The 72,089-nt window shown below is 35.6% G+C and overlaps 7 non-coding genes across 7 annotated transcripts; 2 read left to right on the top strand and 5 right to left on the bottom strand.

Annotated features, from left to right (window-relative positions):
• Window positions 1-47,781: 47,781 nt before the first annotated feature.
• Trnaa-ugc lies at window positions 47,782-47,853 on the bottom strand. The gene has a single exon. It is a non-coding gene; the product is annotated as a tRNA-Ala (tRNA).
• Window positions 47,854-47,949: 96 nt separating this feature from the next.
• Window positions 47,950-48,021, bottom strand: Trnaa-ugc. Its single transcript has one exon. It is a non-coding gene; the product is annotated as a tRNA-Ala (tRNA).
• A 2,845-nt stretch (window positions 48,022-50,866) lies between these two features.
• Trnaa-ugc lies at window positions 50,867-50,938 on the bottom strand. Its single transcript has one exon. It is a non-coding gene; the product is annotated as a tRNA-Ala (tRNA).
• Window positions 50,939-51,039: 101 nt separating this feature from the next.
• On the bottom strand, window positions 51,040-51,111 carry Trnaa-ugc. The gene has a single exon. It is a non-coding gene; the product is annotated as a tRNA-Ala (tRNA).
• A 101-nt stretch (window positions 51,112-51,212) lies between these two features.
• Window positions 51,213-51,284, bottom strand: Trnaa-ugc. The gene has a single exon. It is a non-coding gene; the product is annotated as a tRNA-Ala (tRNA).
• Window positions 51,285-68,955: 17,671 nt separating this feature from the next.
• On the top strand, window positions 68,956-69,027 carry Trnaa-ugc. Its single transcript has one exon. It is a non-coding gene; the product is annotated as a tRNA-Ala (tRNA).
• Window positions 69,028-69,125: 98 nt separating this feature from the next.
• On the top strand, window positions 69,126-69,197 carry Trnaa-ugc. Its single transcript has one exon. It is a non-coding gene; the product is annotated as a tRNA-Ala (tRNA).
• The last annotated feature ends 2,892 nt before the right edge of the window (window positions 69,198-72,089 follow it).

The raw sequence follows: 72,089 nt of genomic DNA, 5'->3' as shown, positions 1-72,089 counted from the left end.
GAGGATAAATGAGTGATGTGTGTATTTTACAGGTTGAAATAAATTTCATTTCATATGGCGGGATTTATATCTATACGGTGGACGCTATCCGGGCGGATACAAATACCCCACAACCAGGTTGTCCCCACAACCAGGCTGTTGTCAGGTTTCCGCCTCTGGTAAAGTTCATCAGCTGTAACCTGGACGTATTTATAGCATTTAAGTCGTTAAATTGTCATAATAATAGTCAATATCGCATGACATGTGCCGAGGCAGGTGGCCAATTCTGCATTGCTACTAAATTGTTTCGTATTACAAATGTTGATTTTATACAACTCCGCTTGTTCATTGTTTGAGCATTTTGCAAATTTCACATAACTATGATAATACAATTACAGTGGGTTATGTCTTTTTGTGTTTAAAGTATTTTTCAAAGGAACTCATGGACAAAACAATTTTACAAGTTAACAATTTATAAATAATTGTTTTAGTTCTTGTGAATTTTGAATTCTCTAGGAGTTGACGGATTATTGAATATGCAAACTCCTAGAAAATTAAAATTAAAAAGCATATTGATGCTTCTAATTTTAAATTAATGCTCTAGTACAAAATATTACCTTCATAAAATTGAACACAAAAAAATAATATTTAAAAATTAACTGCCAGAGTTCAAAGTCCATTGTAATGTAGTGCATAGTGCTAATCAAAATAAATACATTGTTGTGTGTTAACAAAATAACACTAGGAAAAAAGACATATCAAAAATGATATAAATTACAATACTTAAAGATGAAAACATGATTTGAAATTTTGAATTCACCATAATTACAACACATCCTCACGCGTGTTTAATGAACGCAATAAAACCCATAAAAACAATTAAACAACAATCAGAGGCAGAGCGGGCCGAAGTGGCCGAATCCACTGTAATTGCGGGTTAACCGCGCGATATCCGATACACATAACTCGTTGCGGTAACCCTTACCCTAAGTTTGACATGGCCGGTCCGACCCGGAGGTGTAGGGTTGACACTCGTTTTGTTTTTGAGAAAAACAGTTAATTGTTTTTTCGCTTTTAGGGAAGATAAGCTGCGTCTATTCATAATAATACAGTTAGTGTACATTTCTTCAGCAGTCTAGGTATTGATTAAAATTCAAATTTTTTTTCAGTAGGCCGTAAATTACAAAGTATTGCTACAGTTGATGAAAAATCACAACATTTTCTAGACTGCTAATTTAAGACACAACATTTTTTATAAGTTACTAAACATCATTTTTGTTTCTGTTAATACGCTATCGTTATTATTGAATATCGATCCAGAACATAGTTGAGTTTTACTAAAGATCAAAAGTAACCATAATTCATAGTCATTTTATAACTCAAAGTTACATTCCTTATATTTTTTCAATTAGGTCGGTACCTATATATTTGAGAAGACACGTTACATATCACATTATACTGCAATATTTAATTACTATAAACAATAACATTCTAAATTTAAATTATTCCAAACCCGCCAACCCCTGCAAAGCAAATGCCCATTGTTATCTAAGCCACAAAATAAGCCGTCGGCTGACCGCTGACCGGGTGCCGAATATCGCCGCTCGATTGAATCGCACACCCCACTCCCGCATTTCTTTTAAATTTCGAACGTAATTTGAAATTGCCTTTGCTATACTGGATTTGAAGGACCATTTTAAGTTGACCTGTGCCATTTAAAATTTATCTTGAGAACATATAGAAGGAAAATGACAAAAGAATTTAAGACCTGTCAATTATATATCAGTTTTCAGTAGTCAGAATTTATAAAATCATTATTTAATGAATACAATTAATAAATTATCAACCGACAATGTTTTCTTATATTTACGTGAATTTGGACATTGAAATAAAACTAGTTTTAGGATATCATCGCGGTTTTTTATATTATAATTTTGTGCGGACGTTTCGAAGACTGCAGGCCTGTTTACGGGCCGGACTGAAGTATAAAAATATCTATCTACTTTAAAAAATAATACATTTTTAATTAAAAATTAAAGTAAGTAAAAATTTAAATATAAAAAACCGCGATAGAATCCGTAAACTATTTTCATTTCGTTACCAACCAAAAATTTTATTTTCTCCCAAAACTTAATAACCTATTACTTCTCTTAAGAGTTAAGCCTAAAACTATAAGGCTCTGGTCAAATAGAGGTCGACATCGGATTAATGGCAGCCCCTTTGCAAATATTTGTATTTCGACCGCCAGATTAAAATATTATGTTGGTCAGTGTTTGCATAAATTTAACTATTGTTTGCTATTATACTTACTATAATAAGATTATGTTATTGTAACATGACCGAACTACATATTGGAGTTTCAAAGAAAGGACATTTTCATTGCGGAGGAAAATTCTGATGATTTTTTATGAAGAATAGTTTAAGGTTAGTAATTGTTTCTCTTGACTGCATCGGTGGTGTTGTTGTAATGTAGACGGTAAGAATACGACTATCGCGCTGAAGTCCTGGGTTCGAATTCCGAGTTGGGCCAAAAAATAATTGCGACTCGGTTTTTCCATCTTAAATACTCAGTCACAGCTCGGAGTCAGGAAATTGTCGGTGTGATACCTCCGTGCCTCGAAAACCACCTAAAGCCGTTAGTCCTGCGCCTGATCTCTCTCCGGTCATGTCGGATTGCCGTCTCACCGGACTATGAGAACGAAGGAACAGAGAGTGCACCTGTGTATTGCGCACACACTTGTGCACTATACCTGCGTACTTAGCTGACCTCCGTAGAGAATAGCCGCCGTTGAAATTCGCCTAGGAAGGAATCAATCAATTTCTCATATCACATAATAAGGGAATGAAGTAAAAAATATTACCTTTCAGACCAGCACAGAGCGTCTTCCCGATATCTGGAACATAAGAAATGAATATTTAATACAAATACACACAAATATTAATATTTGAAAGTACCACATACGAATTAAAGTGTATGTGCATACATAGTGCGAGTATTAAATTATTTGAAAAATGCCTAATTGATTTTTTTATACGTGAAAGTGACTCCACTACAACATGGTAAGTGTAGTGTGAAAAACCCAATATAACTGCCTGACCCGGGGATCGAACCCGAAACCTCAGCACTGCAGTCGTACCACACAACTACGCAACTGAGGCAGTCAGTTCTGTACCTATCCATATAAAGTTGACAACACATATCAAAAGAAAAAGTAAATATAATCCGACACTAACTTTTTTAAACATGAATATAAAGGAAGTAAACCGTGATCCCATCTGCTTAATGAGACAGTTGCATCGTTTTCCTTATACCATCCTTTAGGCTGCGTACAAGACGAACTAACAACCACGCGTAGGGTGAGGACAGACTAATCACAAGAATCACATATTTATTACTGGACGTCTCTAAAATGACACAAACAAATGAGATGACATTCGAAATTTAAAATTTGTTATGACTGTTACTACTAAGAAGAAATCCACATAACTAAGAATTCTTCATAAGAATTTTAAAAGTACGTGAAATCTGCCGTAGTTTCTATAGGTAGGTTTAGGCGCAAACCTTCCCACTAGTGAAGGCCCAGCAGTAGACAGCATTTAATACAGGGATAGTATATTATTATTACCATGCAAGCGGTTTACCTATCTAGTTGTTCAGTTATGACTATATTCATTAAATAATGTGGAAAAAATCAGTTCAGCCTCATTATCCGTTTCATTTATTCAACAACTGCCAACTACGCCCATAGTAGAAAATATTTCAAATCACATTAAATAAAAATAAGACAAGTAAAAATGTTTTACACTGATTTAAAATTCAAACCATTAAACAAACATGCAATAAACTATCACCATCTTAGCTTTTTACTTGAAAAAGATCACATGTCCCAGTATGTCTTCAAGTTAATGTTTATGTGTTTGCATCGACATAACATACGTTAGACACCTAAAGCAGACGCATCTATCGTGGAACATTCTAGAAAAACTCAGTACATTAGTTTATGGTGAGCTCGGGTTGGCTTATTGATCCGGACAATACTCTGACATTAGTCGAGATGTATAGAACTGGAACGGTCTTTTTATAATGGTTTTAGATATATAATTTATTTGTATATGAAGTAATTATACTGGAACAAAGAGATGCAGTTCAGTCCAAGAGAAAATGCCAATGTCTTTTGATGGTCTGAAATTTGTCCCCGATTTGCCGATAGGCTCACCCTCTATCACATCATGGGACGGAATACATATGGCGATAATTTTGTGATCAGGCCCTTTACCTAGCCCTTTGAAGACAAAAGCGTGATGCGTGTTTTATATTTTTCATAGTGGTAAAAACTAAATAAATTCTTTAAAAATCGTTTGCACCAGCCCGGCCAAGAAAAGACTTCCAAAAGCTATTACCTTGCATAAGTACCAGACACAAGATCTCATAAACATCATAATTCATAATGTTTATAAAATCTAGTCTCTGTCTGTCTCCGGTCATGTCGATGGCCGTCTCACCGGACTATAAGAGTGAAGGCACAGAAAGTGCACCTATATATTGCGCACACACTCTGGCACTATAATATCTCCTGCGTAGCTGATCTCCATTGAGATTGGCCGCCGTGGTCTAAATTTAGCTAGAAGGCATAATAAATTATAAATTAATAATAAATTCATGGGATTTTTTTCAAATGAATCCACCCATAATATAACAAGCTACAACTTTTTAAATACAGACATCATTAGCTTTGAGTCTAAAATACCATTTTATTTTTACAGCGCAATATTAAAAACAATTACCCAGTAGCGTCTCTTGCGATAATTACTGGCCGAAGGCGTTGTCCCTTCCACTGGTCTTACATCTAGATCGTTTTCTGCCGACCTCCCGGGCGATAAATGAATAATTCAAAACTCGCCTAACTATATTAATAACTACTTGTTTGCACATTACTGAAGGTAACGGACTTCGGATCCTGCTGGACATGTGAATGTTTAGTTTTAAACGGGTTGAAAAATAAAGTTTAATTGGATTACTTTGAGATAGTATAGATCAGTGGCGAAGGATCCATATAATGCAATTCTGCCCACTTCTCTTTTTGTAGAATTTATTTAGGATCTAATTATCATTAAAACGATTTGTAGACCGCATTCATGCATAAGCGGCGATAGCCTAGTTGGGTGTGGAAAGGACTGCCAAGACGAATGTCCGCAGGTTCAAATCCCAAGGGCACACACCTCGGACTTTTCTAAAATCATGTGTGTATTTTTTGTGAATTTGTCGTTCGCTTTAACGGTGAAGGAAAACATCGTGAGGAAACCTGCACATCTGAGAAGTTCTCTATAGGAATTTCGAAGGTGTGTGAAGTCTACCAATCCGCACTAGGCCAGCGTGGTGGACTAAGGCCTAATCCCTCTCAGTAGTAGAGGAAGCCCGTGCTCAGCAGTGGGCAAGTATATAATACAGAGCTGATATTATTATTATATATTCATGCATATTAGTACCTATATGTTATGGATGGTTCCGTTTCGGAAAATTTCATTTTCGCCACTGGTATAGATAGCATCTAGATGGTCTACTGCTGAGCTGCCTCAGCTACTACTGAGGAGGCCTTAATCCACCACATTGGCCTATGGTTTATTTCACATACCTTCGAATTCTTAAGTAAAATTCTCAGCATATATAGTCGCTTTCGGGCATCAGCCTGTGTATATCCGGTTCCAACAGGCCGGCATAATTGTGTCGATTGTCGAGCAGTAATCATCTCTCGTCGGTCGATATTCTATCGGAACCCACTTCACTTATTATCAATTGCAGAGAGGTGACTTTGCCGTGCCAGTATATATATTTTTTTTTTAATTAAGTATGTAATAACATCAAACATCGTAAGGGTTTCCTCACGATGTTTTCTTCCACCTATAAAGCATTGACATTTGATACTGGCTGATACGCAAACCGCGGCTTGCCAGAAAAAAAAACCATTGCCAACTTATCAAATTATATTTAAAACAGGTCTAGTTCATATTTTCCACCGACCTACAACTACTATTATATTTTCTCTCATTACCATTTAATTAACTGAGTCAATAGGTGAAATCGGCTTAACGGGTCGAAATTCCTTCGTCACTTTCATATACCGCATTGTGAATAGCACCAAGCTAAATAGTTAGGAATAATATAACGTTTACACTAATGGCTTAATTATGGAAACTGTACGAGGAAGCTAGAATTTGCAAAATGAATTGCTAGGTTTGAATATAGTTTAGTGGAGTTATGTAGTCATGATACAATGACATCTACATTATTTATAATAAAAAACAAAGCATTCAAATAAAGAATAAAAACATATATTCGAATTAAGAACCTCTTTTTGAAGTCCCAACGGTATTCCGGTATTCTAGGCACCATGCGGTACGTATCTTTGCCTTACTTTCCTCTAACATCTGTACTTTAAATCTGTAATGGAGCTCTATTTTAGGAATTAGTAATAGTAGACATTTTTATCCACGGATCTTTTACTCTACCTAAAGACTGAAGTGAATCGCCATCTACACTTTGTATAACATACTGTTCACTTCCATCAATATTTCTCGTATTCTATATTTAAAAACGCTGCTACTGAATTCCCGCCCTTCAGTAATACGACATTTGTATGCGGTACGCGCGCGTTCCGATATTAGAGCGGAACCGACGCTGGCAGACATGCGCCAAGGAAATTAGATATACGAATTAACCCACACTTTACTGTAATAAAGAATGAAAATATGCGTTAATGAGCTTACTATATACAGTAATGGGTTAGGTTTTTAAAAAAATTGTCATACTTGTTAGATATTTTAATGACTTATAAAAAATAAATGACGGATATGAAAAGGGTGTCAACCCTATTACGATATGCGATACATGTCTCAATAAAAAGCTAGGAAGGATGTTTTTAGAGTAATGAATGCAAACGGCGCGAATAACATTATTTACGCCATTTTAGGAGTTTAGTCTCTTGTACAGACATAGTGGTATAAATAATCTTTTTCTCTACCTAATGTCTAGATTCTCAAAGTGGGGGGCCCCCAAAGGGAGGTATGGCATGTAAAAAAGGGCTTTAATTAAGATATTGTCGATCTATTTGTATCCTTCGGGAATTGTACTTTTCCTGGATAAAAGGTACCATATCTCCTTCTATACCCATTATATTCATGACAATCGGTTTGCGTTATAAAGGCTTAAAGACGTAACAAATAAACAAATCGCTTTAATAATATTAGAATTCTTGGTGAGTCCATTGTCTTTCTCTTCCAAGGCATTAAATGGTGTAGATAAAATCCGTTTAACCTGTGATGAATAAATTGTCTTATAAAGATAAGAATTGGAATTAGTCTATTTGATTATAGCGAATTATTAATTATTTCTATTAATTCTGCAAAAAATAACATTAAAACTAACGCACCCTAAAACTCTAGTTCTAAATTGAAGTTTATTTTGCGTTCTATTATTATATTTAAGCTAACAAAGAAATGTTTGCCGTCTTTAATATCCGCCATTTGCAATGCCTATTCCTCCTGTATGGAGGTTGGTTCACCTGCGACAACTATTCCAATGTAGATGCACATGAGCTGTGATTAACCATCAATTGGCCCAATTCGGACCCAAAATTCTCCTAAAACGATATAACAAATAAACTATACACACACGCGTTTTATCCCCGAAGAGGTAGACAAACCTGCAACTGGTGCTCATTTTTCGCTGTATGCATTCCGTCCCATCATGTGATCCCCATGAGGGCGAGCCTATCGCCATATCAGGCATGAATTCCAGACTCCATGCTGATACTGAGTAATAAAATCCAAAATCACTGCTCGACCCAGGGATTGAACCAGAGACCTCAGCACTGCAGTCGTACCATGATATAACTAAGCCACTAAGGCAGTGGGAGTAATCACTGCTCGACCCAGGGATTGAACCAGAGACCTCAGCACTGCAGTCGTACCATGATATAACTAAGCCACTAAGGCAGTGGGAGTAATCACTGCTCGACCCAGGATTGAACCAGAGACCTCAGCACTGCAGTCGTACCATGATATAACTAAGCCACTAAGGCAGTGGGAGTAATCACTGCTCGACCCAGGGATTGAACCCGAGAACTCAGCACTGCAGTCGTACCATGATATAACTAAGCCACTAAGGCAGTGGGAGTAATCACTGCTCGACCCAGGGATTGAACCAGAGACCTCAGCACTGCAGTCGTACCATGATATAACTAAGCCACTAAGGCAGTGGGAGTAATCACTGCTCGACCCAGGGATTGAACCAGAGACCTCAGCACTGCAGTCGTACCATGATATAACTAAGCCACTAAGGCAGTGGGAGTAATCACTGCTCGACCCAGGGATTGAACCCGAGAACTCAGCACTGCAGTCGTACCATGATATAACTAAGCCACTAAGGCAGTGGGAGTAATCACTGCTCGACCCAGGATTGAACCAGAGACCCTCAGCACTGCAGTCGTACCATGATATAACTAAGCCACTAAGGCAGTGGGAGTAATCACTGCTCGACCCAGGATTGAACCAGAGACCTCAGCACTGCAGTCGTACCATGATATAACTAAGCCACTAAGGCAGTGGGAGTAATCACTGCTCGACCCAGGATTGAACCCGAGAACTCAGCACTGCAGTCGTACCATGATATAACTAAGCCACTAAGGCAGTGGGAGTAATCACTGCTCGACCCAGGGATTGAACCCGAGAACTCAGCACTGCAGTCGTACCATGATATAACTAAGCCACTAAGGCAGTGGGAGTAATCACTGCTCGACCCAGGGATTGAACCCGAGAACTCAGCACTGCAGTCGTACCATGATATAACTAAGCCACTAAGGCAGTGGGAGTAATCACTGCTCTACCCAGGGATTGAACCCGAGAACTCAGCACTGCAGTCGTACCATGATATAACTAAGCCACTAAGGCAGTGGGAGTAATCACTGCTCGACCCAAGGATTGAACCCGAGAACTCAGCACTGCAGTCGTATCATGATATAACTAAGGCAGTGGGAGTAACTATAATATCTCCAAAATGTATCCAGTAACACATTCATTTTCCCATTTTAAGTAAACCCGCGCATTTCTAAATCCCCCATATTTCCCACAAGACGTAGGTATCTAAACATGCCAATATTCGACGCACGTGCTACCCGCACCAAAAATTTTAATAAAACACCAAACTTTGCCGAACGCGTTCGTAAATTTGTCGAATGAAATATGTCGAACAATAATCCTCATGAGCGTTGATGCGAATCGTAAAGTTCCTTATTACACCCCCGCCATGCAAAGGATAAAAGATATTCGTCTGATGAAAAATATTTCGATGAGGAATATCTTGCCTCATTTGCTTATGTTATTATTGCTTGGATATAGATTCTAATATCTCATTTAATGTCATGGAAACTTCAGAAATATTTACAGACCATTTTTCATATTGCTTGCTTGGACAAATAAAGGTATTTCTAAGAAGGTATAAAAGGATGTTAATTTCTTAACAACACACTAATACTATATTTTTTTAATCCCAACTCAAAAGATACAGGCACATAAAAATCCTTAACACATGTTTAAAACTCTTTAGCAGCTAACACATTTAAACTTCGAATGTTCTATTTTCGAACGTGTTGCCAACTTACGCGCCATAAAATGTAATCGAATTCGGTTCAGGAACATTGTAGAGCAGCGAACACTGCAATTGTCAACAGCCGCCGCCGCCATTTTGCATTTTATACAACGATTGCGAACGTACATTGACACGGTAATGATGGCTATAATTTTTAAGGGTACATATTTTGTCACTTTCCAAAATGAAAGTTAAATAGGTTTTTCTCAGGAAAATGCGATTTGGTTTTTCTTTCTTATGGCAGCAACTAACTCAAACATTGAACTTAAAAATGCATTTGAATTTACTGATTATTTATGTAAGAAGCAAAAACAAATAAAATAAATGACCGTATTTAAAAACAGTTTTTATCGTCGGATCCGAATTATAAATGACTGTGTTACTTAAATATAGAAGTAAAATTTTAACCACAGTCATGGAACACCGTGCACTGGTGTTTACACAAACAGCCCGAACAGAGCAGTAATGACAGTTGACCTCTGATCTGGAGCGACAAACTTACGCCCATCCGGCACACGCGGCGGCAAAGCGTCTGTTGCTATACTTATGCTAATTCAACAATGTTTCATGTGTTTATTAGTTGTTTTGATGTAAGTAGTATTCATTTTGTAAATTAGTTTGTGATATAAATAGATAAAGTAATTGAATGTTGTATATTGGTACGCTAGCGATATGCTTAGCGTAAAAGTATGAAACTTTAGATTCATCGATTTATTTATGTTATGTATCCAACCATCACTGAAAGCGGAAGAATAGACTCTACCGTTTTGGTTTTGAAATGAAAGGAAGATTTGAGCCTTATATGACTGCAGCATCATACCCATCCCATTTTATTCAATTCAATATCTTAGCATCGGTATTACAACTTTGTACCTTTGCCGCCTTACAAAATTGACGAATACAAAAACGACATAAAAGATTAACAACTTTTTAGATTTATATTTTATTAATAACATTATTTAAATATCGAACGTATTATCTTACAAAAATGTTGACACGCCTTATTATCACAGACATTCTAAATTCAAACAAACGATTTATAAAATCACTACGTCATAGATACCTATTTAAATATCGAATATATTATCACAAAAAATATGACAGCCGCTATCACCACGGACATTCGAAATTTAAACAGTCCGAAATTCGACCCACGTTCAGCGAACACAAGTGATTGCATAATATAACAATAACGCACATCCTCACAGGGGGCGCTGGCATTATCAGTGTCATGTGTGGCTGCATATTGTTAAATTAATTAAACTAATGGCGTATTTTAACTTGGGATGTTATGTAAGTAATTATTATTGACGAGCAATTATAGTATCAAGCCAAGTATGGTACCAGAGGCGATGTTTCAGAACCGAGATCCAACCCACAAAACCTTTCATTGATTGAGTCTAGGTACGTGAAAATGAGGTTCTTTTGTAAAATATGTTTCAATTTGCATATTCCGTTCAAAAATTCATTAATTCGTCATTCAATCCTCCATGTCGGTAATCCATCGTAAAATATTGAATCAAGCCTCACGTCAAGAAGCGCGTCAAGAATTTGTGACGTCACATGTTCATTAGCTTAGAACAGGCTTGACAAACACGTAATGTTTGCGTTCAGCCAGCCGTAGCCGACAAACTTACCGGCAGAATGTCTTACTATTTTAGTGTTTGACCATCTAACCTATAGTTTTAAACAATTAATTTTGAATTTCGAATGAAGTTGGAAATAACATTTAAAAACTTAAACGATTGACAAAAATATTGGTTGAAACGCTGGCATAAACTAAAAAAGAAAGATAATATTTATAACATTTGTATTGTATAAAGCTAAAAGCCCGTCTTTAGAAGTGAATGAAATACCTATTTAGAAATCGTATGTTGAATTTACATCCACAAAGCCAGAGTAATCATGAACGCCTTGGTTTATGACGAGGAATGAATTAAGATGCATGTATCAATCCCACAGACTTTAACAATTTTAAGAATAATGTAATTCGTGACTAATTCTGTATGAATCATCGCGGTTCGCGTAATTTTAACAAATGTTATGACATTTGCACGGGTCGAGGTTGAAACTCGCCGTTTTACATTAGAAATAAGTTGTTTGTGTCTACAAATAGAATTCAAGCTCATTTTAAGTATGAAACTACGTACAAGTATGACATATAATCTAACTTTAGTCTTAACTAAGAACTAAATTACTACCGAACAGTTTAATGTTCATAGAATATTAATATAAATAAAAAAATACTTTAATCCAGACTCATTACGAGTGAAAAAAAATCGTTAATATGTAAAATTATTGGTAAATTGGCGGATGGACACAGATTGAATAGTTTTACTAACAACTACTTATAATATTAATTAACATTATTGTACTAATTTACCTGCAGGTGAAAAACATTCAAACCCACCTTGTTAAATAGCCGAATATTTTGTCAGTTCAGTCAACAAATAAAAAGCACGGATTAATAATTGAAATTGACCTTCAAACAATAACCTGAATATAAAACTATGCTACCTACATAATATATCTAATAAATTACTTATCTAAACTTATAACATATTCCACATTCAAATTCATATGTGCCAAAACACTATATTTTTAACTATTCAAAATTTGAATTCAAATCTGTCAGAATGCAATGTTGCCAGCTAAAACAAAACCCCCACAAATATTAAACAATATTAGCGCAACCATTCCCGCTCGGCTTCACAATAGCTAAGTGTTACTGTATATTATTACACGGAAAGCCAATTAGCCGCCAATTACCTTTGTGGACGCGACAGAGATAAGATAAACATTCTAAATGATACCTGACACCTCCTGAGGGCACCGCGCTCTTCATTATTTTTACTTAATTAGCTGGGACTAATTAATATTGCTTTTTAATTAGCGGATTTGTGATTTTGTGATCTGTGTTTTTAACGGATTGAATTTTTTTATAGGCAAAGTATCTGTGGGGTTCGATCTTCAGATCACTTTATATGTATTGGATTGGAATTGGATCTATCAGGGAGTTGACGACAACGGCTGGTCGAGCAATAAACCCAAATATTTGGAGATGCGTGAAGAAGTTGCGTCGTTGAAATCAGATTACAGCGGATGGAAAAAAGTTTGAAATTTATAATCGGATTGGAAATGTATAATAATACGCACACACATCACGTCTTTATCTCCGAAGGGATAGGCAGAGGTGTAACCAGGACAACCACTTTTCGCCTGTGTATTTCATCCCATAATGAGCAAGGTGGCAAGCCGATCACCATATCGGGTACAAATTCCATACTCCGGGCCAATCAAGTAGAACAACCCAATATCACTTTGCCCGACCTGAGATTCGACCCAGGACCTCAGAATGGTGTCGTACCGCACACGTAATACCTACGCTAATAAGGCCGTCATAATTATTATTAATACATATACACCAATCCAGTATCGTAAACTGTCCCACAATTAGGCACTGACCTTCTCCACAACTTTTTGTTATTGAGGTATAGTATAATGCAGAAAGATCATTGATAAAAATTTCAAGATTTTTACTTATCAAACACTCACTGCGCAACTCGATGTCTTCCAGCAACGATTCAAATGGAGTACTTATTGTTTAAAGTCTTGGTCGCAGCTGGTGGTAGGATATTTGTATTCGTCCGGATAGCGAATACGTAAGTGTCGCATTCCGGGATCAGCCTGTATATATCCGGGTTCAAAGAAGCCGGCATAATTTTGTCGACTGGCGAGGGGTTACCATCTCTTATCATTTGTCACTCTATCTGGTCCCTTCTCTACATACCATCGAGTACAGTAAAGTCACAATCAGTGCCTTGTAAAAAGTTACACCCGCATGAAATTTGATTGGTTTCTTAGGATCTACTTTAAAGATAAAGAAACTATTAGTCTTACTTATAAAAATTTCGCAAAGCTATGCTAGTTAAAACACATTTACTCGATCAGCTGTAAGTCATCCGCCATCTTGCTTCTTAACAAGGTTTAAACTAGGAAACCGGTGATATTTTTGACAGCTATTTAAGCAATTCTTAATCACCTCTTAACGCTAAAACAAGTTTATAAGTAAGACTGTTAATGTAAACCCATGACGTTATATTTAAATGTGAAAATCTTATTGAAATCAGTTCAGCATCTGTACTTCTAACAAACGTCCGAATACCAATTATCACTACAGAAAAAGATTTCAAGTCATTGTCTAGTTTAATTCCCATCGCACATGAAAATAGAGTTAGTTTCTTCTCTGAGCGACCATTCAAGCGATACGCCATGTTGATAGCCGTAATAGCATAGTAACAATGTACAGGCTTAAGGACATCGCACATTGAGTTGCATCGCATCGCAGACATAGCTCTGTTAAAGTCAAAAGCGTGAATGTGTGTGTTGTATTTTTGTTTATTGCAATACAATAAGGGGTGCTCTGCAGTGGCGAAGGCGAATGATGTAAAATCAACGATCATTAGATTGATTTGCAAACCTCAGTTATGCATATTTTTGTACCTGTATGTCGTGTCGGGTTACCTTTCAAAAAATTTCACACTTCGTCACTTGTGCTCTGTACTAGATCTGTATAGCAAGTACCTTAACACAAAAAACAAAATAAGTCGAATTGAGGACCTTCTCTTTTGAAGTCGGTCAAAAATACAACGCTTATACATTCACACTTGTGAGAGAAGTTGTAAGAGAAGGCAAACGGGCAAGTCACTTGATTACTTCATTTCATAATTAATATTCCTAATACTAAATTTCTTCATAAGTGTTTATAAAACTAAAGGGATTTCATGATCTATTTTTAAGGTAGTTAAAGAGTCTTTGCTTTTAAGTTTATTTGAGAAGATTTGTATTCATACAACTCTAATTAGAGGCAAGTCGATTGTCTAATAAACTGCAATGGCTTGAATTGTAACAGCTTCGATTTAACCAAATAGGTAATTGTACGCAATTTCTGCCCACTGGAGAAAAAGTAAATAATTTCTTAGTTTCAAATAATTCAACACAAACAATACCTTAGCATATAAAATCCAAGTAGCTAACTGCATACTATGAGAAAAATATATTGCAATCAATGTGCGTCCACCATTACCCATATCCCTCCTCGCGCTGCGCCCGCGCACAATCAATAATTTTCCATCAATGACCGCGCCGGCCGCTTATTAGTATCGGAAAAAACAATAACTGTACGAAAGATTACATGCTATGATGCGTGCTCGCAATGTGGATGCGACCGACTGTTTCACTGTTTAAAAACGATTTGTTTTTTTTAATTGTAATGTCCAATGGCTAAGGGATTGTGTATTTCAATCAATGCTGCCTATAACACTAGACTAATATAGGAATATTTATTTTTTCCTTGGTACTGGCTATTTATTAATTGTATCCACCAATAACTGCAAAATTCGTGGCAATGGTACATTTTTATGACTTGGGAGTTTATATAATATTGCTTATGGCTTCATTCGCGTGTGAAAGATTTTCCCATATAATAATAGTCCCACTTTATATTTCACTAATGTGCTTCCTATTATCGAAATAAAACAAAGTCAAATAAACAGACCTTTCAGCTTTATATATTAGTATAGATTTGATACTTCGAACAATTTCTGATATTATTTGACAATACTTCAAACTCAATAGCCATCTAGGCTGTATGACTCAAGATTCCTCTGCCCATTTTTATAAAGACGTATCCACACTATGCTCCTCAATACTGGTGTAAAATCACAGTCGACGATATAATTCTCATAATCCGTAGCAAGCGCATTCAACATAACCTTTCACACCTAGCGCAATCAAACGCTGTGCACGACTGTACTCGCCATTATCAACATCAGTACAGATGGCTGCAAAAGTGTTTCAAACATGTTCCTGTGAGTTGAGCGCAAAAGTGTTATTCATGTGTTCTGTAACTGAGATTACACTTTCCAAATGACGGTACGTTTTGAAAAAGATTTATTTCTCATACTGTAGACGTTTTCTGTCCACAGAATAGATTGTTGTGATTATTCTGAAGGAAATTTGCTAAGGGGCCATTTTGCAGTTACGTTTGGTCCATTAGCTTGCCAGAAACATGTTAAACCCCATATCCCTCTCATTTTACTTTCCTCCTTTAAAGACTAGTAACGCGTATACATTTCCTTTGTATATCGTTGGTAGCTTACTTATCAGGTGATTGTCATTACTTAATAGTTTGCCTAAATTAAAGGAATCATCACTAGTTTATAACCGACAACTTGCAGCGTACTTGGGCTGTGAACTTTAAAGCCACAAGTTACATTCCTAGGCAGAACAACTTATATTCGAGTATTTCGAGTCTAAATACACGCCTGAGTCACCCGAAAATGAACTAACTAAAGAAATAACCTCTCCATCAATTAAAGAATATAAACCTAGCAACTAGTCCCATCCCTACGTACAATTTCAACGATCAAAGCGAAAAAGTAGTGCGTATTTCACACCGCAACAAAAAAACAAAATTAAAAACATCAAAATTACTTAATAACAACAACGAGCCGATAAACAGAGTTCGAAATTCAAACAGCCGCCATTTTCTAACATAATTACCTCAATAATGACACTGGCTGGCGCAAACAGAAATGACTAGTATTAACGGATCGTACGAATGGATAACAGTACTGAGCTTCACACGCGAATAGTAGTATATAGATTGTGATGGTGTTATTTTCATATAGTGCTAGTTGACCCGACAGACGTTGTCCCGTCTTAACTATGAATTTGCAGCGCGCATTCTGTCAATCGCTGACAGTTATTTCAAAACAATTAACAGTTATATAAAATTAATATTTTCGGTAAATTTTCTAATTTTCCGCGCAATTTTTTCTTTCATAAGAACCTTCTCCTGATAATAACAAACACAATAAAAAAAAATAGTGAATTCAGTCCAGCCATTCACGCGTGATGGCGTGACCAAGAGAGGTAGGAACTCATTTTTACATATATAAATGTATCAGTTGCGAAGCCTCCATACAACTCGATTCTTACCGGCTTCCCTTTTAGGTTTATTGTTTGTCTTAGTTTTTGATTTTTTTTCATTTTCATTCATCAATAAGTTTCACTCATCATCAATTCATTAAGATGTTTAGAAACTGAGCTTTTGAAGGCGTTGAATAAAGGCATTATCTGACTAATTTATAATTTACAAAATAAAAGGTAAAGGTCCTATTTAATATAAGCAATTAATTAAGTACAATTAAATATTTGTTCCTTAATTATATTAGTATCGCTTTATGATTGTTAACGTTACTTATTTCATATTTTATAATTGTTTTTTCCAACATCCATTTCTGTAAAATTGACCGCGATATGATAACTAGGGTCTTTTATTTTTGTTACCTGTAGAAAAAATCACTCTTTACCACTGGTACGTTTGCAGCAAGGTAAAAACCTAAACATAGCGATAAACCTATTTTCAGCGGGACAGGGTATACAGGACTGATATTATCTTTAGGGTGGTAAAGATTGGTCAATTATGTATAGAGCCTGATGCTTTCGTTCTCAATTCATGGATTCATAGAAGAATTCGATAAGTCGCTTGCAGACATCACTCGACACATTCAGGCTATTATATATGTATAAGCCCAAATTTTTTTTTATTGCTTTGATTGATGAGACGAGCTTGCCGTTTGCCTAATGGGAAGCGATAAGAACGCCCATGAACTGTAGATACACCATCCAACACCTTGAATTATAAGTAAATTTTGATATTCCACTGCGCTCGACATCCTGAGACATTAGATGTTAAGTCTCATTATGTCCAGTAGTTACACTGACTACAATGTCCTTCAAACCGTAACACAAAAGTGACTACACTGTTGCTTGGCGGCAGAAATAGACATTGCGGTAGTACCTACCCAGGCAGGCTCTCACATATGGGAGACCACCAGTAAAAGATCTCACGTTAGTCCACATAATTTCTATTACCAACAAAAATTATCAGTCTTCTTTGTTAATGTTCTCTCCACTACCTTCTCCCGTTGTGTACACCTATCTCTTAACTCTGCACCATCTAAAGGTTGACTGGTAGAGAATGCCTTCAGCATTAAGTCTACCTTAATATTCTTTCGTTTTTTATCTAAGGACGGAGCATTGCTGTGATAACAAGTCTGTTTCTCAGTGTTGACGGCATGACAGACTTCGCATTTCGTAGACATAGGACCGTTTGATTGGCTAATATTGAGATACAACTTGAATCTAGTAAGCTGTCAGATAAACAAAGCTGAACAAGCAAGCCGTCAGATAAATAATACTCTTTCTATAGGTATAGAGTGTAATAAATAAATATAAAAACCCTTCCACGGAGGTCGCTATAACACATCCCTATCTCGAGTACGCGGTATTTTTAGAGCGTTGGATCTAAACGTTCAATAGCCATAAAATAATATGCCTTAATACATTATAATAAGCGTCATACGGGTAATGCACGTAAGTATTGGAATTACAGGGCGGCGAGACGGGATGACGGGGCGCGAGTTACGGCGTTTGCGAACTATTGTTTCAAGCAATTATGGGTCATAAAAGTATAGCAATTAATGTGTTTTCGCCTGGACGACATTTCTTGGAGATTATTATGTGTGTGCTTTTTTTGGTATTTTGTATATCGGGTGGAATGGATCTATGAATTCTGACTATATTACGTGTGAACTGTAACTTATTCATAGACATTATTTATCTAAGCTCTATCTTTGCTGTGATAGCAATGTTTCTCAGTGCTGACGGCATGGCAGCCTTCGCGGTGCGTAGACATAGGGCCGTTGTGATTGGCTAATATTGAGATACAACTTGAATCTAGTTGGCTGTCAGATAAACAAAACTGAACAAACAGCAAGCTGTCAGATAAACAAAGCTGAAAAACAGACTTGTTATCACAGCAATGTTCCGTCTTTAGATAAATAACGTCTATGAATAAGGGGGTAAGTAGATAAATATCACACTATTACGATCAGACTCCAACTAATTCCTACAGTTTTTGGTCAACATTCTTCCGTCCTGATTCGAATACATACATATCGTTTCTTTATATCCGTGGGGTATGCTTAGCAACTATTGGCATAAACTAACTTTACGAATCTAAAGAAACAATTTACAAAAATTACTCAAGAGCAATAATTTATTCTACTAATCCAATGTTACTAAAAAAAGCCAAAATACCCCAAAAATAGCTTCCGTGATGTCATTACGCGAAGAATTTCACTTAAAAACATCATTAACCTTTGCAAAAAAATTCATTTAAAATTTTCTCTTCAAGTAAACCGCGTTTTCTTGTCCCTCACACCGCAAGTATCCGCGATGGTATCGCATCGAATGATTGGCGGCGGGTGGCGAAATTGGCGACCGTCATTCGGTTCATTTCGATGACAGATTACTCGTCCAACGCTGGATACTTTGCCATAATCGAGTCGCGCAATTGAAAAATATTTAATCGAGTCATTTGTATATTTTAATAAAAAAGTTTTATGTGAATAGGGCGGGAGTTACTGAAGGCATTACGAAATATACAGAGTAATTTTTACATTGCGTTAACAAATAAAACCACATAATCTTTACATTTGCTAACAATGCGTCAAAAATCATCAAAGTGAAACGTATATTTCCAAGTAGATCTACTTTTTGCTTCAGACTAAGAATTAAGAAAGGTAAATTTATCTTTGCTCCTAATACCGAAAACACCTTCCATATTTGAATATCTTCCATATTTGAATTACATCTCACATATTTAAATACCTTCCATATTTGAATTACACCTTCCATATTTAAAATCCTTCCATATTTTAATTACATCTTCCATATTTAAATACCTTACATTTTTCCAATTGCTACACATTGTTTTTCGTCAATTCATCCTGAACTACCCACCTAATACTAGCGTCCATTATCAAATACTTAGCATATCAGATCGCGTTTATATCTGGCGCGATACGGACGCACGGGCACCGCGTATCTTTACTCATTCCTTATAGATTGTCATGGTAATTAGATGCGTTTGGGATGCGCCGCTACTTAAGTGGCATATTCTTCGATTTGTTTCCAGATTAGATTAAATTAATTATTATAAATCATGTTGTTTGTATGTTTTGTTGGGAGTGGGTATTGATTGTTTAAGAATTTGTGACGGATTGTATATATTAAAATAAAATTTATTTTCTAGAGCCTTATAAAATTACCATACATTTGTTGAACGCATTTACTATATAGGTGTCATATACCCAAGTAGTGAATTCCTTATTCAAACTTCGTACTGAAGTATATTTTTTTGTATCGGACCCCGATTTCCTTACCGGGGGGATGGGATACTGGAATCCCCCCGGTTTACTGACTGCAAGGCCCTGGAGGAAATTTGAAAGGGGATAGCTGTGAACGAAGTGTGGGGAGAAGGAAATCCCTTAGGATGGGAGGAGGGAGAAGGCCAGGAAATGTTCGCGAGCCCTCATACGGCTCAATGTAAATTGGCAACCATGAGGTATACATACTTAAATGTTTGCCTAGGGCCGTGACAAAAGTCCTCCTGTTCAAGGGCGTGTATTCAGTGTAATTACATTTTTTTACCTGTTGACTGTCCAAACTGCGCAACACAAGCTCACAGTGTCTTAAAGTTAAAAAATAGTTTGATTTTAAAGCCTAAAATTCGCGTAAACATAACTAATCATTAAATATTGACTGGCAATTTTAAAGACTCTCTGATGTAGTCAGAGTAAGGCAAGAGTTAAATCGACAGGTTAGGATTAAGTCGTATTACGTCGTCGGGGTCACCACTTTAGCGGTGTAAACGTAAACACCGCTGTAGAGGAACAGATGGTTGCGTTCCTCTATAGAGGGGGAAGATTCCCAGTCAGGCAGATGTTGCGCCTGACCGGCCGCGGCCCCTCCGACGGTTCCTATTCAGAGATGGTATATATGCAACGCGTCGCTCAAATTGTGCAAGCGCGATTCAGGATCGACGTCGCCATCTATCGTTATTGCTGTGTGATATCACTGTAGTTGCGTCACTGCATCGATCCTCTTGGAGTTCCGGCGATGTTGACAAGATGGCGGTGTATGCATCGATTGTACCGCCACATCACTCCCCCCCGGAGACCGGAGGTCGAAAGTCTTCAGGTCTTCAGTCGAGTCTTCGATGCTAAGCGTATAGCATGTCGGTGCCAGAGAGTAGATGCCCCAGTGCGTTGGGGTGTTGATGCCCCAGTGAGTCGGGGTGAAGATGCCCCAGTGAGTCGGGGTGAGATGCCCCCAGTGAGTCGGGGTGAGATGCCCCCAGTGAGTCGGGGGTGTGGTCCCAATGAGTCGGAACCGTGCGCAATTGGCCCTAGTGAGTCAGGGCTGTGCGCGGTAGTCAGCTCCTTTGAAGCGAAGCTGACGGTGTTCGATTCCAGTGAGTCGGAATCGATGCTGCGTCCTCTGCGATGAGTTCGGTGCGTCACGTGGCTATACCGCGACAACCGGCGAATGCTGCCCGTAGATGGTCCGGCTGTAGCGCAGTTGTGCCGTGACGTTGGAGCCGAAGTCCGTGCAGGAGTGCCAAAGGTTCCAGGCTTGCAGTGGCAGCATGCGTGTGGTAACCTTAATGGCGAGTGCTGGCTGGCTGTGCGAAGTGTTGACTGGCTGGATGGAAAGGAAGTGATGGATGGCGAGGTGATGCGAAGCGACGACGATGCAGGTGTAGCTGGTCTCGTTGTTGACGGTGCGATGATGTTCAGCGTCAGGGGTCACCACTTTAGCGGCGTAAAGGTTAACGCCACTGTAGAGGAACAGATGGTTGCGTTCCTCTATAGAGGGGGAAGATTCCCAGTCAGGCAGATGTTGCGCCTGACCGGCCGCGGCCCCTCCGACGGTTCCTATTCGGAGATGGTATATATGCAACGCGTCGCTCAAATTGTGCAAGCGTGATTCAGGATCGACGTCGCCATCTATCGTGATTGCTGTGTGATATCACTGTAGTTCCGTCACTGCATCGATCCTCTTGCAGTTCCGGCGATGTTGACAAGATGGCGGTATATGCACTAATTGTACCGCCACACTATTGTTCATTTTAGAAATAATTTAGGGTTATAAAAGAATATTGAACAAGTCAAAATAAAATCATATTCTTTGTCTCTGACTGATTTGTATGCACAAAATTTTACAGTACACATAAAATAATTAATAAATAAATTATTAATTAAATTATTGCTTTGTTTTGGATTACCACGAGACATGTTCACGGCCGCAATAAAATAACTAATCGACACAGTTAATATAAATCGTATACAAATAAGAGTACAAGCACAAAGTGAGACATCAAAATCATTACAGAGTTAATTCTTTATACGACACTGGGACAAACAAATAAACAAAATCACCGAGACGCACGCAGCGTGAAACCGAACGTAACGTATTTCCCTCGTTTTCTGCCGGCGGGCGGCGCATGCGCGCCTGCGATTCCTCATACTTTTGACATATAACCTCTAAATTTTTATTTCATTTAAATAGCACCCTTAATCCACCATATCAAGGATCTTATTTAAATGAACTACGGAGAATACTTACAACATTTTCATTCCCAACAACATTTCACACGTTATGACAATATTAAATGCATTTTAAAAATGTTTTATTAATTTTTATCGCAATGCTATAGAATCTAAATTGCACTGGCATGTGTTTTGAGAATGTTACATTTAAATATAAAGGGTAGGTCGAAGGAGCCGCAAGAGCAATGGCGTCAATTAATCAAAGCGTTCGGTTTTGTTTTTTCGAGTAATTTTGAATAATTTGTGAATGGGAGCGCTATCTGGCGAGACAAGGCGAAGGTTATTTATTTAAGCTGTGTATTCTGTTAATTAATGACTGCAACTGCTTCGTAACCGGCCATTAGGGTTCAAATTAAAATTCAATTGGACTTTATTTTTTAATATTTCATCGGAACATGCAAGCAATATTTATGAAACTTACTATTTACGTCAATAAAATGAAAATATTTACGGTTATACACATTCCTTAATACTTAAATTTCTTTTTCGTATTTCTTTATCTAGACAGTTTCATAAAAGAATATAACCAAAACATTACCTACAATCATAATTTAAATTAGACTAACCTATACTTAAAATATAGCTTTAGAAAATATAACTACTAGAAATGCCAATACCAATATTATACAGAACCAACAAAAACATAAAACCCACACAAGTCACCGCCAGTAGCATTTTCTCTAATGATAATTTAATTGCTCCAGACAAACCACAATTAAAACTAGAGACGTCTATATACGTCTGGGTCACGCGAGGGATAATCAGGAACTTTCTCGTAATAACTACGTATTAGGGAACATTAGGGGATGCTCTTTTTTTTTAATTACACGTCTAGGCAAAGAAGTGAAAGTTATGAATCATTGTTTAAACTCAAGCTGCAAGGATAACTTGTATGTGCTGTGAATTTCGATTAATATGAAGGAAAAAAGGATATACGATGTCTGTTCGTTGAACTTCGAGGTATTTTTTTTTTAATACAAATTTAACAGGTTACTTTAATTGCTAGTGGTCCCAAACTAAGCTATTCTTGTATCTTGGGCTACCATAATATAAGATATAAGTAATTGCAAGCAGGAAACAATGCAATTTATAGTACTTAACTATGAGCTATTGATAAATATTAATCATATAGATATAAGGTGAACAAACAAATAAATTAAAGAATATAATGAGTTTAATAATGACATGATCGATACTGGATAGTGTGAACACATACTTAGATCAATTATTAACCATTATAAAAGTCACTGAGTAATTTTACGGATTCAAAACTAGCTTATTGAAAGAAAAAAAGAAAGAAAGAAAAAAAAATTATTGACGCAGCAGTGAACAAAGGATTGAAACAAATATCATAATAATATAAGTACTTAAATCTAAAACACGACATTCTCTTGTCCACACCGCCATAATTAGGTGACCAACTCAGCATAAGCTGTATAATGATTACAATAAAAACACAACACTGTTTTTCAGTTGCCACCCAAGGTAACCAAGGTGCACGAACTAATTTCTTTAGATTACGCGAAATAAAACTATTTTTAGGATTTTATCGCGATTTATTATTATAATTATCTCCGGACGTTTCGACGACTGCAGCCTTCATAATTTTTGCAATGAGTGACCATGAACGCTACAAATTAATATATAATGTTAACTTATCCACAGATTTTCATATATAGTGAGATAATGATTTACACAACGTTTGGCGGAAAGGTTGTTGAGTCGGCTTTTGAGTCTGCAGGTTCTATTCAAAGTCTCAGAGAAGATCATCTAATGTTAATTGAACTCTACCCAAAAACACCCACAATATTAAGAATAATAAACGCGTTAGTAGCTTTTAAGGAAAGGAATAAGAATAACTTTACCTTGTTTTTATTACACCTTGCTTTTGCTATTGTACCTTGTTTATTGTAGAATTAAAAAAAGGAACCAAGACACTATTCTTAAATAAAACTACACAATAAGTAAACGAAACGAATCGAAACGTCAGGAGAAAATAATAATATAAAAAACCGCGATAAAATCCCTTAAATAGTTTTATTTCAATGTCCAACATTCGCGTAAACATAAGAAATCATTATACACAATAAGTATACTATAAGTTTACAACATGACTATTGACATGCAATTCCACCATGGATGTTTAGTAACGAAATACCATAAACGAACGAATCAATTTATAAAATTAATTAAATTGACAATTATGTCAATTATATATTAATATAAGACTATAGCCAGCCATTTATTATATTATTATTAAACGTTGAATATAAAAAATATACTTAGGGTATTATCTGAAAATTATATTAAACACTTGGTGCTTTCGCTTCGCAAATTTAAAGAAATTATACCATTAAATAAATTCGAGACAAATTTTCTTGGAATATCCCTTTCTTTATGAAACGAATTAACTAGCAAAATGAATTTGTGCCCAGTGCAGTACTCAACCCCCTACAGTTAAGCGATTTGTCTTTACCCGAGTACGGGCCCTAAATCATAAAGGCCCCATAGCCACGTGCCAGGGGCGGACTAAAGTAAGCAACTACTAGAAAGCGGGAGTCAAGACCACCGTACAGTTTGAGAATATGAATAGTATGAAATAAGCAAAATATTTAATTTTAATAATTGCTAAAATAGAATATAAAAAAAAAGCTTTTCGAAAACTTTAAAATATCTAATATTAAAAATGATTTAAATATAAAATATTTAAATATTATTCACATTTACCTTGTTAAATCAAAAAAAAATCTTTGAAGGTTTTCGTTTTTCATAATCGCTCTTTTTCCACGCACAAGATCAAACATTTCTAATAATTATGAACCCACAGTTACCACTCACTCCGTACCACAAACGTAAAATAAAATTATTTATTCAATAAAACAAATAGAGTTTAATAAACGTGTGACTTTTGTCGCCGTCACCTCGGCCGAGTAATGGGGCAGATAAATATACCAAGCTTTAACTGAAGATTTTAGCATCTATTTCTTATAATTTGATAGAATTATATTTATTTTAGGAAGGTTAACAGATAAATTACATCAGTATAGGTTAAACACAAGATATAGTCTAGATATAGTCTTGTGCTAATTACAAATCTTCGCCAGTATAGAAGTTTTATCCAAGAATGATTGAGCAGAGGCATGCTGTCACATTTTGCTGAGCTTCTTTCTAATGTGTGATACTTTTCATATATTTCTAGTCATTATCTGCAGTGGTTATCGAGAGGGTAGTAAGTCAGAAAAGGCAGTTCTGTTCTATTACATGGTTAACTAGATTATCTTGTTCTTACTGCTGTTTATCAAACAAGAAAGTGTATACTTTACGTAGATGTATAAAACCTGGATAGGACAAAAGTTCGATTAAAGTACAAAGCAAATCAGTAATAAAAAAATGTCTGCTATTGACTTCCTGCCTTTTCAATTACCACGGCAGATTTGTTGACTTATTTCGTAGGCACCGTATATAGGAATACCTTCAATGACGTATTATAGACAGTTGCTCGTGTTATACTATTGTAATGTTAGCTAGCAAGCTCAAATCTGACTAAATTGTACATGACGTAATAAGACGTTGTTAATAATCTTAATATGTCCATACTATGTACAATAATTATATTCATAAAAATCATAACAGAACACACTTTAAAAATAGAACGACGTGTTAAAACGTGCCAACATAAAGATAACAATCAGAGAGCTAATAAAGGCAGCAGACGGGCCGGCGCGTCGACGTCACAGCACGTCGACATAGCTGAGCACCTTTTAATTCTTACACCCCATTTGCTAGGACATTGCAGTCTTTGCAAATAGGAATAGGGAAATGATTAGAGTCGACTGCATTGTAATTTGGAGGGAAGAGAATGAAGCTAACATCTTACATATTTTGTTGTTTGTTATTAAAAGTAATATTGATAAAGTTTAATATGAAAATGAACTTGTATGGCAGGCAATATCGAGTTAGCCCAACACATGCTTCGAAAATAGTTTTCTACGAGCGGAGTAAAGTTAACGGCTTACAATTGTGGTAATTTTTTATTAATTACGATATTGATAGACTTCAATATAAAAATGAACTTGTATGGTAGGCAATATCGATCTGCAAATCACATGCTGTGGAAACAGTTTCTACAGGCAGTCCCTCCTTAAATTCTCAGAGGAATACTATCTTGCTGAAATCGTGTAAATACATCCACGCAATTTGATTTGGTATTCAAACCCAGGGATCCCTAGTCCACAAATACACTCGTACTAAAGCAAAAGTCGACTTAAATTAAAACAAAAACTCTTCAGCGAAAAACAGCAATATTGTTTACATTAATGTAATCTTAAATATATATTATTTAATAACTCAAACCAGCCCCACACCACCCGAATATTTTCCTAATTCGGCGCTCCGTCCGCTGCCCTTTCATTTGTACACAATTGCCCTGCATCCCTTTTTCGCGTTTCTTTTATTTCGCATTTTATTTTCAGCCCCTTCAAGGAATGTCCCGTCTATTAGCTGCCTTATGGCGTGAAGTAATTATCAAGTTATATTTAAAATAGGGTGTGAATGTTGTCGCATTTTTAAATTTTACAAAGGTGTTTGCTTCATAGTTTCAACCGATGATGTTCTTTATTCGTAATGATGATTTGATAAGCAGTGAGCAATTGACGTTGAAGATATATTAGACCCTCCATAGTTAATAAAAAAAATGATTTTTTTTTTATAATACATGGAAAACAAACAGTATCATAAATTTATACAGTACTTAATCCAAGTTTACACATTAATATTGTTTTTATTGCTTTGAATGACGAGACGAGGTTGCCTTTCGCCTGATGGTAAGCGATACGACAACCCATAAGCAGTAGAAACACAATCCAACACCTTGAATTACAAACTATTGTTTGGTATTCCACTGCGCTCGCCGTCCTGAGACGTAAAATGTTAAGTCTCATTATGTTCAGTGGTTACACTGGCTACAATATCCTTCAAACCGGAACACAACAGTGACTACACACTGCTGCTTGGCGGCAGAAATAGACATTGCGGTGGTACTTACCCAAGCGGACTCTCACATATGAGAAAACTACCACCAATAACATATGCGATCTATACCAGTTTCCACAAACAACAATTCAAAATTAGATGTATGTGATTATTGTAAGCAGACGGGGCATGTGTGGAGTAATCTGTTGTATGGCAATTAAATACGATATAGTAACAACTATTGAATATAGAATTTTAAGAAAGATTTTATTAGAGATGAAGGCAACTGTAAGTCAGATTATAAAACCGAAAAAAACTGCCATGCTATCAATCGGATTTGAACCCCAAGTTCAAAAGCATTGACAAATATAAGTCAATAAAAATCAAAAATCAGAAGGAGCATTCACAAATAATATAAGGCAATGAAAAGAACAAAAGGTTCTTCAAGCAATCAACACAAGAAAAATAGACATAATAGAAAACAGGGAAAACATTAACAATCAGTACATGGCCCGCAAAATGATTGTGCGGTTTTGCGCAGTTATGCAAAATATAGTTTAGTTGACATTGCGGTTTGACTAGGTACGTTTCCTTGTTTGGATTTCCTTAGGCTGTTCTTAATTGTATGTTATTATTAATAATTAACGTGGTTATTATGTTATCGTACTTGTTCTATTTGTCTATGCAAAATTATTTACTATAGGGCCCCAAAGTTTTCGTAATTAAGTTATTCAACTTGACAAACTGTAGATCAATAGTTATATAAGAATTATATAACACAATACAAACATGATTTTTAACAACATATATTAACTTCACAAAAAAGATTTTACATTGTAAAAAATATAAACAAGCATAAAGAAAAACAACAAGAGTACTGGCAAGGTTCCATTTTTAAATTCAATTTTTACTTATAAACCATAGCGTCAAATCGATTACCAAGCTACCACCGAATCGATATTTGCTTACATTCAATAAATCGAGTGGACAGTCGCATGTGGTCGCCGTTATCCTATGAATGGTACCTTATTATCAATATCTGGATGTAATCGTTCCCACGATTCAGTGGCAATCCGCCGGCGGACAGCCAGCCTGGCGAAATTAATTTCTATGGGGCAATTAAAGCCCGCCGGAGATTTTATGATTGTATTTTTAACGCTTCCTACTTGGTGTATACTTGCACTGGTATTTTTAATGTCTGATAATGGCCCTTTAGAACGAAGAGGATATTTTATTTGTATATTTATTGGCTGTATTTTTAATGAATATTTATTTATTGTAAGATGCCTCTTTTTCTTGTTGGAATAGAACTATTTTATTGCGGTTTTTTATGTTATAATTTTCTCCCCATGTTTCGTAGACTTTGCAGTCTTATTGGTCACCCGAAACGTCAAAGTTACAGTATCTACTTACTTTTTACATTATTCATTTTTTTTAGTTGTGGACTCTTTTTCATGATCTAATACAACTAACTATCAAATTATTTTTGAAGCACGATTTTTGGTTGCTCTGCCTAGAGTTAAATCTGATATTAAGATCGAACTAAAGACCAATATAGCCTCGCATATCATAAGTATAATATAAATACATCGACGAGAAAATGTGTATACATAAATTTAAATAATTAAAATTAACTTTCTCATCCAATAATATGAACAAAACAGTACACACGTGTATTATAACAAATTATATTTCAAGTAAATCATCCTTATAAGCTATAAAACCTAATTTCCTCTATAAATGCGTTTGTATGAAAGCCATCAAAACGCAACATTGTTGCTAACGTCGTGTAAGGCGCCGGTGCGTAACTCAATTCGTCAGTTACTATATCGTATAAGAGATTTTTGATGGACAGAAATTCGTACATGTACCTCCGAAAATATACCTCCTATTAATACTATATGAGGGGAATGAATATCTTGGTATTAGATAAAGCAAGTGTCAAAGCCATGCTGCAGACGTACTGGCTCACTATTCCAAGGTATGTCAATTTTTATTTATGTAGGAAATATCATGTTAATAAAAATGTTAAGACAATAAATAATTCATGGGTCCTCCCTTACTTAGCTTTTAGGATAATTAAACATTTTTACTGAAAAGGCATAAAATCATGTGATATAAAATTCAAATTGAGCAAAAAATATAACATAGAACCGTTTAATAATAGCGATTTATTTAGTATTAATCACACAGCGCGGTAGTACCACTAGTTAACAGAATACCACACACACACACACACACACACAACATCACGCATTTTATCCCCGAAGGGGGTATGCAGAGGCGCAACCATGGCACCCACTTTTCGCCAAGTGTGTTTCGTCCCATGATGTGATAGGGGGCGAGCCTATCGCCATATCGGGCACAAATTCCAGACTCCGGGCTGATACTGAGCAGAAAAACCCAAATATCACTTTGCCCGACCCGGGATTCGAACCCAGGACCTCAGAGCGCTGCCGTACCGCGCATGCAGTACAACTACGCCACCGAGGCAGTCAGAATACCAACCTGTCATAAAGGCTTGATCTTATTTCATATGGTAAAGAGATTACAGAGGGTCCATAGGAGGAACTATGGCCGCCGCCAGTTCTACTTTTAGAGAGGTACATCTACATCTACATACTATAAGTAGTTACTACACAATATCATTAAATGTACTTTTCTTTTCAAATGGAAATCGCGCAGGTGTTTTCGTATGCTAAACCATAATAAAAACTCTGTAGTCGATAGTTATCATTGTCATTCAGTTATTTTTATTGTGGTTTGTTCCGTACAGGGGGTGCACGTGCTCCTCCTTGCACCCCCTTTACGGTACCCATGGTCCTAGCACTCCCTAATCTCTATTTCCTTTCATATAAGACTAATTCATCTATTATTATTTTTTTATGTGAACATAAAGTCTATTTTGACTATAAATACGAAATCTATAAATTCCATTTTCAAATTATAAATGTTTTGCGCCGTGACATCTGTATTTTGGCAACATTCAGGACCGCTTCATTATCTGGTGTCGATTGGTCCCTGGGAGTGCGTTTTGTCTCCCTCCATCAATATTAATGACGTCGGGACGTCTCAACCGAATTCCTCACCAACCACTTCTCAATAAGACAGGACATATCGAGTAATTAGTGTTTTGTACTTACAATAGAAATATGACGTGGTGGACTAATTAATTAGGCATTGTTTGGTAGACGTTTGGATTAATGATGGCTTTATGGAAAATAAGATATATATGTCGTATTTTTTGTGTTTTTTAGAGTTAATTACTATGCCCATTCCTTTGGAGAACAAATGCATCAGTGTCTTACCCCAAAACTCGTCGTTCGTTGCAGAAGTCAATGAGAATCACGTAAAAAGCACACTGCAGACCAAAACCGAAGCCAATAACCCCATCAAAACCGATAAATGTTAACCAATAATTTCGTTTTTTCACCATTTCCTGTAACCGCAGCATTTAATCCATAAATGGCGATCAAAAGGCCTTCAGCCGTCATAAATCGATCGGATTCAAAAAAGCATAGTACCAGGTTTAATTCAACTACAGCGAGTCGATCGTAAAGTAAGCACAATTAGTCAGCTAAAGACTTTTATTTATAGCAAAAGAAACATCTTGGGAGTAACATATGGACCGACTTTATTTCCAAACGAGGTTTTATCTGTGGATAGAGGAGCGCGCGTTTTTTTCCCGCGCTAATTTCAACGTATTGATTGCCAACCTAATTACAAAATGGAGTCGACAATGAGGTTTTGCTGCGCGCAATTTATTGTTATTTAGTTAAAGCGATGCAGTATTGTTTACGTGAATGCGTGTTTTTTAAATTAAATACACCTTTACGTATAATTTTAAATTACAAACAAATGCGCGACTGTAATTGGATTTTTAGCATTTACAAAATAACGGAAAGTCATCCAAAATGTTTTGTAATTGTACAGCTTTTAGTTTTAAAGAATTTGAGATTAATTTTGAGAAATGCTGACATAAAAACCCTTATTACTAACGGGATGATATAAGCCGAAGCAAAACAAAATCAAGTCTGCAACACGCGTCGAAAAGTCCGACGCGTCTTTACATTTCGATGGGACAAAAATAGTACGAAGATGCGATCAAACATTTCATTTATCTGCCTAATTTAGATACATGTGTCAATTCTTGCATCGACTGACCTTATGACACCCCATAAATACCAAATAAGTTACGGAACTGTATCAACACTATCCAGACCCTGCTTAGGTACTATCAGTTCCAATGAGGTTACTTCACCGTATCCTTAAAAAATATTATGAGACATCGAATCTACAAGAGCTCTTGCCGCTTCGCAATTTCGTATGCGCGATACTATTAAATACAGAGAGTCACTGTACCATCATTGCTTACCAGTGGCAAAGCTTACCGTACCAGAGATGGGCCAAAGGTTTTAGGTGCCCTTCTTAAACCACACTCTATGATAACGAGAGCTCATGCAGCTTTGCAATTTCATATGCGCGTTACTACCGATGACAGAGGAACGTATACCATTATTGCTTACCAGTGGCATAGCTACCTTCGTACCAGTGATGGGCCAAGGGTTTTGGAGTCCCTCTTAAACCACACTTACGTTAAATTAAGCAAACGCCCAAAAGTTCGCACGGCCTTGAAGACTCCCCAACAAACTTCAATATACCATCAACATAACCAAATCCAGGCCAAAACCGACCGAGTTAATAACCATTCCCAGACGGAAACGCAACATATTATTACGCGAACACATGCGGTGTCCATCGCAAATGACACGATGCGCGCCATTTTGTGCCGTGATTGTGCGCAGATTATAGAGTCGATGGCGCGGCGACAGCATCGATTATGATTTAACGTTCTCGGATTTGACCAAACCTTTGATTTGGTCGAATTGTGATGTCCTTGTAGATTTGTTTTAGGTTACTTGATGGGATTTATGCGGTTTTAAATTAGTAATATTCGCTGTTTAGTAGCCAGGTAAGATAGGTAAGTGATCCGAATTTCGTAAGATGTTTTTGTATTATTTTTTTATAGTCACATTGTCCTGGTTCTCGTGTTTTTTTTTTCTAAACCTATAGATTAGACCAAAGGAGATAAAAAAACAGCTATAAAATCCGTAAAATAGTTTTATTTCAATGTCTCACTTTCAACTTAGGAAATCATTATACAATATTAATAGGTACTTAGATTGGCTGCATACGGTGTATCGTGCAACTGGAATATAAAGATTTGGTTCCAAATTTGATTTAATTTTATGTTGATTATTCATTGAATAAAAAGGCATCAATTACTTAAGTATTCTATATAATTTAAAACCTTTGCAACTCATATCTTTTTTTATCAAAAAGCTGTTAAAATATTTCTTTTTTTGCCTTGGACTTCAACCCTGATCCAGGCCATATATAAAATAACTACATATTGTTCTTCTTCAAAACCTAAACCATAAACTATCCTCCCTTCCACTACCCCTAGATTTCCATCCATAACAGCACATGCAACCCATTATCTCGACATCAAGACAAACGAACATTCGTGCCTTATGTCATGTAACACGCTCGCGGACAAAAACGTCCGCGCCTCGCCGACGGCATCCCGCTCTAATAACTGACCATATACGACCCGCGCAAGTTTTTAACACGCGTGCACGCGATACACGACCCTATCGCCTATGCTAATCGACTATGCCGATTGGTTAGTGTTATAATTGTTAATTAAGGTTTAATTACCTTGAAACCAATGGGAAAATCTTTTGTTGGTGCGTTGGAGTGATCGTGCCAGTACGCAAGGTTTTTGAAAATGGAACTAATAAGTTAAGTCAGATGGATAATAGAACATAATTTAGTCTTTATTTAGTTGCGATTAAGATAACTAATCCAGTGTCAAGTGATCGTTTAAAGCATCCATGTCGAACGCAACGTACTAGCTTAGGACATAATTAACATTGCCTACACTATTTTCTACTTAATAGGAAAGATTAACAATAATGATAAGTCAATACACGAGTAGCCAGATCGATTGCAGAATCTAGCCATTGTATTTAGTACTTTTCATTATATAAGCAACTTAATTTGCGTAGTAATTAAATATTCTCAAACCTTGACTTATCATAAGTGTTACTATGTTCGCCTACATAATGAGTAAACTGTGAATTTTTTTTTTTCGGATTTACACATATAAAACATTTCTTTCGGAGTAAATAATATATTGATTATGAATCAAAATTTATTCTGCATTTCACATGATAAGTAATTGGAATTTTAACACGCATAATATTAAACAATATTCGTTTAGGTATAACAGACGAGAGAAGTCATATGAAAACAAAATAGACAAACAATGCCCTGCTAGACCTATTTAATGGATATCTAGCTTATCCTGTGCAGTTAACACAATCCTACAATAATATAAACTTATAAAAACCACTCACCGGTAGTAAGGGAACGGCTGAGGCACGTGTAGATCCATCGGCATGGACGCGTGCGCATGCGCGTGCGTATACTCGTGCTGCATCATGCCGTGCACGCCATGCACCCCGTGCCCGAGCACGGCCGCCCACGGCGACGACGCGAACCCGCCCGGGTGCTCCATCTCACTGCTCCTTGAGTTTCATTTTTGAATTTCAAATTCTCACTGATTTTGTTTCATTTTTATTGTCACTGGTTGGTTATTATTCCATTTTTGAAATTTTGTTGTCACTTGTTTAAGATTATTCAGTTGCGTTCCATTTTTTTATTTGAATTTTCTAATGGTTCTTCACATTTCACTTTAATTTTATTATTTATACGTCTTTTATAAAATCTGGAAATAAGGCTATTAAAACAAACTTATAATTTTAACAAATTGTGTTGTTTAACCCAGTAAGTAAATTTGCATATTCAACCTCTGGCATTGTAAGCTTTCACCAAATTCTGTAATAACGCTTGGCATTTGTTTTTTTAATTAATTTTGTTGACAAGTTTATAAAACTATTTCAATTATATCCTACTACTTCAAACGCGTTATTGTTTTCATTTCAAAGTAAACTCTAAACATAGCTAACAAAGAAAGCATGCCAACTATGTCCAATAAATTAATTCTACGAATGCCATTAGGCTTTTATATTTAAACAACATTTGTTGGAAAATTTCATCATTTATCAAATTCCAATGCATTTCTCACGGCAAAGTAAATGCAATTAATATGTACGTTAATTATTTACATTACTGAAGATTGTTTGCAGAACAAACAAAATAGTGAACGTTTGTAGAGGAAACTGGGGAGAACTTAAACCGCTCTTTTTGTTTTATACTCTAAACTTTAAAAAATGCCTGCGTGGCTCAGTGATGACTTGGCTTTGATTTAAGAGGCCCATGGGCTTAATTTCCGCTTTGAGACAAACATTCGTGTTTTAAAATATTTGTTTCGGTTTCTGTGTGTTGGGGCTTCGATGGTGACTCGTGGTTTCGGATGCCTATAATACAATACTTGTATCTTTGTGTGCACTATATGAATCAAGAGAAATATCTCTCCGGTCATGTCGGATTGCCATCTCACCGGACTACGAGAATGATGGAACAGAGAGAGCACCTGTGTATTGCGCATACACTTGTGCACTATAATGTTCCCTGCGTATCTGGATGATCTTCGTTGAAATTGGCCGCCGGGGCCGAAACCTGGCTAGGAAGGAATCAATCATAACATGTACCTATGGCATGTTTTATAAATTAAGAGTCAATGAATTTAAAACTTATGCGTCTTTTTCTAAAATATTTTAAGTCTAGCATTATCGGGTGTAATTTACCGCAATGGTTTATACATAATAGGACTGTGACAAGTGTCCCCTACTTCCTCTGCATTCCTTAAATTCAAATATTCTAGAAAACATTCTTATTAAAACAAAGAAAAAAATATTTCTGAATGAAAAAACCAGATCATATTACATATTACTAAAGTGCTTCTGGTAAAGTGAAAAAGCAATCCTGTTAGTATACTCGTATAGTTTAAGACTTTTAGTAGGCTAAGTTTGATGTATTTATGTCAATATTTTAAATCAGTGGTACATTCCGTAACATACAGGGTCATTTTAAGATTGCGTTCATTAAACTACATAGTCTCTGTATCTGGTAACATCGTACGAAAAGTTGTCCATGAATAACGAACATTATCACCACAATAACAGCTTTTCTGATATTTTGATTAATTTGTAGCGTACTAGATTAGTAATGGCATTAGAACATGTAAAATTATTATTTCTTTTCATTGATCATTATTTCGTTCGAAATTTCCACTATTTCATTTTTCATATACAGTTCAATTGATTTATTATAAAGTGTTATTTTGAAGAAAATAACTATATCGTTTCATTTAGTATTGCAATGTCGAAATGTCCCTAAATCAGTGGCGAAAGATAAATATTAATCCGATTCCTGACAGTTTCTCTTTATGTATAATCTTATTATCATTAGAACGGTTTGCAAACCGCCTTACCTAATATTAGATTTTCTATTTAATTAGCTAATCTTAGTTTCAAACATTGTTTCTCAGTAAGTGAATTATATATACAATTCTTAATGAGAAATATAGCTCTTCTTAAACCTTAAACCTTATTCGTACATGGTATTCATAAATAAAATAAAATCAATAAAATTATTACATGTATATTATATGGGGTTTCTTTTAGGAAAATGTCATATTTCGCCATTGTCCTCTATACAAATTCAATTCTAAAAACGTTCATCTTTTGATTACATTATCATTCTGAAATCACATTTGCCGCGCCGCGATAAAAACTCATTTTATATTATTTAGATTAAGTTCAACTGTAGTCGACCCGGAACTAGTTTTTCTAAAGTTATTACACGAAACTGCGACTATATGACGCAAGTTATTAAAAAATTCGTCAAGCGATACCATTTCTGTGAAATCCGTGACTGCGTACGCATACTTTGAAGGATGAGGAACGAAATATTTTAACTCGGATGTATAGGGCCGAGAAACAATTGGGCTTAAGTATTTATTTATTAGTACTGCCACATTGTACATATTTTTAATAACCGTTACACATAGTTACACTAGTTTTAAACAATAATTATAGTCACTGATATGTACAAGTACTGTGTATAGTTGTTGAAGTATAGATGCGCGATGTAAGTTTTGCTAATATACAGATTATCACTAAACATTAATTACTAGCTTTTGCCCGCGACCGCGTGAAGAAGTTTTCCAGGATATTTTCTTCCGACTTACTTGATATGTATCGTCATATTATGACCAAATTATAAATCATTATAAATTGTAGCCTATGTGTTATTCTGATGTATAACCAATATTACTATAAAGTTTCATCCAAATCCGTTCAATAGTTATTTGTGAAAGAGGACCAAACATACATACTATCTATACATCTATCTACACAAACTTTCGCATTTATAATATGATTAGGATTTAATTTATATTTTGGGAAATTATGCCATCCTCACAGGATCAGCAGTGGCACGCATTTTGACACCGAGCGGTGAAGCTCGCCGAGTCTCTGGAACACTAATCAGTCCTAACACGCAACGAAATTAATCAAATAGAAATAGGGAAGTTATTTTATATTTGTAATACTTATAATATTTATTATTAGCTTTTGCCCGCGGCCCCGACCGCGTGATATAGTTTTTCGGGATAAAGTATTCCGTTATAATCTAAAGTTATAAATTTTCCCCGTTTTTGCAACACTTTTCACTACTGCTCCACTCCTTTTGGTCATAGCGTGATGTTAAATAGCCTTTCTCGATAAGTGAGCTATCCAACACTAAAATAACTATACAGTTCGAACCAGTAGTTCCTGAGATTGGCGCGTTCAAACAAACAAACTCTTCAGCTTTATATAATAGTGAAAAGTCCTATGTCCGTCTCCTGGTTCTAAGCTACCTCCCCACCAATTTTCAGCCAAATCGGTTCAGCTGTTCTCGATTTATAAATAGTTTATTTTATTTATTTATTTTACTTCCTTTTATATTAAGGATCGTTGGTTGTAAAGCCAAGAGAATTTCTGAGTACTCTTGTCTGAGACCGCGCGTACCCGACGGTTACAAATATGAGTTGCTTCGAGAAAAATGTTCTTACAAATTATACTAAAGTTTAAAAAAGTTCTAAAACGAAGAAATATTCTTAAATTGATGTATCATATTTTACAATAATTAGTTGCTACGATATTTGAGCGGTTAGGGCTTGGAAAATGTATTTAAAGTTTAATTAAATTAATAATTATTATTATAGTATATTATTTAATAATAATTATCGTAAATACTATTTTATTATAATAATTACCCTTAAATAGAATTTTGCCTATTATACTCTAATGCCTGACCTTTTAGATTACCTAAGTACTTATTTTATATATTCAAATAAACAAACTTATTTAATATTGTATGAAATATTTATAATAATAGGTGTCAATACGCTACTAATTTTGTAATAAAAGAATAATGAAAACACATATCTACAATGTAATCTTTTAATGATTGATATAAAATTAAAATGTATAAAAAATATTTACATTAATATTTATTATCAATATTTTATAATACTAAACAATGCGATAAAAAACATATGTATATGATTATGGTAACGCCTTCAACAAATTAGAGAAATAAAGAGTCTAATAAATAATTAAAACCATAGGCAATCAATGAAAGAACTAATTAAAACAATTACCAACCTCTACGCTACCAACCTAATCCAAACGGATAATTGCAAATAATTCTAAAATTAAAAATAATTTATACACCGATTGAAAACAGCCAGTAATTTGCCGCGGCCTACTTAATAATTGCAGGGAATTTTCAAGCTTAATCAATTCATAATTATATTTGCAAAGAATTTTATAAATCGAATAGAAATGTTTTAATACGTCTAAAATTTAGACACGGTTATTATTTATGTTTACTCGGATGAAGGTCCTAGTACAGGTTTGTAGTCGGATTAATGAAATAGGTTAGACCCCCAAATTCAGCAGAACAACAGTTTTAGATATGCATTTTACTAAAAAAAAAATATTATGTGATGAATACATGATTGTTATTCTTTATTGCAAAATAATTTATTCATTAACTTTTAGTTTTATATCTATGAACATAGTTGCGTTTTCTGCCAAACATATTCCTAATTTATGTTAACAATAAAAGTATGATAACTTTAGAGTAACGTTTTTTTTTAATTAACTAATTTTATAAGTTTTTTTTACCTTACGATAAATTCTAAATCTCTCTAAAAATTTAAATGTTACGGCTATTAAATTACATGTATATTATTCATAAAATCCTGCTTACGTTCCTACATAAGGATATACCATATCAGTACTCCCCATAATAAGTGAGCAAAAAACAATCTACCATCTCCGTATTCTACACACTTTCATGACATGACATTTTATGTTATAATTTATTTTTTATATAATATACGCAAAGGCATAATACATATGTTAAAGATCGTGTTAATGCCTACTATGTATGTATGTAACCGCAGGTGGGCTGCCTTATATTGCAAACAGCTTTATACCTGTATACTTTAACATTAAACACAAACTTAAAATGTTTTTAAAATATATTATCTAAACAACTAACGATGTTATTATAATAACGTCGAAAACCATTTCAAAAACTTTAGTTTCATAAAAATATAAAACTTTATAACGCTACTTAGAGACCGTTAAAACTTCAAAGTCTATTATTTTGAAATTCGAATGACTGTTATAGAACATTTTGCGTGCAGTAAAGTTTACAAAATATTATTCGAAATTCAAAAACTGGCATTAACGTTTTCATAAAAACTTTTTTTTTATTAATAAAACTTAAGTATTGAACTTTCATAATCGGCTTATTAGTACTGGCACTTAAAACTATATCAAACAAAACCATTTTTAATAGGGCTGTGCCGTGCGATATTGACATTCCGACTACGCGCCCGTACATTTGATATATTTACACAGAACGCGTGCGCACGATTGTTTTCGTCTGTCAAATCGGCACCTATTAGTTATGTTGTTTGCACACCGCTAAAGTATTTATTGCGTTAATGTTGTGTTAACCTCAAGGGACTACAGGTTTGATGTTTGTTAAGTAATAACTTTGTGTTTGTGTTGGCCGAGATGCGCAACTCCGCGCTCGTTCGACATTTTTTCACATTAAACTTTGAGGTCATACGGTGTTTTAGTGGTAGTCATTTTTAAGAGTTTTGAGTTAGATGTGTTTCTTTAATGCCCTTTCTGTTTAAATACCATTCTCTAAATATGATATGATAGTTTTCCTCGAAGAAGCAGATATTCTAGGCATTATTTATTATGTATTTATCAGAGATTAATTCATTTTCAATAAGTGTAAACTAATAAGTACATATTTTTATATATACCTATAATGAGGATATGTTGGTTTACTATATGAATAATGCCCTGCACATGAAAGTAAAATTCCTCCATAAACTTCCTCATAGTTATAATTAAGTTTAAGTACCTACTTTACAATTATTATACTAATGACTGATCATAAAGAGTCGATGTTTATACAACAACTTTCACGTGTGTTTTAATAGGCCTATTTCATGTTTGAGTAAGTTTAACTATCTGTTTACATCCATAGTTCACCTGCAATATAAATCCGTAACACGATATCACAAGATTCATTCACAACTTTTTCCAAACACTCAATTAATTGAACACACAAAAAAGTCGATTATTTTTTGTGTCACTTCAATCGAATCATTTTTTAGTCAAAGTCACTGGCCGGTTAGAAAAAAATAAATAAAAAAATGGCGGTGCGCGCCCGTAAACGTCAAACTTTTCCCGCGCGACACGTTCCGAAACTGCATGTGTCACTATTTACATGCATTTCGGGGCGAAATGGCGAGCTAAAAACACGTGTGCCGAGTCTGTCGGTCCAGCGGTCATTGAGAGGATCTGGTATCAAAACTATACCGCGTGGATGTGTGCGTTGAACCGGCCCGGCCATACGCCAGGCATACGAAACAAGCGAGTAAGACGGTGCGCCGCGGCCGGGCGCGCTTGCTGTCGAATATCTGAACGTCACGTACCGTGTAATTGGGTTAGGTTTACGTGACGCGGCACCGTGGCACGTACCGCCTGTGCGGGGGTGTGCCCTAATTATGCCCGCTAAAATTTGTATTAGATGTGTGAAATTTTTACACCGAACAGGGTAGCTTTCCAATCATAATAGATGACAGCTTTATGCTCAAGTTCTAATATCAGCAAACGGCCAGTTTCAAATCATTTAAAATATTTTTAATCTTTATCTAGTAGGTCAATTCCCATGCTGTTCGAAATTTAAACATAAATAAAACATGCGAAATTAATTTAAGTTATTTTAAAAATGTAGAGTTTATTTTAAATTTGGATTACACCGAAGTTTCCAAATATTCCAGTTGTAGGATTGACACTGAGTTTTTTTTTCTTTTAGTATTGCAAAATTTCTCAAAGTTACACCCTAAATAACTTCGTAATTAGTCACCACCGTATAATTGTAGGTATAATACACATTTACGAACAAGGAAAGGTAAGTGCACAGACATAATTATAATATTTTTTGTCGGTACCCTGTTAATCACAAGGCAAGTCATTAAAAAAACCTATTCGCTAACAGTAAAAGAAAAATGACAGATATTCTCACGATATACATTCTAACCTGTGACCTAACCTTAAAATGTTCGACGTATCTAACTGTCTCGGTAACCGACCAGTATAACTTGATCTCTAGAGATGTATCCGTTGTACGTGAGTAGAGATCTTGTTGGTGGTTAGAGATAATTGCACAATGAAATGGCAGTGTGACTAATGTGTAACGGTCCATTTGAATACTTTGTTTAGAGGTGTTTGACACTTTGTACTTATGTAACTAAGAAATGAGATTTCGTAAAAATGCCGGTGAGAGACAAGACGTGACATTATACTTGTGTTTCTAGTTTAATAGTTCAGTCTAGCTGACCTACTAAATGATAAAATAACTTAATTCTTTTCTTTTTTTAGGATGTCGCCAAACATCGCACGGGCTGTATTGTTGAATCGCCTTTGCCTAATCTGTTGTTTGACTGTAGGTACGCCATTAGATATGTAAAATTGGCTTACAATATGTTAGGATCACACTCCCAGGCAATCACAGATCCATCACTGCTCTATCAAGAGCAACTCCATTAACGATAATTTCCTACAATGTCATTCTAAAAACTATATGCATTTAATAGTGTTTGTAGTATTATGTTTATCGACGTAATTGACATTTTGTTAAACCCTTTCTACAAAAGTAGAATAAGTCAGTAAAGTTAATGGGGAACATTTAGTACAAAAAATATTTGAATTTATACTTTCTTAACACTGATCCTCAGACTTTCTTAATTCTCAAAATCATGTTCTGATTTAAATAACAGAGAAAATGAATTAATAAAAACTGTTTATTTAAGATTATTATTTAATACATTAAACAAAAATGTGTAAAAGCTCTCATGTATACATTTAAGCAATTTTGGCACATAAATATAAACAAACACTATAAGTATCATTTTTCAACCCCTTTCGTCCATGCCTATGCATCGATGGGCCGGCTTTCGTGCAAAAATTCATATGCTAAAATGGGGATATTAACCAGTATAACTTGATACCTCAATATTTTAACTAGCTTAGTATTTAGGGGTCTATGAAATTTGGTGGAATTATTGCAATGACGCTCTCAAAAGGTTATAAGTCTGATTTACTGCCTTAAGATGCTTCTATAAGACATTACCCTTAAACTACATGTCTGCTAAAAGTAAAATTTACTTAATTTTTTTGTTCTTGCAGATGAAAACATAACTCTTATACACAGACAGACAAATTAGTGTTTTAAATTTATAGAAAAAGTAAACTACGTTCTAAGAGACCTAAGCAAGAGTTTTCATTTGCATTAAAAATGTATTTTCTTTAACTTTTTCCTTATATTGCTTCACTTTTATTTGGTTGCGAGGTATCACTCAAAAATACAAAATAATTCTTAGAGTCAATAAAATTTAATTTTTTGAAGTAAAATTGAATGCACGTTCATTCTTAAAAATACATTTATTTTAAAAGTGTACCTACTTAAGTAATATTTTTTATATCCTTTAAAATAAATCATAAGGTGCAGGTGCTGCTACATTAAGGCGATACCTCAAGGTCCATTTTCATACATTTTGTTTCGGCTTTAATCTGGGTAACTAAACAAGTATTGGCAAGTAAAGAATTTAAATTCACGTCTAGTTAGTGATTAGTTCTCGCAGTTGAAAGAAAAATGTAAAAATAATTAATAATCATGGATATTTCTGCCTTTAAAATTTCGTCATATTAAATTTTAAAGGCCGAAATATCCATGATTATTAATTATTTTTACGTTTTTCTTTCAACTGCGAGAACTAATCACTAACTAGACGTGAATTTAAATTCTTTACTTGCCAATACTTGTTTAGTTACCCAGATTAAAGCCGAAACTAAATGTATGAAAATGGACCTTGAGGTATCGCCTTAACGTAAAAAAATAAAACACATACAAAATAACCTCTAAATAACAAACAGTTCACTTTTCAATTTAAATTCTATTTTTAAAATCTACATTCCATTTACAAAATTCAAATGTGACATGGAACGTGTATTCTCAAGCGAGACAGAAACGGGTATACGTCGACAGCGGCGATTTAAATTTCGAGCAGCGCGCTCCGATTGGCCGCTTGACACGTCAAGAGGCGTGCGCCGCGCTACATTGGCGGGTAGGCGTGGTGACGTAGTAGCGTAGATTCTGGGTCAGTGATAGTAATAAATTAGTTTTGCGGGTTATAGAATATGCCTGCTTTATGAGGTTTACGTAGCGCTACGTCGCTACGACGTAGCCGCTGTATCTTTATCAGCTACGGAATATACTGATACAAAGTTAAATATAGATATCCAATAAGTTTCTTTTTGTGTTTATATTTTTATAAACACCTCAATCTATTAGAAAAAAGCTTGAAGATTTTTTTCGTTAGTTAAGTTAAAGAAAACACGATTTATTTTCTGAAATCGAAAAGTATCTAAGCTTTTTAGTTTTGATACAAACCAGGTATTTATACATAATTGAAGCTAATATTTAATTAAGTATAAATGTGCTGTACGTGTTAATAAATACTACAAAAACACTCCAATAAATATTCCTTACCAAAATTCGAATATCTATTTAATGCAAAACATCAAACGCTTGACTACAGAACAAAATAAGATCTTTCCCAACTCCATTTCCCGTACGAGTACACTTAAATAATTCCCATACAATAACCACTCATCAGCTGTCCTTGGCTAGCCTTCGAAAGAAAACAAACTTACACTTACCGTCCTCAAACACTTCCCTCCTCTCCTCTTAAAGGAAGTGTGTTAAGATCACCCGCAACAATAACTTGGGACATTTGGGATTCTGCACGCGTACTTGACAAATCGATAGAGGTTCGAAGTACTGTGAGAGGGTTCGTAGGTTCACCAGAAGGTAGATGGAATCGAAATGGACTTTAGAATATTTGAAAATAGACCTTAAGAAACCTGAAATAAAGTACTAGTTAAAGTTTTACGAGGTGATTGAAATACCTACTTCATAGAAAGACATAGAGTTCGAATGTAGGCCTTAGAAGTAAAACGTACGTGCAAATCAATTACACTAGTAATTTATTTTCTTTAACCATGAGATCTTTTGCTATAGTTTCAGTCCTCAAAAGTAAAACTATATAGAATACGATACTTCAAATAGCAATAACACGTGACAGTAGAGAGTAGAGACAAAAATAAAGTGGTCTAAATTGAACCTTAATGACGTTCTGATATGCATGCACTTGTGATGCATACACTTTGTATACAGGTACCTATATCTTATTTCAAATAGACCAATCCAATACAAATGCGATCACTACGCTCTAATAACAGGGATGACATTCTGAAGAGAAGGAATATAGATTTAGGCTTCTCATATACCTACTTTCCATTAGTAGGGAAATCCAAAGGGATTTGCCGCATTGAAAACAGGTCTCTCGTTTACATCGTGTTTATTTATCCAGGAAGCAGTAGCGAAAGGTCCAGTTGCTAGTGTTAGGATATATTTTATATCGACCCGGATAGCGACCACCGAACACAACAGTGGCGAAGCGTACGTACAACTCGATTCCTATCGGCTTCCCTTTTAGGTTTATTAACGTTTGTCTTAGTTTTTGTTTTCTGTTAAATTGGTCGCGATATATTAACTAAGGAAATCGCTTGTTTGCCTCGGGTTACCTTTAGAAAAATTTCACCCTACGCCACTGGTACACAAGGTGTTAAAACTCGCCACAGTCGCCCACGTGTGTCGCGTTCCGGGATCAATCTGTGTATACTCGTATGCAGTTCCAACAGGCCGGCATAATTGTGTCGACTGTCGAGGGGTAATCATCTCTCGTCAGTCGACATTTTATTGAACCCCACTCCACTTACCATCAGGTGCAGTGGAGTCACCTTTGCCTTGCACGTTTATAAAATATATATCCCTACTCCTATCAGCTTACCTTTCATAAAATCGAACAATCGTTAGAACGATTTGCATACCTTATTTATGCATATTAGTACCTATATGTTGTGTTTCCTTTAGAAAATTTCACGCTTCGCCAAAGCCACAAATAACATTGAGTAATGAGTAAACTTTACAAAACCTTTCAAGTTATAAGGTAGAGTCAAGCGGTAGAGATTTTCCTATTGTAATTCGGCGATAGCCTAGTTGGGTGTGGAACGGACTGCCAAGACGAATGTCTGCAGGTTCAAATCCCAAGGGCACACACCTCTGACTTTTCTAAAAAAAATAATGTGTGTATTCTTTGTGAATTTATCGTTCGCTTTAACGGTGAAGGAAAACATCGTGAGGAAACCTGCACATCTGAGAAGTTCTCTATAGGAATTTCGAAGGTGTGTGAAGTCTACCAATCCGCACTAGGCCAGCGTGGTGGACTAAGGCCTAATCCCTCTCAGTAGTAGAGGAGGCCCGTGCTCAGCAGTGGGCAAGTATATAATACAGGGCTGATATTATTATTATTAATAGATCAACTTTAAAACACAACCTCATGCCTTTTATTCAGGGCTAGGCAGAGGCACAACCGATGCACCCACTTTCCGTACTGTGTATTCTATCTATCCCATGATCAGATAGGAGGCGAGCTAATCGCTATATGAAACATTTATGACACGTCAACTCTAGTAGACTCTACCACGATAATACCACCGTCTTATTCACTTTATGTCATCCTCACTTCCACTACCATGTCAATCCACGATTTTTGTTTTCTAAACATTAATTATGCTTCTAAGTGCTTTAAAACAATGACCCGACTGAAGATTATCACAAATAAAAACTCTTCGTATCAGTGGCGAAAGGTTCCATCTAACCCGATTCCCGACGACAAACTATTAAAATAAATTATATTTTTATTAAATGTGTGAAGTCTACCATTCCGCACTGGGCTAGCGTGGTGGACTAAGGCATAATCACTCTCAGTAGTAAAAGCCCGTGCCTAACAATGGGACAATATATAATACACGGTTGATATTATATTATTATTATTGTAGCATAGGGGGCTAAAATCTAATCAGTATTAGTTCTTATAATCTGTGTCGGCTTCTCTTTCCAAAAAAATCGCCTACGCTGCTTCGTATCAAGGTGTCATCTTAAAACCAGCAAAACAGAACCAACCAATCATTATTATATTTTAATGTTAATAAACATATAAAACAAGTTAGAATATTTATCGTGACCTCCCTTACTAACCCCCCCCGGCCGGCGCTCGCTCCCGATCGATACTAGTACGTGACGGGTGTACAAACACCTCCAATGTACGTCGCTACGGCTTTGAAAAGTTAACGGCTTCAAATTTTCAGCATCTCTTAGTATATTTTTTTATACGAGCAATGTGACCTAACTTCACCTGGTGGTAAGTGGAAAGCTTATGTAGTAAAAATAATTAAATACTATACGTGAAATGAAAAATACGGATAAATTCGGAGAATGTTTTTTATCATTGAGCACTTGTTTTACACTTCACATAAGACATTTATGGTTTTAATTATTTAATTATATTAGAACAACAGGTTCTACAACAGTTTAGAATAGTATTTCTTATATAAATAAAACAATTTTTCGGATTTTATGGCGGTTTTTATTCTATAATTTTCTCCCGAATTTGTTGGCATAATATTGTATAATTGTAAAATGTAGGTAGATATTGTAATATTGACTTTTCGGTTGACCAACACCTCAGTGCGCACCGTAACTATGAAGGCTGCAGTCTTCGAAACGTCGAGACATAATTATAATATACAAAACCCGGTTAAACTCCGATAAATAGTTTTATGTTGTCTAACATTCGCGTGAACATAAAAAAATATTATGGTACTTCTCCTCAATGTCAGCCCAAAGTCTTGTATGTGGATAGGTTCGCGCCAGTCATTTTAGATGGAACACATGACGAAAGATTACTCTGGTTGTACATCTGCCTACCTCTTCGTGAAATACTTTTTTTATTGCTTTATATGATTACCTTGCCGTTCACCTGATGGTGAGTGAATCAACCGCCCATAAACAGTAGAAACACCATCCAACACCTTGAATTACATAGTATTGTTTGGTATTCCACTGCGCTCGCCATCCTGAGACATGAGATGTTAAGTCAGTATGTCCCGTATTCCATGTTTGTCATTTTGTTTTGAAATATACAGTGGAGTTCCACTGAAAACTAAAGACATGGAACTCTCAATATAACGATCGTAAATACCTACCAATACCGATACCGAAAATAATTGTCAAAATTTAATAGACAGTTAAATCACATCGCTGGAACTTTAAAATCAACTTATGTTGACTATCGGCCTGCGTTTCACTACTAGAGTCTGTTAGAGAAACTAAAGAAACTCGCTTTCATACACATTTTATAAATTTTGTGGTACCTACCTTGTTCTGTTGTAGTTGTGTACGGATTTCACGAAAATAAATGGTTTCTTTGTTACTATTTGGCAGAAGCCGTGGCTAAGACGCCTTTCTACAATCGTAAACTCTAATAGAAAACAATATACAAGACGTTTTTTGCGACGTTGCCGATTGTTAGGTAGGTCAATGATAATATTTATACATGGTGTTTGCATATCACTTGATTATTTAATTATTTAATTTGTTTGAAAAAAGTATATTTGTATTATTCACGCGATATAATTTCATACAATTAGGAATTAGGATGTATAATATACGTGGTTTGATCTAATGCCCCTATTGTATCAACCTGCTTACATATAAGGAGATTTTTTTTCTATTGGCTTTAAATAATGTAAAAAGATGTCTTGGATATGACCGTAGGTTTGAAAAAATAGTACTATGGTCCCACAATCCTAAATAGCAATATCTATCATTGAACTAAATAATGATAACCAGGTAAAAGTGGATTGGTGGGGATTGAAAACCTAAATAAGCGTTGAATGCAAATAGATTAAAACGCATGTAGGTGTAAATGGGAATAACATGGGATTTTTAGCCGGTAAAAGTCCGGCATACCCTGCTTACCACTAGTAGGTGGGGATCCAAGAGGATTTACCCCATGAAAAAAAGTGTAAATAAAAAACAAAAAATGTCGGAAATTTTAAAGGGCCTATATAAAATATATTATGGAGATGCCGGGGATCGAACCCGGGGCCTTTCACATGCAAAGCGAACGCTCTACCACTGAGCTACATCCCCCACAAGGTTGTGAAACAAACTAACAATACTAGAATTATATAATGTCATATTTTGAAAGTAAGTTTGTTACTAATAACTTCCAGTTAAAAAGTAAACTGGAGATGCCGGGGATCGAACCCGGGGCCTTTCACATGCAAAGCGAACGCTCTACCACTGAGCTACATCCCCACTACTACACAATGCGAAAATGAGTTTACACACATTTACAATTAACTACACTTGTATAAACATAAGGTATTGAAACTACTATATAAACAAAAGACAAACTGTTGTGATCATCGATGTATATGTACAACGTACTAGATTTGGCGTTCCGAACTTTCACTGTGTACAACTGAATTAAACTGCAATCCATTCAAACTGACTTTCGTATGGTCAATAGTGACAGTTTGTGATTGTGTACGGAGTGGCGCGCATGATTTAAGAACTCGAGTCTAAGTGTAAACCTGGATTTGAATAAAAAATATTAGTAAAATAAATAAAATTATTTATTTATTAATAATTATTTATTAATTAATATTTATTTATTTGACTGCCTCGGTGGCGTAGTTGTATTGCACGTCCGGTACAATAGCGCTCTGAGGTCCTGGGTTCGAATCCCGGGTTGGACAAAGTGATATTTGGGTTTTTCTGCTCAGTATCAGCCCTGAGTCTGGAATTTGTGTCCGATATGGCGATAGGCTCGCCCACATCATGGGACAGAACATACTTGGCGAAAAGTGGGTGCCCTAGTTGCGCCTCTGCATACCCCTTCGGGGATAAAATGCGTGATGTTATGTATGTATGTTATGTAAAATTATTTGTTATTCAAGTGAATAAATAGATTATAACAGTGAGGTTTGGTTGCCATTTTAGTTCAGTATTTGAACAAATAGTTTATATAGACGTTCGTGTCTTTAGAATATATATGGTTGTGATACGAAAATCTAAACTGTTTTGCTCGCGGCTAAACCTGCGTGAAAAACATTTAAAAGAACAAAAGACCGATTCTGCACTTTTTCAGGATAAATTGACGGGACCTACGAATACTAGAACTAGTGCAAAAATCCATCTTTACAGGAGCGCGAGTTAAACATTCTATCATTGTAAATTTGTCATAGTTCAACAGTAATCTTTGAAATGTTATACCTCAGTATTTAGTACTTCTCATTAGGATCCTAAGTAATTAACCCTTTATATTAAGACCATCTGCCGAGCAAATGACCTTGAGCATTAGTTTCATACATTTACGGCGCACGAGTAACGGACAGGCGTATACAAAAATTTACAAATAATTTCTTCAAAAATTAAATTTTTGGTCTTGTTGAAAATTTAAACTACTTAAATATTCTTTATTAATGTGTATATGTTGGTGTTGGTAAATGAAAATTATGTGTAATCGTTGTGTTAAGTCTGCTGGAAAATCTAATAAATAAAAATAAAATAATATTATGTACACAGTTCATGTAATATATTACTTATATGATTGAAGTCTGCTAATTTCCTAAAAAATATTATGAATCCAAAACAAAAATATATTGTAATGGAATTCATGGGACCATTTCGTGAACTCACTTTAATATATAAAAAAGGAATTACCGAAATCTCACCATAAATCTCGAAGTAATCGGTGTAAATACATAAAAAATATAAACATACGATTTAAAGACGTCTTTCTATTTTCTTTTAGAAGTCTGTTTAAAAAGTATATCGATACTCTCCCATAAGGAACTAGGAAGATCCAGTGACTACAAGCATTATTAAATAAGAGACAATCTAAAACGTGCTACGAAGTGACATATATGTATATACAAAATTTTAAGACAATTTGCTTGTAAAATAATAAAATAATACTAACTCAATAGCTTCGTTGGGTATGGAACGTACTGCCTAAATTTATATCCGCAGGTTCAAATCCCAAAAGCACACACCTATAAGTTTTAAAAAAAATATGTGTGTATTTTTTATGAATTATCGCGGTGAAGGAAGACATCGTGAGGAAACCTGCATACCTGAGCAGTTCACTGTAGGAATTTTAAGGGTGTGTGAAGTCTACTAATCCGAACTAGGCCAGCGTGATGGACTAAGACCTAATTCCTCTTAGTAGTATAGGAGGCCCGTGCCCAGCAGTGGGGCAATATATAATACGAGTATAGTGCTATTAATATTATATACTATTATTATACTATCCTTGAGGTAATAGTATATTGCAGAAGGCAGTATTTCTGGACACGCCACGCATTGTGAGGAGCTTTCTCACTTTGAATCCCTAAGCATCGGTGGTCTGGACCTTGATACTGACTTTTCGGAGGATGATTCATTTTATAAACATTTTTAAATATATTGTTGTTATCCTACCAAAATATAAATGCGAAAGTTTATGAGGATGGATGAATGCATCTATGTATGTTTGTTCCTCTCTCAAGAAAAAACTACTGAACGGATTTGGATGAAACTTTACAGTAATATTGGTTATATAACAAAATAACACATACGCTACAATTTATAATGATTTTGTGTAATTAGATCATTATAAACGATACATATCAAGTAAGCCGTAAAAAAATAACCCAGAAAATGATTTCACGCGGGCTAAGCCGCAAGTAAATTCTAGTTATATATATATATATATATATATATATATACAATTTTAAAAATAACTTTCAAAATAAAGAGAAAAAGTACTAGACCCAGTATTATATTATGTTCAATTACAGAACATGACACTTCTCTACTACGTAAATGAACACTTCCTCCATCATACCACTCAAATGCACTTTAGACATGGAATTTTTAACACAATGTATAAAAATCGAAATTCAATATGGTTGTATGAAGGGACGCTGCCCGCGCGGACAGACGGACAGACGCAAGAAATCATTATTGCGACGGAATCCATACAAATAATTGGCCCGTAAACATGTCAGGGCGGCGTCTCTGCCATGTATATTACAATAGGGCTGTCACACTGATCGAATTTTAAAGATTAATAAAATTATTTCGGTCTTAATAATACTAAAATTTATTAAAAATTTGGAGATGCCGGGGATCGAACCCGGGGCCTTTCACATGCAAAGCGAACGCTCTACCACTGAGCTACATCCCCGGTACGGTAACTAAGTCCAAAACGACACTGTACTGCAAGTTACCTACTTCTTAAATTAAAATAATAAAGTAAGTTCTACAACTCTCCATCAAAAAATTCTTTGGAGATGCCGGGGATCGAACCCGGGGCCTTTCACATGCAAAGCGAACGCTCTACCACTGAGCTACATCCCCTATATAGTAACTAAGTTTAAAACGACACTATAGTGCAAGTTACCTACTTGTTAAATTAAAATAATGAAGTAAGTTCTACAACTCTCCATCAAAAAATAGTTTGGAGATGCCGGGGATCGAACCCGGGGCCTTTCACATGCAAAGCGAACGCTCTACCACTGAGCTACAACCCCATGTAGGTGTTCGACAAAATACCTGGTAAATTAACTTTACGTATAATAGTTTAATAATTATATCATTAAAGAAAATAGATTTAGGGCCTACAAGAAACTAAGAAAGACTTCTTAATCTTCTTCTTAATATTTTTTCAAAAACATAATTTAATAATTTATTTATTAATCAATTACAGCGAATAAAAACCAAATTAAATATACTGTTGCATGCAATACATAACATAACCTCACAAAATCTTAATCCATATTAAAAATATTAGTAAAATTACTTCAACTCCCAACCCTACCCGTGATCTTCCGAATCCGTCAATGTCGTATCAATAGAGCGGCGCGGGCGCAAGCGCGTGTATTTTTTCGCGAGCCGAGCGCGCGCCCTCTGTTCCGCGAGTTGACGACAGGTGGCGTTGCACTGGCCCATTGTGTACGTGTGCATTCGCCCTAGTATTTTAAGGACAAAAAACGCTTGCACCGGCACTAATATTAAAGGACAGAAAAAATAAAACATACCAATATATATTTTTTTCATTTTTCATCTGAATTGCGTGATAAATATTTCGTCTGGTATGAACCAAATTACCTTATACTAATCTCCATGTCTGTCTATGGCTGATAGAAACACCACTAGACCGGTATTTTTACATTTTAAACATAAAATTAAAGATTTTTTCGTGGGAATAAAATCGCGTTATCGCTACCACCACTTGGAAGATGAGTGGAACGGTTTTGTTGATTTCCTCGGTCTTACGGCCCAAAGTCGACACTCGGGAGTATAGCATCATCCGAGCGAGTATCGGCGTTATTTAGAGCACTTGGCCAAAACATTTTAGAAAATAGTGTGTTTACAGGCTATCCTTATCTCTTCATCTTGAGACATTAAAATATAGATACCTACTATTTTTATGCTTATCACGCTGTATTACAAATATTCAAACAGCTTTTATAGGCAGGCTGTGATGTTAATATTTTAGTAAAATTGTAATAGTAATTAATGTTTTCAAGTCTGTTACTTTTGAAGCAAGAAATAAAAGGTTTTTTATTTTTATTTATTATTTATTAAATCAAAATTTAAAACTCGAACTTTGTTTAATCTTTTTTCAATGAATTTTCAGGCAGTAATATATTTTATTCCCCGATGAGAATCGAAGTGTCTCCCAACTCTCTAAACTTATTATTTATTAACCATCAGAATAATAATCTATCCTTACCAATTAACTAAAGAAACCTTCAATTACGTTTGCTCAATGAAATCTTCCCAACCAATCGATTGTCTAACACACAAAAACATTCACTAATCGGCTACGAACAAAAGCAATCGTTCCGATCAATCGATAGTTAGTACGGCATGCGGCCGACAGGTGGCGTGCATTGTACCACAGTAATTATATTGTAATTAATGTGCCTAATTAAACCGATCAGATAAGTGCCCGCCGAAGCTTATTGATGCACCAATTAATGCAATTAAAGCCAGCGGGGGCAGGCGGGGATTTAGGTGGGAATGGGGGTGTATTATTGGTTGGTGTTTGCTGCCTGTTAGTAACTAACCGCGTTGTATTAGGGAAACTTTTTGCATGTATGAACTTGCTCTTTCCCCGCTGTAAAAGACTTAAAACAGTGTTTCTAAATATGATTTTACCATGACACATCTTACGTTCTCTCTGGACTTTATTACGGCATTGCCGTCTAACTCGAGGAACCTCGTATAGCAAATCTCCTGCAAAACTCAACGTCGCGTCGGTCCCATTTGTCACTCCTAATAATAATAAAATAATATCAGCTCTGTATTATATACTTGCCCGCTGCTGAGCACGGGCCTCCTCTACTACTGAGAGGGATTAGGCCTTAGTCCACCACGCTGGCCTAGTGCGGATTGGTAGACTTCACACACCTTCGAAATTCCTATAGAGAACTTCTCAGATGTGCAGGTTTCCTCACGATGTTTTCCTTCGCCGTTAAAGCGAACGATAAATTCACAAAGAATACACACATGATTTTAGAAAAGTCAGAGGTGTGTGCCCTTGGGATTTGAACCTGCGGACATTAAAGCATCAGAAAGTTGTAAACCACATTTCATGTCATTACAATTATTGACATTACCATGTCTGTATATTTTTGAAGTGGCGGTATTTGTCAAAAGTAATACATACTTATTTTTAAAAACTATGAAGTATCCCACCGTACATTACGCAATAATCAAAAACTGTGCATTGTTCCTTCGAACACCAAATTAAAGCATGAAAGCTTATTCTGTTTGGCCCCTAAAATTTTTAACAAAATACCAAATTCAATAAAATCGCTTAATATAGTACAATTTAAACAAGACTTTTCAATTTACTTAAAAATAAATGTTATTATTCTGTTATAGAGTATTTAAATGATACTGACCTATGAATGATCTCAATATTGTTATTTATTACTTAAGAAAAGAATTTAATTTTGTTTATTGTTTTTAATTATTATTTTATGTAGTTTAGTTTAGTCAAGTAATAAAACCAAATAACTTTATGTGATGTCATAGTCAACATAAAACTTACATATTTGTACGCTGACACAACAGCAAAGCATAGTGAACAAATTATATGTTACTATAACACCTGTAAACTAAGTATCTATGCTTACAAATAAATACTTTGATTTGATTTGATTTGATTTGATTCGTCTTGGCAGTCCGTTCCACACCCAACTAGGCTATCGCCGCTTTTTTTTTTTGTCACTCCTAACCCCTTCCAAATCCATACCTGTCTTCCACAGTACGTAAGCTCAAATTATAATGAAGTTTGACATGTTTATGCTAACATTGTCGTTAACGGACCAATTTATAATTATTATAGTAATTTTATGGACCATCGCCGATACTTACAGATATGGGAACTATTGGTAAATTACTATACCCTATATAGGACCGCTGTGACAATTTTAAGGTTAACTCAGCCTTATAAGACTTCAAACAATAGCAGTCGATGTAATTTGAAATGTGCCAGTTGAAAGTGTGTTTTAGTCAGTTAATAAATTAGTGTAATTAATTTGAAATATCGATACCCTTGAACTTTGTATACACAGTTAATTTCTTATTTTTTTTTAGAAATAAGTTTTTATTATAATACTTGAAACTAAATTTACATTTATAAAAATAAAAGACTTATTTTTTTACACAGTTAACGTAATAGAAAACCGTCATCAAAAAATCAGCGTCAACTCCCCGCCATAGAGGTCATCAACTTCCTACTGAAATAAAAAACGGCACAATCCTAGTATTTCATATCTACACTCACAACAGTACAAAAACGAGCAACGTTTGACGTCGGCACCGTCCGGCGTTTGACAGGCCAATAAATCATAAATAAATCATCTAAAATCGGTCGGTTCACGCGACGCTCGCGCTGCGCCAGCGCATTTCATGCCGCGATTTCAATGAACGCACGCTAACGACATTTTGTCGGACGATTTTAATATACTTATATATTAATAATTTTACTAATATTATAAATGCGCAAGGTTGTGAAAATATTTGTATTGTGAGAAGTAAATGCAGAAACAACTGAACGGATTTGTATGAAATTAGGCACACACATAGACCAAGTTCTAGATTAAAAAATAGTAATAATAATTACACCCACAGAAATGGTGCTACTAAGAAAAAAAATGTTTTTTTTTTGTAAATAATTGACAATGGCGTCTTCTAGGTGGATGTGGATAAATCGCTTAAGTAATATGGGAACTTTTGTAATAGGAAAGGCTGTTAACACGGCCGAAGATGCAAGCAACATTAAGTATAGTGTATTAAAATTTATAACATTATAATATGATATTTAGTAAATTTGTTTGTTATCTACGATAAAAAATTGTATGAATTTTTTTTAAGAACCTCAGAAATCCCTAGTGAAATATATAAATAATGACATATTCGTCCTATTACTTTTACACAAAAGGTAAATTAACATCCTATTAATTGTAGAAATGTTATCGCACATTTAAAAAACGCTACGACTATCAAAGCCAGCCTCTCCAACACATCCGACTAAAAGTCGCCAGTGCGCGCGACCCAACATTAAATCAATTGCTTTTTCAAACGCTATTCTTATTCATTAATACTTTAAATAAAACGGAAAAAGGCCCAACGAGTGGGGGGTTGACATAAACCGTTCATGACAAAAACTTGAATTCCGAAGTTTACGTTTAGATTATAAAAACAGAATTGGATCTCGAGATTTGCTGAGTTTGCAGATATGCTTTCGTGGCGTTGATAAAAACTTGATGAGCAAGTCGTTAGGGATTTCTGTTCGCGTGATGATTTGTGTAAAGAGGCGATAGTTAAGCTACTGTTTTGCTTCCACGCCTTAAGCTAGTAGAATGTTGATAATTCTATTTTAATTCTAGCTAATAACGTTAAAATTGTGTTCATCGGCTTCGTGCGTGTTTGATAATGTAAATGAAAGAATTTAGATATTAATTATTTTTCTGATTTAATCGCAATAATAGGGTGATCTTTAGTAATATGGTAAAAAATATAATATAAAAAACCGTGATAAATACTGAAAAATAGATTTATTATAATGTCTAAAATACGCGTACGCATAAGAAATTAAAAGAGAATTGGTATATAAATATACCTATTATAACTAACATTAATTTAATGTGTATAAAGTACAAATTATTACGTATTTAGCACCATCGACCTATATGGGAATTGTTGTTTCTGACAGTATTTCTCTAATGAATGTAATTCTTGTCGGAAAATAAATTTCTTAAAAAATAACATTAATAAATTGATTCAAAATAATCTCGTGATTATAAGCCTCGCCATAAATAAAATATATCCTGCATAACAGTAAAACAATACTACAATAAACATTTAATATGCTTAGAAGTACTAGATCTATTTAGCACTCGACTGTATAACGATGCACCGCGAATACCCAACAATAGTGATTTGTCTTACCACCTCGCTATCCAGGGACCGTAGTCACTCTACCCAAACAAAAAACACAATTAAATTGACAATTATAATGTCCGAATCGAACAAAACCGAATAATCCACAAAACAACGGCGCATCAAAGCGTTGTTAATCGAAAAAACCATACATTAACGCAATTACAGCTCATACGACATACGTCATTGTTCTTGAGAAATACCAATTATATACAATTACTATGGCATAGCGAAAGGATCGATGCGACATCGGATGCCCCACGCTCCTTCGGTGCCTTTAGAGGCGAGTAAAAAGTGTAACAATGAAAAATAATGCACTCCGCGCTCGTGTACCGTAATAGCATGTTATGATTGGCGTGAAATGTTCTTTCGCCAGCGTTTTCTGCGGGTTTTCTTCGCGGAACAAAGGAGATGATCCTAATGATGTTAAGTGCTTGCGAAATAATTGGGGAATGTAATCTCTACATTTAAAATTGAATTTAGCAAACGTCTTTAAAAATATAAGTTTATTTATTTGTTTGAATAGCTAACAATAGCATACAGCCATGCAATGTTAAAGAAACAATCAATATAATTTATAAGTGCAATAATTTCTTACAGGCTAGTTCCACATGCACAATATAGGTTAATAATACATTAAAATAAAATTATGTAATTTACAATAATAGACTAAAAGTCTTAATTACAATATTTATATAAACAGGATAAATTAAAAGATAAATTATGCTCATTAACAACATTTAATAGTTATTTTAAAAAATGCTCAATATTTTTTTCTTTTATAAAATCTACATTTCTGTCTTCCTCGGTTTCAAAATAGATCATCTAAAAGATCTTTAATTAAATTACTAAAATATAAAGTTATTACGTCATAGGACGTCGAGTGAGGTTTATTGACGGAATATTTGCGTAACCCTTGGGTCGTAATCGATGACTTTCTCTATACAATCCAATGATAAATCAAATGGTACTAGTGCTTGCCTGTGGTAAGCCTAACGCCTGCATATAAATATTAGCAACACCACCCAGAACTTTGAGATAAAAGCGCTGGAAGGCACTACGCCTGTCTTAAGAGTTATTATGTCTTATATTACTCAATTATTTGATAAGCTTCCTGTCTATTAGTTTCGGCCAACGTTTGGTGGTAAATTGATTCCTTCCTAACCGATTACAGCCACGGGGCCTATCTCAACGGAGATCAGCCAAGTACGCTATCATAGTCCAGTGTGACGGCAATCCGACATGGCTGGAGAGAGATCAGACAGAACTAACAGCTTGAGTGCTTTCCGAGGTACGGAGGCATCACACCGCTAACTTCCTGACTCCAAACTGCGATTGAGTAAGATTTAAGATAGAAAAACCCAGTCACAATTATTTTGGCCCGACCCAGGATTCTAACCCAGGACCTAAGTGCGGTAGTTGTACAAGTATAGAGATAAATTAACAAATACTTGGCTCACTATCTCTCGTTTCTAGAATCCCTGTTCTATCTTCTGTTTGTTGAACCATCACTCGGTTAGTTAACAATACTGTTAATAAGGCGCGGTGATGGATGTACACGCCGCCTCTATAAAACACAAACTATAATGAACTCGAATCGAGTGTAAGCTAAATTCACTCACACCGGACCCGTGTTATAGATTTTAAACGTAGGGTTGGCACTTCCATGTTTTATTTCAAATTAATGTCCTAAAACTTGATACACTATTGTTTGTCATTACAAAACCTTGAATAAGACGTTGTCCAACGCGCAATAAACATCAAACGATTGCACTGCAATAAAAATTCTATATCGTGAAGACATAATAGCTCTTATAACAAAAGTACTAGGGTATAATCTTATACAAAGCATGCAAATTTTGATAACACTTGATATTATAAGCTGCGGGGCTAAATTCAACACTATTTATTTTCTAATTAAACGATAAATCCAAGTAAGCTTAAAATGCTAACTTTCAATAATATGTACTGTATATACATTCTATTGTCGAATTTTCAATATTTTTTTTCAATTTGTGACTTAGCGTTAGGGTCGCTTGAAGAAAAAAACTACGCTAGCGTAGTTTTCTTATACGAATCGTCGAATTAAATATATTTATACCACATATTATATATACATTTGTTTTTTCTGCATTCTATCTTTTTCTAAACTTTAATCATGCCAAATTTCAAATTCCTCTGTACGCGCAACGTGCTCAAAAATTGGTACAAAGTTTTTTTAACGTATTAATTTATAGATAATGTTGAAAATTGTATCATATTTAGTATAGTGTAGGCTATTAAGTTTTAATCAGATAAAAATGTATTTAACTGAAAGAAATGAATATCGTATTAAAAAGTACTGCGTCTCGCCAACCCTAGCAAGCCGCCGCGTTCGTTTTTACAGTGGAACCGCGGATTCATCGCATACATTGTCTTAGTATGGACAAAATAAGTGAGTAGGAAACTATACGTAAGAAGTGGTCTCTCCACTCGACTCTTGACTCTTTGATCTGTCACTATATAATCTAAAACCAACCTTAACTTATCATAATAAGATTTAAAATCCTACACTTAAATATCACAAGTCAACCTGGGGATACAACGTCTGATTTTAAACTTAATGAAAGGGGATTTAAAGTGTATTCTCGATTGGATGATATTCTTTATGTGAATGATACAAAAACGCCCCGATGATGGACAAGGTAAGCAGAAACTTATTAAATGTCTTTGAAGGAGATGCCAATTGTCGATCATTGTCTTATCGTTATTTATAGTATTTTCGTCTGGCTCACGATTTGGATGGTTTTGAGGAATTCCATTTTAGATTTGGGTTGTTTTTGTGCCGGGATGATCAGACATTCTTAAAGGACGAATAAGGCGTTTATTATTTTGTAATGAACATATTTTCACACTTATATTGTGGACACTTTTATTAACTAGGTATTAAGAGCGTTCAAGAGTGGAACTGATCAAAAAGTGCTTTCATTATAATTAAAAAACATTGTCATAGGTGAAACACTCTCTAACAACTTTAGAAAAATTGAAGATTAACTCAGACAATCAATGGACAAGCGAACCAAATGCACTATGTGTACGCCATAGGGACATTTAACATCTTATCAAACTCGTTCTAATATTTATCATCATTGGCAGTTAACATCTACGAGAGATGATTAAGTAGCGTCCGTAGAAGACGCGAGGTACGATATACAACTACCCTGGTGACTTATCAGATCGATTCTAGCCCGAAAGATACGACCACAGTTTTGGCAGCGGACTTCTGTATTTGTGCATGTTGGAAGGAAAACGGAGTAGTCGCGCCGAATTATAAATTATAATATAATTCTAATATTATAAATGCGAAAGTCTGTGACGCGTTTGGCTGTGTGTTTAGTAACACAAACACGGCAGAACAAATTATTATAAAATTTGTTTCGCGTAGACCATATCTTAAATTAACACACAGGCTACTCTTTATCACAGTAATTTGCTCTCTCAATAAAGTATGTTTTTTTTTAAATAGATGGCGTTGTAGTGTAATAGGAACTTTTATGGCGGGAAAGACTTCACGCGGACGTAACTGCGAAGTGGAACGGTTTTGTTAGTTTCACCAGTCTTAAGGCCCAATGTCGACACTTGGGAATATAGCGTCGGGACGAGCTTTGGAACATATTCCTTACACGAGCATACCAACCAAAACCCGCGGTAACCTTCTTCGGCACATACGACACGGCCCCGGGGATGTTCACTGAGATAGCTGCACGGAACCGCGAGCAACACCTAGTTTAATATAAAAAGAGCAAGCAAATTGTAGCAAAATAACAATACAAAGTTCCACGCCCCAAACAGTTGATGAAATATCAGTACTGCTAGATTAGTTATGATTTACGACTCCGAGCCACGCTGAACACAAATGTTCTTACATTAGCTCCGTCCAGCCGGCCATTAGTACGGGCCACGAAAACTGCTAGTAAGAAGATTACGAGTAATCACAATAATAGTATTAACTGTAATTGATTTTATAATTTAGTTTAATAAATAGAAAAAATAAGATTAATTTGGCTTTAGAGGAAGCCGAAAATTGTTATTATTCTAGCAGATGGTAATATTTTTTTTTGTTGTAATCTTAAGAATATTTTTCTTAAATGATGGTGAATATTGTTTTTTTTAGGTGAGTAGTATTTTTTTTACACACGAACCGCTGTTAGTAAAAGGTCGGTTTCGTCATTTTCTGCCAAGTACATTCCGTCCTATGATGTGATAGAGGGCCAACTTATCTCCATATACGGAACAAATCCAGACTCCGGGTGATACTGACTAGAAAAAATCCAATATCACTTTTCCCGACCCGGTAATCGAACCCAAAACCTCAGCACTACATTCGCACCGTAATACACCTACGCCACCATGTGCACACAAATACTTGAACGTTAACTAACCCATTACGAATACTACCTATTTTTTTATTTTTCTATACGAGTCCAGCACAGTGACCCCACTGCACCTGATGGTAGGTAGAAATCCGACTAACGAGAGATGATTACACCTCGACAGTCGACACAATTATGCCGGCCTGTTGGAACCGGATACGTACAGGCTGATCCCAAAACGCGACACACTTACTTGAGCTACTATGTCAGGTTTTAATACTTTCCCCCTTATTCATAGACGTTTTTTATCTAAGGCCGAAGTAAAGCTGTGATAACAAGCCTGTTTCTCAGTGCCCAACGGCACTGAGAAATAGACATAGGGCCGTTGTGATTGGTTATTATTGTTGTATTTCAATATTTGCCAATGACAACGGCCCTACGTCTACGCACTGCGAAGACTGCCATGCCGTCAACACTGAGAAACAGACTTGTTATCACAGCCTTACTCGGTCGTTAGATAAAAAACGTCTATGAATAAGGGGGCTTGTGTACGGATATCGCTATCCGGGAGAATATAAAATATATCCTGCCACAATATATATATATATAATATATCCCTCGCCTCCTCTATGGCCCGACGCGTTGTCCGCGCAATATCTGACATGTCACTCCTCTTCAATCGTATACCACTTATAGCGAAGCTTTTTTAATATTGTCCAAGGAACTGTCCACCCCACAGCCAAAACAATTTGTATGCGGCTTGGTTACGCTTTTTTATCATAATTGTTTTTGATTTATTTGTTTGAGTTATCAATAAGGGCTGATAGATTATTGCTACCACCAGAATACAGTAAGTTGTTTTTTTCTAAAGACGACTTTAATTTGATTTTTAGATTGTATTATATAGTGATAGTTGCTCCATAGTTAACTGGCGATGATTTTGCCAATGTCAAAGCAACAAAAGTCGTGGTAAAATTCTGATAGGTCTACTGACCATTGACTGACGCTATCTGAAATTTCATTCGTATCAATATCACTATTATACCAATGGCGCTTTCAACAGTCACAAACAATATTCATCATCATCAGCCGCAGGATATCCACTGCTGAATATAGGCCTGCCTCAAAGATTTCCATATCGACCTATTGGAAGCGGCCCGCATACAGCAACATCCTGCGATTTGTTTTAGGTCATCTGTCAACCTCGCAGGTGGAAGTCCGACCCTGCACTTACCAGTTCGTAGCCTCCACTTCAACAATAACATATCAATATATAGTATTTTTAATAACCAGAACTTCCTTGAACACATACATCAGAACAAGCATAAAACCTCTTCAAAACCATATTCAAAACATCAGCCATCACCCACTTAAGCCTGGGGGTGGTAATGAAATAAAAAATAGGCCCTGCTCGACCCCCGCGAGCCCCCACGCCTCCTCCAGTCCCCATTTACCTGGGCACGCGTCCTGCATAGTAACGCCTGTATTAGGGAGAGGCATAACGTGTTCCCGACTTAAGGACACTCGTTAGAAGTTGTGCCCCGGTAGTGCACGAGACGATATTACCAAGTCTCGGGCTTGCATTCTTATTTAGAAACATTGACGTATATTCTATAGAAAGACATATAAATGCAAATAATGAGGAAGATATTTAGCGATATATTTTAGAACATATTGGGTAATTATTTAAATAATGTCCTTAATATATGTAAAAAATAAAGTCATGAATATTTCTTAACAGCAAATAAAGGCAATGTTCGTTCATGTGACAAAATAATACCAAAACATTACAATATGTGAAAATAGGTTATGGCATTGACGTATATTCTATAGACACGAACGTCCATATAAACTATTTGTTCAAAATCTGACCCAAAATGGTAACCTAAACGTCACTGTTATAACCTATTTATTTAATTGAACAACAAATAATTTTACTTTTTGACTAATATTTTTTATTGACATCCAGGTTTACACTTAGACTCGAGTTCTTATATTATGAGCGTCACTCCGTTCATAAACATACGCTGTCAATGTTGAAATCATACTAAAGTCAGGTGTACGGGTTGCAGTACGGAACGCCAGATATAGAACATAGTCAATGTATATCGGTTTTTTAGAAATAAGAGACGAAATTTTCGCATTATTGGTTATTTATGAATTAAGACGCTTTAGATTCAATATACAGGACGAATAGAAACTAAGTTTATCTTTACTAATGTATAAAACTGAAGAGATTCTTTGAATGTGTCTATCTTAGTTACTACTAAATTGACTTTTGGTTTAGTTAATAGGAAGCTATATTCCTCCTAAGCCTTATTTTTTACTGGAAAAACGTATTCAAGCGGGCGGTTTCGCGAGCAACAGCTAGTTTAGAATTAAGAGTGTTCGAAATTTTCGCTATATTATGTTTTATCTCTGAATTAAAAAGCTGTGGATTCAATATCCAGGACGAACAACAGACACTGAGGTTATATAGACTAATTAAAACATAAACCTCGCCCCATCACATCATAAATGTGGAAGGTCGAGGCCATCTTGTGCTCTAGGAACACAACAGACTCTAACACGTCATAACTCTCACAGTAGGAAGAGTTAAATCAAACAAACACATTTTTCCTCTACCTCCGAAAGAGCAGGCAAAGGTAATCAGACAAACAGACAGGCACCTAATTTTTGCCATAAGGGCACCGACCCGTGAAGTGATGGAGCGAGCCTATCGTCATATTGAGCGCAAATTTCAGCTTCTGGGCTGATACTAAATAAAAAACCTAATATCACTTTACCTGATCCGGTATTCGAACCAGAGACTTCAGAGCATTGTCGTACTGCAATCGCCAACTTCGCCACCGAGGCAGAAATCAGTATGGTATTGGTAATTTGACTACTACTGAACTGAACTACACTTCCACTGCTAAAAAGTCAACGAGTCCAACAGACCAGACTTTACAAACATGAAACATTCATTAGTCATGTCAAATCTCCCGTAAACCTAGTCTACAACAGTATCAACTTATCTTCCAAAGTCCATGTCAACATCACAAACGTTTGGTCCAACGCGCCATGCCGGTCACGTACCCAGATCGATGCCGGCACGTGCCCTACGTTTTATAGCTCTGAAACAAGTAAAAACACGTTAACGCTACCATGGGGTTTCATGGATATTATGGGATGTGACCTCGACTTTGATCTTTAGGACTGCATTTCCTGTTAGATATGTAGTGAAATTAACATCAGCCCTGTTTTATATTCTGTCCCACTGTTGGGCACGGGCCTCTTCTACTACCGAGAGGGTTAAGGCCTTAGTCCACCACGCTGGCCTAGTGCGGGTTGGTAGACTTCACATACCCTCAAAATACCTATAGAGAATTTCGCCTGTTAGAAAAATTTGTCCTAAATAGTTTCGTATGCAATAGTTTGGCTTGGAAGGTATTACTGGAATAGCTAATCTGTTACCAAGCATTATGAACTTTGTTCTGGTTAAAAGGACATAGTAGCCAGCATCACCAAACATTATGAGACTTAACATAGCTACGATAAACGTAAAAAAACTCTTCAAGAAGGTTTTTAAATCAAGGTTTTATGTGAAGGAAAACAGAAACAACGTCTGAAAAGTTCAATCGATTCCGGTATCAGTGTATATATCCGGTTCCAACAGGCCGGCATAATTGTTACGACTGGCGAGGGCTAATCTCTTATCAGTCAACATTCTATTGGAACCCCCTCCACTTACCATCAGGTGCAGTGAGGTCACTTTGTCATGCTCCTATAAAAGAAATAAAGATAAAAAAGCAACAATAAATTCTGTTCTTTGTGTTTTATCAGCTCTCGAGTAACGTATAAGAAGTACTTCGTTCTCTGCACCTAATAATATAAGGATTACGAGGTTAAGTCCCAGTCTCTACTTTAGCCTGTGAGAAAAGTAAGTATTGTAATTGATTTGACTATTTTGTGAACTGCTAGATGCTAGATTATATCCTCAAATCAACTAAAATTTTAGAAACACATCTGAGTTTCACGATATTAGAACTTAATAATCTTGACTATATGATACAATATAAACATCACAAAACGGTGCTAGTGGTATCACTGCCTACTACTTAGACTTTAAAGGATAATAACGTGCATTTGTCGAACCCTTCCAGGACAACAGCGTGACCTTATGTTGACAATGTTCACTTATTGTATCAATTTATTAATTAACTTCAACTACCAACTATTAAAAAGTAGTTTATTACGAGTAAAATGTTGTAATTTGCGAAGTTTTTCATCTGTAATCATCCCCTGGCGGTGCGGGCGGTGGCGTCGGTGGCGGCCATGCCGATCACGTAGTCTGTACGTGGCCGACTAACAGCATTACACCTATACACCCTTATATTAAAAATGGGGGAAATCATCGCATTTTGCTGAAAACATTCACTTTCGAGTGAGGTTTGAGTTTTACGACTATTTGATATTTTATTATGCTTATATTTTGCCTACTGTTTCATTTCGAATGACTGTTCAGTTTACGGAAGATTATCGTCTCGAATTGATAGTAGTTTAATTTATTAGGAAGTATATTTGTTACGCAAGCACTATTTTACTCTGTTGACTGAGTGTTACAATCAGAGAAAAAAGCCGCCGGTAGAGTTATATCTGTTAATAGTTAAATATCGGAAATAACAAAATTCAAATTATTATAAACTAGCCTCGCTCTGTCCCTCATTAGACCTGTTTACCTACTCCAAGAGTCTACGACAAAGATCAAATTCTTTTCGTTTCTTCTATCCGTACAATGTACACCACAACTACCCTTACATTTTCCATTGTCAATGTCCATGCCATATGGTTGTCTTTAAGATATTGCCTCGAGTGATAAACAACCAATTGTACTTTTTATAAGTGGATATACCAGTGGCATGGTCCATATAACCCGATTCCTGCCGGCTTCCTTTTGTATATTTATGTATAATCAAATTATCAGAATGATATGCAACTGCATTTATGCATATTAGTATCTATTTTTTGTTGGGTTCCCTTTCGGGAAATTTCACCTTTCACCACTGGGATATACTGTCTATCACTACATAGTATAAAACAAAGTCACTTTCTCTGTCCCTATGTCCCTTTGTATGCTTAAATCTTTAAAACTACGCTACGGATTTTGATGCGGTTTTTTTTAATAGATAGAGTGATTCAAGAGGAAGGTTTATATGTATAATAACATCCATGAAATAGTGGAGAAATACTGTTATTTTATTATGTTATACCCGTGCGAAGCCAGAGCGGGCCGCTATGTTTTTGTATACAACGTTCACAGTTTTTCTGTAGTGTATTTAGTATCAGCATTGCACCCGTGCGAAGCCGGGGCGGGTCGCTAGTACTAGATATATCTTATTCCGTCATATACTTGCGTACAATAAAGGATTAAATAAAGATCAAATTCTATATGAACTGGGGAAGAATTTCCCAAACAAATTTCCTCTCATTTGGCACACGTTTAGCGCAGACGGCAACAGAAGCGTACTCTGGTCACGTACGAGGCGTGCGCGCGCTGCGTGGAATTACTACATCGATCAAAACCAACTGAATTTGGGAAAAACAACGCGTTCGATTCGGATGGTGATAGAAGTCTTTATAACGTTCAACTATTGAAGACGGTGCCGGGCAGTTGCAGTACCTATTAGAAGAAAAAATCAGATGTGAAACACCTGAGTTGTCCGAGTTTAAAATGTTGTTTCGATATGGCGATAGGACAGTGTCACGTCAATCCAGATGGTGATAGAAGTCTTTGTAACGTTAACTTTGACAATTGAAGACGCCCGAACGGATGCAGTTGCAGTCATTTTGCTGTACTAGAAGAACAAACTTGAAAGACCTGAGTTTTCCATGTTTAAAATGTTGGTTAGATGTGGCGATAGGTCTTTATCACTTCATGAGACCATATTTAATCTCGATGAGATGAGTCCATGTATTCGAATAGTTTCGGAAAATGTTTTATGTCTTTGTTTCGTGTTATGTCCACATACGGCTAGAGCCCAGACGTACTTCTTCGGAGTTCAATACGAATAATGAGGAAGTAAGTAAATAATAATTTAGCCAATTGGGTTATAATAATGTTAACGTACTTTAAGCAACTTTAAATACGATGTGTATATAACTTATTTTATGTGTAATAAATCAAATTTTAAAAAATTACAACAAAGTTCCAACAAACTCTCCTATATACACAGTGAACCTATCAGAGTACTAGATAGGTTTTAAAATATCACTGAAAAAAAAGAACAAATTAAAAACTTTTGGGTGGACTAATACATCGGAAAATCATGCTATAATATCAACGACTATATGAATAATTTCTTATCATTTTTACGATATACACGATTCTCTAATTCTTAAACTAATCATGTTTTCGTTACCGCCGGCGACATCTGTCGATTTTCAGCGAGAAACAAGTTGCAGCAGTAGGGGAAGGTTCCAGACGATACAACCTGATTACATGAGACGTCAGTGGGGTATAGATGCCTCCACTAGGAATTTATAACAATAACCTTTTTAGAAACAATAAATTATATGGCTTGTTTAATTTTAATAACTAAAAAAATTAAGAGACAATCATGGCTCTTGGTGTCGCTCTCCTAATATTTTTCGTAGGTCAATAATCATTCCGACCATCAAAACACCACTGTATTCATTATACAGATAAAATTTTTAAATATCAGTCAGATACTCTCTTATTTAATATTTTATTTTAACCTTACATTGTATTATTACTTAAACTTAGGTATCTACAAAATAAAACAAGACATCGACCTCACAAAGCCTAGATAGTTTCTCTATAATACAAACACACACACTTAGACCTTTTTCCCCTAAGGGGTAGGCAGTGGCGAAACTGGTGCACCAATTTTCCGCCACGACTATTCCGTCCCATAATGTAATAAAGGCCGAGTCTTTCGCCATTAGGACATTCCAGATTCCACACTCATACTGAGCATAAAACCGAAGATCACTGCGCGACCAAAGATCGAACCCGATACCACAGCTGCAGTCGTACCATAATACAACCACCGGCTAATACAAAATAGATCTTAACGACTCCGACTGCATTAGGTGCTATAAAGACACCATAAGCGATATAGTTTAACCGGATTGAACCCCTCATTGAGATCGTGCAGATATTTTTATAGCTTCAAAGAATGCTGCGGAATGGAACCCAAATCCCCCCTGACATTAGTATGATTTAGCGCTGTTTATAATATGCTTTTAATTTGATATTCCTTGATAGATCGCTTAATATCTTAACCATATTGTTGTCTGTGCATTCCTTATTAATCCAGGGTTTATGATATCGGGTAGTCAGATTTGAAAAAATATGATATTGAAATTGGTTTCACGGCCAATAATGTGGTGATGAGTTCGTTGCCTACCAGTTCTTTTGGAGAATAGTTGCAAATAAAATACGACCAACTTTTAATTATCGCATATACATAGTATCACGCCTTTATCCCATAGGGGTAGGCAGAGACTATAGATTGCCACTTTGCACGGTCCTGGCATACTTCTCGCGCTTCCTCAACCTTCATTAATCCTTTCATGCATTCCGCCCGGTTCCGGGTACTTTTGACCTGGCCTTTACTGAGAATGTCAGATATCTGACATTCGAAGGTTCGGTGCGGTCGACCCCTACCGGCTCTTCCATCCACATTCGCCTTATAAACCCTTATAATTATCGCACTCTTAATAAAATTGAAAATTTGTGGGAATCGACAAACAACCAATTTCTGTTTGCGACCTTTTAATTTTTTCCCATTTTTTTCATACCATAAGTTTCATTATTTACCTATCTTTAATAAGCTCAATTTTATAGCAACTTAAAAAAAAGATAGCTAACAAAAATTTGTGTTCCGACGACTGCCACAAATTAACAATTTTGAAATAGGTCATTATTTTATTAAGAGTGCGTTATATGGGTGAAAATCATCTTACTATAAGGTGAAACAGTGTGACCGAACAAACCCTGGTACCTAATAAGACCCGCCATCCATTTATTAAATTTTTTTTTTTTTATTTTAGTGCAAAAACATAAGGTTGATATGTCCTTCTATTATGACATTTTATAATAGGTAATAATATGTTGCAATTAAATCAATTTTTTATATATCTTCATGTAAAGATTTTATGCAGATCAAAATTATATAGCCTTCAATGATTCCGTTACCTTAGTTGAAAAAAGAATCATTTTCAACTCACAGCTCGGGATAGTCTCTACTACTAAAAGAATTATATAACACAACACAAAGTAGTTTTGTTTGATAAGCAAACATTACATGACAATAGGTAAGTAATAATTACTATTGTTGAAAAATGTAGCGTGTAAAATACTTTGTTTAGCATAAACGGTCATACAGGGGATGTAGCTCAGTGGTAGAGCGTTCGCTTTGCATGTGAAAGGCCCCGGGTTCGATCCCCGGCATCTCCAGTTACTTTTTAACTGGAAGTTATTAGTAACAAACTTACTTTCAAAATATGACAGCATGATAAAATTCTAGTATTGTTACTTTGTTTCACTACATTGAAGGGGATGTAGCTCAGTGGTAGAGCGTTCGCTTTGCATGTGAAAGGCCCCGGGTTCGATCCCCGGCATCTCCAAATTTTGATTTGGACTTATTTTATATATCTACTAAACACAAAATTACAATGACCAGCCTAGCTAGTGCTACTACCCCTAGAACGAATTAACGCATTATAGTATCATTAGATTAAGATTATACTCTTTTTATCTCCAACTGTAAAACGTAACATTTTATTTTTGGATTTTTGAAATCTACCCACAATCGGCGATAACCATACTTTTTACATTTAACTTTACTCAATCAGAAACAAAAGAAATAAAATTACTTTTAACCAAATACAGAGTAATCAAACACCGCATAAACACGTAGTTAAAAGTTAACGAACAGGGCAGTAGTAAACTGCGTAAGTGCAGTACAAAGCTCCAAATTAGCTATAAAAACTTTTTTACAATCGCCACGCTGAAGGGATGGACCGCCCGGCTAGTGATGCGCGTCGGTTGTTATTCAATATCGACTTTCTGTTCGATTTGAATTTTTTAAGGTACGTCTGTTTGCGAATATAATAATTATATTGTATTAAGTTTTATTTTTGCCCTTGAAAATTTAAATCACTGTTTTAATTTTTATGTCATATTTTGTACCTACCTCTTTGAATTCGTAATTTAGTAGAATCACGCCGTACCTAGTTTTATTACACAAACAGGCCATCCGGTTCAAATTTATACCACTTTATTAAAAATTGTGGTAAAATTTTGCTTGTTATAGATTTTATGAGGTTAGCAGAAATTTAAATATTTTATAATATAATATAGCATGTAAATTATTTGTAAATTTATCGTGCGCTTTAACGGTGAAGGAAAACATCGTGAGGAAACCTGCACATCTGAGAAGTTCTCTAAAGGAATTTCGAAGGTGTGTGAAGTCTACCAATCCGCACTAGGCCAGCGTGGTAGACTAAGGCCTAATCCCTCTCAGTAGTAGAGGAGGCCCGTGCTCAGCAGTGGGCAAGTATATAATACAGGGCTGATATTATTATTATAGCATGTAAGGTAAGTCGAGGGACCTACTTAAGGAGGGTATTCATTCAGTATTCGATTCTCATTCTAAATACATATAAAATATTTGAACTTTTTACGTAATATGTATTTATTATTATAATATTATGAGTTTTATACAGGAATTTTAGCACCTAGGTATTTATGAATTTTTAAGCTAGGTTTGAAATATGTAGCGAAAAAGGATCACACTTAGAAGTCGTATTCATCCGTAATGACCGATAACATAGATCAAAGAAGTAGCTAGCACAAGAGTGCTCAAACGTTACAGGTCTTTCTACGAAACTTTTTTATATTTTTCTATTATTTATTTTATTTTATTTGCGTATATTTATTATTATTAGTTTCATGCAAGCATGAACTGCTGTAGGTATATAATAGGTCCCTCGACTAAAAATACCTACTCACTGTATACTCACCCATTGAACCTACTTACCATTGATTTTACAATACGGAGCAATACCTCCAAACGTGATCTATTGTTTTAGAAATATAATTTATAAAAAAAAAACTGCAAAAATTTAACTAATATAATTAGTATAGTGCACAAATTTGTATCTTGCAAATGTATTATGCACAAATCACATGATTTTTTCTTTTGTATTTATCGTGAGTGTATCGACTCTCCCACTTCACTATGTCTCAAAGCAATAATTCTTGGCCGCGCCTCATTTGCATTTCTTTATTGGATCGCGGCGAAATTGTGAAAAATTCTTGCACTCTGTTTTAATTACAAATTGTATATAATTTACATTTAATTTACTGGGCACTGGCAAATTCCTTCGCTTGGTTGAAGTGCCTTTAATCTAATCATTTTTTTTAATTCGAATTTTTTGCACTTATTATGTGCAAATGGAAGTGAGGGTTTTCAATTTTGGATTATGCATTACTGTCCATCGCTGTAAAACAGTTAAACTTGGCATTAAAAATAAATTTACTACCCCATTTTATCATTCTTACCTATTACAGAAAATAAAGAAAACGTCCAAATTTATTCTAATTTAAGATACTAAAAAGTCTGGTATAACAAAATCATTCATTACTAATTAGTTAATATGTACCATAAAAATCCCACCACAACTGAATATTGAACATACGTAGTAATGAGTCTCCCTCCCAAGTTTTCATTACAGGAACACAGCAATCGCGATATGGCGCGATACATCAGCCGCGGCTCGCTATAGATCGCGTTAATAGCGCCATCTCTCGACGGCGCACATAAAACTGAATGTTTTATGTAAACACCGCGCCACGATGGACGGCTTGCTCCGTCCCCGCTGCCAATCAGTGAGGAATTGATAGATTTCGTTGACTTGGGGTTTTCGATTTGCATGTACGTAAAAACTATTGGAATGTTCAAATAGTAATTGGGGATTTAATGGACGTTTTATGTCAACTCTTTCTAAATAATTTAGTGTTTGCGTCACGAAGGATGTAAACTTAGTTGTTGCAACTTAGTTGTCGGAATTGCGAACACCCACCGAGCACCTTCATCCATGTTCGAAATTAACTGCCTATCCGTTAAACTTTCACTGCCAAATCTGTGAACCGAATTTATTATTTTGGCACCATCATTGTAAAGGTGACGATCGCTTACCATAAGCTGGATTGGTCTGCCAACATAAATTGTTTACAGTTCTAGTATTTCAGTCATTTTTTATTTTTTTCATTTTCTTACTGCTTTGAATGACGAGACGAGCTTGCCGTTTGCCTGATGGTAAGTGATACGACCGCCCATAAACAGTAGTAACATCATCCAACACCTTTTATTACAAAGTATTTATTCCATTACGCTCGCCATCCTGAGAGACGAGATGTGAAGTCTTTTTATTTCCAGTAGTTACACTGGCTACAATGTTCTTAAATCTGGAACAAAACAGTGACTACACTGATGCTTGGTGGCGGAAATAGAC

The sequence above is a fragment of the Manduca sexta genome, chromosome 6 (assembly GCF_014839805.1).
Source record: "Manduca sexta isolate Smith_Timp_Sample1 chromosome 6, JHU_Msex_v1.0, whole genome shotgun sequence".
Lineage (NCBI taxonomy): Eukaryota > Metazoa > Arthropoda > Insecta > Lepidoptera > Sphingidae > Manduca > Manduca sexta.
The sequence above is the reverse complement of the archived record's forward strand: the minus strand, read 5'-3'. Positions and strand labels throughout refer to the sequence as shown.